This window comes from Hyla sarda, chromosome 2 (assembly GCF_029499605.1).
Source record: "Hyla sarda isolate aHylSar1 chromosome 2, aHylSar1.hap1, whole genome shotgun sequence".
Taxonomy (NCBI): domain Eukaryota; kingdom Metazoa; phylum Chordata; class Amphibia; order Anura; family Hylidae; genus Hyla; species Hyla sarda.
In genome coordinates, this window is record NC_079190.1 from 282,984,468 (window position 1) to 283,056,556 (window position 72,089).

Below are 72,089 nucleotides of genomic sequence, written 5' to 3' on the forward strand. Positions count from 1 at the left end.
AGGATTTACTTTACTTCCCACAAAATCATCTAGAAATGGCTTCTAGAAAGGAACGCACGACTGAAGGAATATATACAATGCATTCAGAAAGTCACATTTTGTTATGATGCAGCCTTGTGCTAAAATAAAAAGCTATGTACTCAGTAACGCATAATGACAAAGTGAAAACAGAATGTTACAAATACAGTGTATTTGATAATTTATTGTAAAGGGAAAACTAATATAATAAGTGGACATAAGTATTCAGACCCAGTACTTCACTCAGTACTTAGTTGAAGCACTTTTGGCAGAGATTATAGACTTCAGTCTTCTTAGGCATGATGTCACAAGGTTTGCCTGGATTTGGGGACTTTCTGCCATTTTCCACAGATCCTCTCGAACTCTGTCAGATTGAATGGGGTTTATTGATGGACAGCCATTTTCAAGTTCCTCCAGAGATGTTTGATTGGGTTCAAGTATGAGCTCAGACTGAGCCACTGAGGGACAAGTTAACTCCTGTCTTGGCTGTGTGCTTTGGGCCATTGTCTAGTTGAAAGAACCTTCAGCCAAGTCTGGGGTCCACAGAACTCTGGATCAAGTTTTCAGTAAGATATCTCTTTGCTTTTCTCCTTTCATCTTTCCCTCAACCCTGACCAGTTTCCCTGTCCCAGCCACTGAAAAACCACTTCACAGCATGACGATGCCATCACTGTGGGCATGGTATTGGGCATGTGATGAGGGATGCCTGGTTTCCTCCAGATATGACAATTAAAACTAAAACTCGAAAGTTCAATTTTGGTTTCTTACAGTCTGAGTCCCTTAGATGCTCTTCTGCAAACTCCAGGTAGGCTTTCTTGTGTGTTTTACTGAGAAATAGCTTCTTTCTGGACACTCTGACATAAAGCCCAGGCAGTAATATGGACATAAAAATACGACCATTAAATGAGTGTGAACCCAGCTTCAGGGTTGTCCAGGGTTAGAAAAATATGACTGTTATCTTCCTAAAACAGAGCTATGTTTTTCCACAGGTTGTGTATGATGTTGCAGCTCAACCCCTTTAGTTCAATAGAGAATAGACTGCAATACCAGACACAACACTTGGGCAGTTTCCTTACCCCATAGAACCTCTTAATGGGTATTCTTCACAGGGTATGTCATATATATGTTTGATAGATACAAATCCTACATCTTGCACCCAAACCCATTGTAAATTGGGGCCCCTAAAACCCCATCCTATCAGAAAGTGGTGGCTAGAGGCAGCTGGAATTTAGAAAACACTTAATTGTATCCCCCATAGAAGTGCAGGGGAGTTACTGAAAAATTATGCTGTTGCCATAACTCCCATTAACTTCTTATTTTTACAGAAAAAGTATAGTGATGCAGTACTATGCTGATGTCATAATTCCAACTCACTTCTATAGGAGGTACAGAAAAAGAAAATAACAGCATGCTCAGCTACCTCCATAATCCATTTTTATGCGTATTCCCATCTCAACCATGATTGTTTTAAATAATAATACCTCTTTAACTCTTCTTGTTGAGCATCTGAAGCCCCTACCACTTTTAAGATTAAAACATAGCTTTTATTCATCCATATAAAAAGTTGCTAAAACCTTGAAACAGTCTGTCACTTGTTCAGCTCCGGCGGCTGCCAGGGTCGTTTTCTGTTTAAAAGCTTCATTTTAATGGTGAGTGCCCCTGTTTTCCCTAATTTTTTTTACTGTTTGTGACGGTCTATTATTGAACTCTGTTCACATGTATGCACCATCAATTGCGTTTTCAGTTGTACTGCCTGTACTTGAGCAAAACATTTTAAGCGTATTATACTCTCAGTTTTTGATTTGCAGTAGTGCCACCCAATGTTTCTTCTGTGCCCACTATTAAGATGCATTAAGATTTCATATTTGGAAATATGTTGAATTAATAAAATGCAGTTTTTGCAATGCAATAAGCATAGAGGCTTTCTCCCCTGATACAATATTTTTGTCCATGCGTTTCTTCACAGATTTCTAGGTGGAAGATGGGTATAGATGTACAGATATTTGAAACCATTGGTTATTTTTGAACTGACCACTAACATGAAAAACTTTGAAGCATAATAGAGAACTGTTCACCAGGTTTCTAATATCATAGATGATTATTTGTCTTAACATCTATATAGTAAAAGGCATATGTGATCACATCTTGTTTGTAGTGTAAGTTTGCTGTATCCCTTGGAAAATCTCCCAACGCATATTGGAAACAAATTCATATACTCCCATCCAGTAATAGAAGCCAAAGGCCATGTTCACATGTCCAGAATGTCCGCAGAGAAAATCTATACTCGGACATTCTGCAGACTACAGGCACCGGCATAACATGCTGGCGCTAGGACTGCACAGGAATGTGCCGTCTCATAGATGGCGATACATTCTGTGTGGATTCCGCAGAAACAATTGACAGGTTCATTCGGAATTTCCGCACCAGAAACATCTGACGTGGAAATTCCGCCGTGTGCACAGCGTAGCAGAATCCCATTAAATACAATGGGACTCTGTTGCTGCAAAATCTCCAGTGGAATTCCAGTGCAGAATTCTGTGCGGAAATTCCGGATGTGGGAACGTGGCAAAAGGAAGTCTTTTTGGCCTCCATTTATGTGGTGTCCAACAGAACACTAAACTATTACACGTGATACACATTTTTTTAAACATAGGAGTTGATGTATGAAGGAGGGTTTCATAATCCATTTTCTTTGTATGGCCATCTTTAACAGAAAATAAGTAGTGTTGAAAAAACTACAATAGATGAAGAAAAACGGAAAAGGAACAAATAAAGGAAATTGCACACCAACCTCCATCAGACATCTTTATATGGTTGTGCAATCACACGCACATATACACTTACATGATGTTGTGTAAGATACTTGGAAAAAAAGAAAAACAAAACATTCCACACAACTTTGCATGTAAATGTAGTGCTACCCATGTTTACATTAGAAATAGTTCTACCACAGAAGCCAAAGGGGCCTGCTACAGTTGTTTATAGCCAGATTTTCAAAAAGCCTGTTACAGTTTAAAATGTGGTGCAAGTAAAAGTATTTCGAGCCGTAAAAAAATGCCCCAAAAAACTTCCCCCTCTTTTTTCACCTCCATGATTCAGTTTTGTGTTTTTTTCCCCCCAAAAAATAGTGTGTATTTGTATAGGCATTGTTTTATTTGCCGTTTTATCCCCTACGTTTTTCTCAACACTTGTCATGTGATCCTTTCGTCATGTGACTCAATGTTTTCTGTTGAAGAATTGGGGAGGGGGAGGGGAATACGGCAACATACACGCACACATGGTATTTGTTCTGACATTTTTTCCACCTATAGAAGTCTATGGAAGGAAAAGCGTCACATTTTTTTTTTTAGTTTATTTTTTTAAACGCTATACCCAGAGCATGCTGAAATAAAAAACTTCTATACAGAGCCTAAAAACATCATTAAAGGATGAAAAAATTAAGAAAAAAAAACTGCTATGTGGATATAGCATTTAATTTCCCCATTAACTCCCAGCTGACATCTGGTTGCAGCATTTTTGGCCATAAAAAAAAAAAAAAAAAAACGCCATGTGGCAAGTATAGCTTTTTTTTGCCTGATCTTTTTTCCACAGTGTCTGTTTCAAGCCTAAGGGATACGTTCACAAGGGCAGATTACCTGCGGAATTTCCACAGCGTATTTGCTGCAGAAAATCCTCAGTGGATTTTGCTACCATTGACTTGAGTCCGAAGGAAAATCTACAAATCTACCTCTATTGCAGATTTTTTGCTGACCCATTGTAGTCAATGGTAGCAAAATCTGCTGTAGATTTTCTGCAGCAAATATTCTGCAGGTAATCCGCCCGTGTGAACGAACTCTTAAGAGAGATGTTTTATACTTACTGTAAAGCAGCATGTAGAAAATAGACTTACGCTACATATACTTGATATCTATTTCCTCATTAGGATGAACATGTAAGTAAACGCTATCCATTCTTTAGGTACCCGCTCCTTCCACATCTTCCTATAACACCATACAAAGCTCTACATGGCAGTTCCCTTTGACTCCTTGTTCTGTCTAACTGCATTTTCTGTGGTATGATAATGCATCATAACCACTTCCTTTCTCTGTTATTTAGAAACTTAATCATATCCTAAAAAGGAAACATCTGTTTTACTTGCTAACGACAAAACATTGATATTTTTCTTCAAATATTTTATAGAAAATATTTCTTAACGTTTATGAACAGGTTGTTTTCTTAATAAATTGGTGTAGTCCTACAATAACAAAAGACAATTGCTCTATTTATTTGGTTGCTGGTTTATCGCTTTAAAATGCACCTTAAAAAACTTGTGGCATTATCCTATTGCCATAGGTGGCCATTAGAGGAGTTGTCCAGCATTTCAAAAACAGCACCCCCCACTGTCCACAGGTTTTGGAACGTATTGCAGCTCAGTCCAATTTATTGCCATGTAGCTTAGTTGAAATAGCAAACACAACAAAGCGATGCGGCTCCACTTTCGGAATACAGCAGCCATGCTTTTTGAATCCTGCACAACCTTAAAGGAGAACTCCAGAATATAAAAATTGTCCCCCATACTGCCGGCAATAAAAAAATAAAGAGGTACATACCTTTCTTCGCTCCCCTGGGCCTCCGGTCTCCGCCGCGATCCTCTTCCTGGTTGCCGTGGTCGGGGAGTCATACTGCACTCAGCCAATCACCGGCCACAGTGAAGTCCCGGCTTGGCCGGCGATAGACTGAGCGACAGTGTGACGTTTTCGGCCCCGGCAGCAGGTGCCGGTGTAGTGAAGAATTGTGTGTCTTGAAGCGTTGTCACACTGCCGCTCAGCCTATTGCCGGCCTAGTTGGGACTTCACTGCGGCCGGTGATTGGCTGAGTGCAGTATGACTCTCTGACCACCGGCAACCAGGAACAGGATCGCGGCGGAGGCCGGAGCCGGTTACCGGAGGCCCCAGGGGAGCGGAGGAAGGTATGCACATCTTATTTTTTTTTTTACCCCCGGCAGTATGGGGGACAATTTTTATGTTCTCGAGTTCTCCTTTAATTAATTAAAAGTAAATGAATAAGCAGAGCCTAAGATTGTCCAGTAACTCTTTATAGGCCATTTGCACGGACTGGTGGTGAACAAACAAAAGATGTGATAATGTACCTTACAACTGTGTAGTTATTGTTGTCACCTAAGATTATGGCTTCCACTACCCAGAGATAAACCCTTTTAATATTCTTGCTAGTTTTACCTAATTTTTGGTGCTGTGTGGTAACATTTATTGGCTGCTGGTTTGTATTTTTGTTTGAAAGGAAAAGGACGCTGGTCTCTAACTTCCCCACTAGCTACACAGACTGATAGGGTTTAATGGTGATGACTGCCCCATTTTTATTTTAAATTGCCATTATATATTGGATTAAAGGGGTACTCCACTGGAAAACATGTTTTTTTTTTTTTTTTTTTAAATCAACTGATGCCATAAAATTAAACAGATTTGGAAATGACTTCTAATTAAAAATCTTAAACCTTTCAGTACTTATCAGCTGCTGTGTGCTACAGAGGAAGCTCTTTTATTTTTGAATTTCCTTTTTGTCTTAGCACAGTGCTCTCTGCTGACACCTCTGTACGTTTTAGGAACTGTCCAGAGTAGGAGCAAATCCCCATAGCAAACCTCTCCTGCCCCAGACAGTTCCTAAAATGGACAGAGGTGTCAGCAGAGAGATCTGTAGTCGGACAGAAAGGAAATTAAAAAAGAAAAGAACTTCCTGTGGAGAATATAGCAGCTGATAAGTACTGGAAGGATTAAGAGTTTTAAATAGAAGTAATTTACAAATCTGTTTAACTTTCTGGCACCAGTTGATTTAAAAAAAATGTTTTCCAGTGAAGTACCCCTTTAATCCTGAAGGTAATGGCCACTAATACTTATCCTTCTAGCTCCTCTTCTGGTTAAAATGAAGCTGCACCCGGTCTTGATGATTTCCAGGAGTCTCAGCACAGTGGCACATGGACCGGAAGAAGAGCCCAATAGTGAAGTGGATGCCTGATGTGGTGTCTGCAATCTAGTCTGGTGTCTAATAAAGAGAGATAGAGTTGACTATAGACATGGCATGGTAGGGCCATAGTAGGGAATGGGGTATTCAAGATTGAGATGATCAGGGCCTATGGTCTACTTAATCTACCACTGCGCGTAGTAATGGGATCTGTATGCAACATTTCTTTTATCTAGAATAAAAATCTAAAGCCTTTACAGACTTTGGGGACATTGCTTATTTGTGTGCAGAAGGCATTGTGGTTGAACCTAGAATCCCTCGCTGCTTTGTAGTATGGATTCTGGGTGGCACCATATAATGCTCTGTAAGGTGCCATATGAGCAAGAAAAGCTCTGTGATTTGAAGTCCGTGAATATGCCATGATTTTTTTTTTTTGTCAGATGTGTATGGAAAAGTAATTCCATATGTCTTAGTATCAAATTGAAGGCATATGATAGTATAGTAGGAGCCCATAGAATGATATGAATATGCAATTACAGCTCTGTAGAGGTTGTACGTGGTTGAGAATTAGGCCTTAGGTATTTTACATGTTACATGTTTTTTCAGGCGCCATATAAGGAAGAACTGCTTTATAGTTTAAACATATCATGATTCTTTGTGGGATTTATATAATTTCAGGTAGAAAAGAGGAAATCTGAGACTTATGGAGGTACAGTAGGGTCCCATATAATTACAGTTACATAGAATTTTGCGGTTGCATAGAGTAATATGGCAATGCATATTAAGCCTTAGGTCATTTTCATGGTTAGGCCAGTTTACATGTTACATTTTTTACACCAACTAAACAATGTGGCTAACTCCTAAAATATTACTGTGTGTACTGTGAATGATAAAATTCACATTTTGCGCTGAACTAGTAATACAGTACAGTTAGACAAGTCAAAAGATGACTATTTATATCCATGATAACCTAGACCATTATTGCTTATCCCCTGTGTCAAGCATGTTCAGATCATGAAGATAATTTCTACGTATAATTTCTACTCTAGTCATGATGAAAGGCAATGGCGATAATTATTAAGGTACATTTGTTATGTTTTACTAGTGTTACACTTCTCTTTATGACGAGTTTACATTTAATGGCACTAGATGATTAAATGAGCTGCACTTAGGGCTGGTTATCTGTCATACGAGTCCTCCAATAAACATTATATTTGGTAGGAGCGTTCTGTTAGGTGTGATGTCACCTAGAAATCTTTGCATATGCACGGTTTGTCATAAATGGAACATAAACTACTGAGATATTTTCAGGGACAGAACACATCACTAAGTCATGAATGATGCAACTGTTAATGGTTAATATTTCAGTGGATTTGTGTGATCTTCAGTTAAGTAATGACATTGAAAGGTTGACGCAAAAGCAATTATTTGACTCACGTCTTAGCATAGTGTATGTATGGCTTGTGTCTGTATTTTGAAAGCTGACGTGGTGTCCTAGGCGTCTCACATTCACAAACACACACATTCAGTGAGTCACATTGTGCAGTGATCCGTGTCCATGAGAACTTATCCAGCTACTCTCACACACCTTCTTATCTGATCTCTTTCCCCAACTGCTTATGAAAAGTCTTGAATTGACTGTAGACATTAGAGTTAAAGGGGTTCTCCGCTGGCCAGTGTTCGGAACATTTAGTTCCAAACGCTGTGTGCTCCGAACACTGGCCAGTGGCGTATACCATTAACAGGAACTGTGGGTGATTTCAATGGGGGATGGCTCGGTATAAAGTCCTGATCTGGAGAAGAGACAAAAAAATTAAGGAATTGCTGTATTTTTGAAATTCAGGGTGCGTTCACACTACGGAATTGCCGCGGAATTTCCGGGCGGAATTCTGCGGGCGCAATTCCGCGGTGTGAACTTTAACATTAGTGTGAACGGGTTTCCGCGAGACCCGTTCACACTGCGGAATTTCAGCGGTTTCAGTGTTCCGCGCAAAGAAAGAATATGTTCATTCTTTGTGCGGAATCCGCGAGCGGACCATAGCCGTCAATGGTGACGGCTCAGTGCCGCGTGGCCCTAGCGCCCAAGCATCTTTGGCGGCGGCCGCCAGGCGGAATCTCCGCTCGCAGAATTCAGCTGCGAGAAATCCGTAGTGGAACGCACCCTTATAAGGCTTAATTCACTACATACAAGTGGTGTATGCAGGAATATAGCACAACCCATATGCCTACGTACTCATACACTTAAGTAGATAAATGTAAGTATGCATTCAGCCAGGATACATTGAGATGCAATAAACACAACTTTATTGACTGTATATTTACTGCCAAAAACAGGATCTTACTTAATCCTGTGAGATCAGGAAAGCTTTTCCACCCAGCCGTGTGACTAGAGCCTTTTAAACATTCGGCCTGTCAACTGGATGTGATGTTGTGCATGTGATATAAGTCAGGTTATATAAGCAGTTACCCTATATCAAATATCTCAAGAAATCCTTCTGATAATAGAACGTGTACATGTGTTTGGCCACTTTGAACAAGCAGCACAAAAGAATATTGCAGTATTGAGAAACATCTCCGTTCCCAGAGCCTGACACACCTTAAGATGTTTACACTCTAATTTACATGTGAGTGAAGGCTATTGTCTGCTCCAGCACTCACTCATACAAGGTGCTGCCTCATTCTCTGCAGGTTTCATTACACTTTCACACAGGAAGTCTTGCTTGCACGTAAAAAAAAAAATCATGTTGTGGCCGTAGGATAACATCTATGGAAATGTAGTTTTTCTCTGTTTAGCATTCTATTGTTTAGGCTTTGTGTTGTTTTAGTGTTTTTCAGCCCTCGTTTTTGTCTATTTTCATCTATATTCACTACAATATTGATCATACTCACAATGACTTGTAATACTCATGTCATAAAAATATAAAATGTGCATCTTTATCCTGTTTATCAAGCTCCATTGGTTTCCATGAGGATATTGAGGGGCATTTACTAATCTTTTACTATGTAGTCTGGTTTTTACCCTGTTTTTTTCTACTTCATTTTTGACTATGTGCGACAAATTTACTAAATTGTTGCATGGCATTAATAAATTTGGCACACGTAGGCAAAAGTGGGAAATTTACTTCATGTAGTAGAAAAAATAGTCTGTTCCTTTTTCCTGCTGTCTGAATAGGTTTGGCTGCTAGGTTTCCTTCTGGATCTTTTGTTTTTGAGTTGTTTTTTTTTTAAGCTTTTTCACCACATCTAAATAATTCAATAACTAAATTGTAGTCATGGCTCAGAATAGTGATAAACGGCGTTTAGTGTGTGTGTGTGTTTATTACATTTTTTTAACACAGTTTTTTTCTCCCTAAATGTACTTACACTTTTTTTTTTTTTTTGGTTACTTCTTCTACAGATCCGTGTATCCTGTGGACTCCTTCGGATTCGGTGGACTACTTCGACGACCAGCGTTTTTCTTTGCTTGATGTTAATAAAATGGTTAACGAGGGCTTGTGGGGGAGTGTTTTTTTGTAATAAAATTTTTTTAAACCTGTTGTGTTTTTTTTTTTTTTTTACTTTACTAGACAGGCTTAGTAGTGGAAGCTGTCTTATAGACGGAGTCCATTACTAAGCCGGGCTTAGCGTTAGCCACAAAAACAGCTAGCGCTAACCCCCAATTATTACAACGGTATCCAATACCACAGGGGTGCCGGGAAAAGCCGGTACCAACAGGCCCGGAGCATAAAAAATTGCGCTCCTGGGCCTAGGCGGTAACAGGCTGGCGTTATTTAGGCTGGGGATGGCCAGTAACAATGGTCCTCACCCACCCTGGTAACGTCAGGCTGTTACTGTTTGGTTGGTATTTGGCTGAGAATAAAAATAGGGGGGACCCTATGTGTTTTTTTTTAAATATTTAATTATTTATTTAAAAAAAAAACGCATAGGGTCCCCCCTATTTTCATTCTCAGCCAAATACCAACCAAACAGTAACAGCCTGACGTTACCAGGGTGGTCGAGGACCATTGTTACTGGCCCTCCCCAGCCTAAATAACGCCAGCCTGTTACCGCCTAGGCCCAGGAGCGCCATTTTTGACGGTCCAGGCCTGTTGGTATTGGCTCTTCCCGGCACCCCTGTGGCGTTGGGTACCGGGGTAATAATAGGGGGTTAGCGCTGGCTGCTTTTGTGGCTAACGCTAAGCCCAGCTTAGTAATGGAATCCGTCTATAAGACAGCTTCCACTACTAAGCCTGTCTAGTAAAGTAAGGAAAAAACACAACAGGTTTAAAAAAATTTTTATTACAAAAAACACTCCCCCACAAGCCCTTGTTAACCATTTTATTAAAATCAAACAAAGAAAAACGCTGGTTATCGAGGTAGTCCACCGAATCCGAAGAAGTCCACAGGATACACGGATCTGAAATGAGAAGAAAAAAAAATGGGTTAGTACATTTATTATCACCTGCTCACACATCTCCCACCCCGCACGACTACAACTGCCAGCATGCCCTTACAGTAAGGACATGCTGGGAGTTGTAGTTGTGTGGTGCAGGAGATGTGTGGGCAAGTGACAAGCTTGTCCCCTGCCCCCAGCTGCAGGACTACAACTCCCAGCATGCCCTAACAGTAAGGTGGGGCGGAGGCCGGGCACAGTGTTTCCCAACCTGGGACTTGTAGTTTTGCAACATCTGGAGGCACCCTGGTTGGGAAACAATGTTTTAGGCCAGTGTTTCCCAACCAGGGTGCCTCCAGATGTTGCAAAACTACAACTCCCAGCATGCCTGGACAGCCAAAGGCTGTCTAGGCATGCTGGGAGTTGTAGTCTTGCAACATCTGGAGGCACCCTGGTTGGGAAACACTGTTTTAGGCCAGTGTTTCCCAACCAGGTTGCATCCAGATGTTGCAAAACTACAACACCCAGCATGCCCTGACAGCCAAAGCCTTTGGCTCTCAGGGCAGGAGCCTGGGCTGACATTACAGTGCAGCAGCCCGGGCTCCTCATACGGCCTCCCCGCTACCCTCCCCCCCTTGTCTTCCGCCTGCGCCGCTCAGCTCCCGCTGCTACAAGACTACAACTCCCAGCGTGTCCTCACCTTAAGGGCATGCTGGGACTTGTAGTCTTGCAACAGCAGACAGATGGAAGTTGTGTGGCGCTGGCAGGTGAGAGGGGGGATGTAAATCACTGTAGTGCCCCGGAGCGCAGTGAGGGTAGCGGGGAGAATGTATGTCGGAGCCCGGGCGGCAGTAGCTTTTCCTGCTCCATGTTGGAGCTGGAGTAAATTTTGTCATTTTTTACGGCCGTTGCGACAGTTTATTGCGCAACTGCGACTGTCTCAGTTAATAAATTCCTGACCACTGCAAGTAAAAACTGAAAACTTGCATAAATTAAGTGGGAAAAAAAAATTTACTTTCTAGCTCTTGCTAGAGAAAGTCGCACAAAAAATAGGGTAGGCGCAATTGCGACAATTTTGCGCCAAAAATAGTCAGAAAAAAATGACTAAACCCCTTAGTAAATGCCCCTCAATATTGCCAGAGCAATATAGTGCAGCTATGGCCATTGCTCTGTAATAAGGGAACAAAACAAAGAGGTATAAAAAAAAAACTTTCCATACTTTCTTTTTTTCAGTCTAAGGCCATGTTAAAGGAGTAGTGCAATGAAATTTAACTTCTTCTCTATCCAAAAGATAGGGGATAAGCTATAGATCGTGGGGGGTCCGACCGCTGGAACCCCCCCCCCCCCCCCGCGATCTCCTTAACAGGGCCCTGGCAGTCTGCCGGAAGCGGCTGCTCCAATCCCCGCAGGAAGGCGCGTCCCCTCCTTACTGGGGTCAGCACACCTACTTCCAGCAGACTGCCAGGGCCCTCTTCAGGAGATCGCGGGTCGGACCCCCCGCGATCTATAACTTATACCCTATCCTTTGGATAGGGGATAAGTTATATTTCATTACAGAACTCCTTTAACATGTGCAGAATGTCTGCTTAGAAAACACAGGCAGACATTCCACACATTTGAATGATCCGGCGGGCGCTCATACTGCTCGGAAATGCACCTTATATATATTTCCAAGCGGAATCCGCAGTAAGAATAGACATGTCTAGAAATTCTGCTGCAGCAGAATCCCATTATATTCAATGTGATTCTGCAACACCTGGCAGAATTTTCACAGCAGAAACATCTGCCACGGAAATCCTGATTCCTGCATCCGCAGAAAGAATAGACATATCTAGAAATTCTGCTGCATGTCTGCCCATAGACGGCAATGCATTTCTCAAAGGTCCTAGCACCCGGCGGAACATTTAAAGAGTACCTCTCATCAAAAAAACTTTTTATATTTTATAGTTTAATATCTCTAGATGAATTTTCTAATTGGGTTCTATTTAAAAAAAATTATGCTTTATGTTTTTGTGTTTAAACTTTTGTCCACTAGGGGTCTCCCTAGGAGTCCCCTTTTTTAGTGATTTCGGACTCACGCCGGCCTGGCGGCTGAGTCTGAAATCTCATACTCAGCGCAGCTCCCTCCTGTCAATCAGACAGGCGGGAGCGATCACTGTGCGCACATCCCTGCAGGGCGCGCTCCTGACTCTGCCGGCCAGTGGCGTCTTCAGGCTCCTCCCGCTGACAAGGAGAGTCAGTTGAGCGCAGCTCAGCAAGATAGAAGAATCATTTATTGTATTGTACTCTGGGTCTGCCATGTCTGATCGAGGTCTTCAAAAAGCATTTCATTAGGAATTTAAGTTTTCCCCCATATATGTTATGTATATATTTGCATAATGTATTTGATTATAATTCATACATACAGCATACAGCATAAAGCATACAGGAAGAAGGGCGGAAGCCGCCCGGCAAAGTCGCAGATGACGTTGCGCCTGCCAGGCCCCACCCACTTCATGCCATCGCAAACTGCTCAACACTGAGCTACCAAAGATGCTATATTAAAGATATTTACAGGGGGTGTAACATTAAAATAAATACAGGAAGAGAGATAGTTAGAGTCAGGGACCGATGGAGAGGGGATTAGGGAAAGTTTAGTTGATAATAGGTATTATCGCACATTTTCGGCCATGTGAACAAGGCCCAAGGTTATTCTTTACAGAGTTATCCACAAGTCATGGTAAAATTGCAGGATAAGGCTACAACCATGCACAACTTTTTTTGGGCATGAAACCCCCTCTCTCCCCCAAAACACTAGCCCTCCTTTTTCTTTTCCAGCATGCAGTTTCGACTGCCAAAATTCTGATTCCAGCCTCTGCAGAAGGAACTCAGTGCGGCAGAATCCCTTTGAAATTAATGGGACTCTGCTGCAGTAGAATTTCCGAGCGGAATATTCCCATGGAATTCTACTCGAAAATTCCTCCGTGTGAACATAGCCATATACCACATCTTATGGTAGCTGAAGTGGTACAAAAAGCAGAAGGATGTTGTAAGAGATTAGTAGTCGAGCCGTTTAGCCATTTTCTTTGACCTGAACCAATTCATGAGAATGTCAATATGGTCACAGAGAAGTTGATGGAGAAAACATTCAGAAATCTATGACACATTTGCCGTACCTATATGCACATACATACTCTAAGTTTAGAGCAGAACAGGTTTTCTCCACAGAATTGGGCTGCAATGCTCTGCACCATCCGTGACCACACCTGCCAATGTGTGTAGTGAGGAATGCAGCAGGAATGCATACATACCCTGAAATAGCTGCTGAGTTGTCTGTCCAAAGAGAGGAAAGAATTTCACACTGTTGACCAACTGAAAATACTTAGCACATCTGTAGTCTTCATTGCAGAAAACATTCATGATCTCCATGAGATACCAAACAATATGAAGCTTTCTGTGCTAATATGAAACAGTATTTCCCCCTATAACACAAATACTACCTTAGCCTATGTTCACACTTACAGGATCTGCTGAATATTTTTGCTGCATATTTTCTGTAGTGGATTTTGCTACCCATTGAAGTTAATGGGTAGTAAAATCAGTTGCACAAAATATGCAGCAAAAATATTCAGCAGATCCTGTACATGTGAACGTACCCTTAAAGGGGTACTCTGGAGCTTAAACATCTTATCCCCTATCCAAAGGATAGGGGATAAGATGCCTGATCGCGGGGGTCCCACCGCTGGGGACCCCCGTAATCTTGCACGCCACACCCCGTTAAAATCAGTCCCGTGTTCGCTCCGGGCCTGATTAGTGTCGATCACAGGGCCGGATTGTTGTGACGTCAAGGCTTCGCCCTGTGTGACGTCATGCTCCACCCCCCTCAATGCAAGCCTATCCTTTGGATAGGGGATAAGATGTCTAAGCACCGGAGTACCCCTTTACGGTATAAGTTCTGACATTTCTAACACAAGTTTGATTGTAGCAACATTCATATTGTAAATGGCAGATGAATGACATTTAAAGGGGTATTCCAGGGAAAAACTTTTTTTTATATATCAACTGCCTCCAGAAAGTTAAACCGATTTGTAAATGACTTCTATTAAAAAAAATCTTAATCCTTTCAGTACTTATGAGCTTCTGAAGTTAAGGTTGTTCTTTTCTGTCTAAATCCTCTCTGATGACACGTGTCTCGGGAAACGCCCAGTTTAGAAGCAAATCCCCATAGCAAACCTCTTCTAAACTGGGTGTTTCCCGAGACACGCGTTATCAGAGAGCACTTAGACAGAAAATGACAACCTTAACTTCAGAAGCTCATAAGTACTGAAAGGATTAAGATTTTTTAATAGAAGTAATTTACAAATCTGTTTAACTTTCTGGAGCCAGTTGAAATATATAAAAAAGTTTTTTCTTGGAATACTCCTTTAATGACATTTAGCGATTTCCCAATAATAATAATGATAATAACTGAATAGTAAAGTAAGAAATAAATAAATTTAAATAATAAGGTAAGGAATATTATCAATATTAAAGGATGTTTTTATTAGATTTTATTGTATCTTTGTCTCTTTCGTATCCATGTCAATTTCCTGTGTCCACCTAACATTAGCACCATAGTTGCCAACCATTTTAAAATAAGTATAATGGGGAACTGAAATTTAAGTAGACAAAGAAAAAGAGAATAAAAAATCTGGAGGGTCAGGGTCAACTGCTGGGACTTCTAAGGTATGGTGATGCCCATATGCCAGGGTTCTGACTGTACATACTCTAGGGCAGTGGTCTTCAACCTGCGGACCTCCAGATATTGCAAAACTACAACTCAGTTTAGCCAAACAACAACACGGCAAACATTTAAGCGCCGTATGTAGGTCCCAGAGGTACCAATATATAACCAAAAAACAAAGAGACACACAATACTAATAATATTTCAAAAAAGTATGACAATCTTTATTAGAAAAAATAAGACAAACAATTAAAATGATTAAAAAAGCAGAGGATAACCTTAGGCAGGAGACAACAAGTGCCAGTGAATCTGGTATGGGTAATGTAGGTATTCATAGAGAACATATACAATAAAGGAACTGACAAAACTGCACACTCCTAGTATAGTACAATGTAGATATAACATCTAACATACATGAATATGAGATAGGGAGCAGCAATACAGTATTATAGACAAAATGGAAACCCAAAAGTTGGAAACTAGAAATACCTAAAGAAACTACCTGTCATATACCCACAAGCCAGGTGTTGGTGCTTGGTGTTCTAGTTTTGGGTTTCCATTTTGTCTATAATACTGTATTGCTGCTCCCTATCTTATATTCATGTATGTTAGATGTTATATCTACATTGTACTATACTAGGAGTGTGCAGTTTTGTCAGTTCCTTTATTGTATATGTTCTCTATGAATACCTACATTACCCATACCAGATTCACTGGCACTTGTTGTCTCCTGCCTAAGGTTATCCTCTGCTTTTTTAATCATTTTAATTGTTTGTCTTATTTTTTCTAATAAAGATTGTCATACTTTTTTTGAAATATTATTAGTTTTGTGGGTCTCTTTGTTTTTTGGTTATATAAAACTACAACTCCCAGCATGCCTGGACAGCCAACGACTGTCCGGGCATGCTGGGAGTTGTAGTTTTGCAACATCCGGAGGTCCGCAGGTTGAAGACCACTGCTCTAGGGCATATATTGTTCATATACTAAGTGCAGTGATAGTCAGTATACCCTCCAGTATTACAAAACAGTAACTAGGACAACAGAAACTGGATCTGCCCAAGTTCTACCCATAATCTGCCGAACAATGCTTTCAGTTAGTACTGCTTGTACCAATTCTGATAGGTCAATGGTATCTGCATTGTATGAAATGAGGTTATTAGGTCTATTCATTGAAGTCTACCATCACCAGCATACACCATTATCTGAATATATAAGCTCAGGGTTGACAATATATAATTGCTGGGGAATGTTGCTTATTTAACTGGAATCTATCAGAATACGGGAGCTAAAAGTCCTCACCTGCTATCAGAAAACTAGTCAGATAAAACAAGCCAGACTTTTCCTTTTATATTGTCTGCTTTCAACTAAAGAAGACTGAAGAATCTTTGGTACTTATGAGCTATCATTGGCAGTACCGTAAAAAATAAATAGAGCCGCAGCTAAGCATGCGCATTGCTGGCCCATTGGCTTGCCGGAACAAGGGACACCCCTTCTCCTGATTAGTGAGAGTCCCAATGGGCAGACACCTCACTCATCAGATAGGATATACTTGTCCCCTAGCCTGTGAATAGGGGTTATGTTTTAAAGTTTTTTTCCTCAGCCTTTGAGCCCATGATGCCAAGGTGTAACACTGTGTAATATTCCGCTATTACCTCCACCCACTACTTTGTCCTGTTTTCATGCACAGGACCCACACCTGGAAGTGCTGTAGTACAAGTATTTTTATTTTATTATTATCTCTGACCTCTCCCAGCATTCCATGTGGTTAGAGACAATAGATCATCAGTCACATGGTCTACAAAGAAGCACGGCTATGCTGCAGTGCAGGACATTTTGTCTTGCTGAAAGACTATCATTTGGGAATACCATTTCCATGAAGGGACATATTTGGTTTGCAACAATTTATAGTTTTGTATTAAAGTAACATCCATATGAAGGCCTCTTTCTGTTATAGGCAGCAGTAACTTAAAGGGGTTATCCAGGAAAAAACTTTTTTTTATATATCAACTGGCTCCAGAAAGTTAAACAGATTTGTAAATGACTTCTATTTAAAAAATCTTAATCCTTTCAGTACTTATGACCTTCTGAAGTTAAGGTTGTTTTTTTTCTGTCTAAGTGCTCTCTGATGACACCTGTCTCGGGAACCACCCAGTTTAGAAGCAAATTCCCATCTCAAACCTCTTCTAAACTGGGCGGTTCCCGAGACAGGTGTCATCAGAGAGCACTTAGACAGAAAAGAACAACCTTAACTTCAGAAGCTCATAAGTACTGAAAGGATTAAGATTTTTTAATAGAAGTAATTTACAAATCTGTTTAAAGGGGTATTCCAGGCCAAAACTTTTTTTTTTATATATATATATCAACTGGCTCCGGAAAGTTAAACAGATTTGTAAATTACTTCTATTAAAAAATCTTAATCCTTCCAATAGTTATTAGCTTCTGAAGTTTTCTGTCTAACTGCTCAATGATGATGTCACGTCCCGGGAGCTGTGCATGATGGGAGAATATCCCCATAGGAACTGCACAGCTCCCGGGACGTGAGTCATCAGAGAGCAGTTAGACAGAAAACAACAACTCAACCGAAAACGCAGCCGACCGGAGGCTGCTGTTCACTCCGGTTGACTCATAGACATACATTAACTACGGTTCCCGAATACGGCTGAGTGCGGGCGCCGCGATTAAGCCCCGCCCACCCCTCCTCCCAGCCGTATACGGGAACCGTAGTGTGAACCCAGCCTAAGTCATCCTGCTCCTCAATAGATACACTTTTATTCTTTTTATCGTGATAATGATAATACTGTTTCTTATTCACAACCTTTTTTTAAATTTGACCATATCTATGAGAGATCACTGGTGAAAAAAGGGACATTTTGTTTCTTCTAATACTTTTTACTTCTCGAATGGAATCACTGCCAAGTTGAACTCATCCGTATACCAACTTACTTTTACATCATGCTTGAAAAACCAGAAAGTAAGGCGGGTATTTACTGTTAACAGGAACCATCATGCCACCTAAGTATATGTTGTTTTCTTTTTAGCATTTTATTAATGATCAATTTGTGTCCGGAAAAGAACATGCAAGGCAAATATAAAAGATCAACTGGTACACAGTATACACCAAAAGATTGTTATTAGTAACAACATGAAACTTTTTATGTTCTCAAGTCTCCCAGTTCTCCAACAAAATGTATACACTTGGCCATGTATCCTGTGGTATTGCCAGTTGGACAGGCTTATAGGGGTATTCCTGCCAAATACATCTTATCCCCTATCCAAAGGATAAGGAATAAGATGTCTGATCACGGGGGGCCCGCTGCTTCCATGTGGGGCTGCTTCTCCGGTCTTGGAAACTTCTGTGTTTCCGGGACTGGAGACATGACGTCACGCCACGCCCCCTCGTGATGTCACACCACGCTCTCCATTCATGTCTATGGGAGGGGGCATGTCTATGGAAGGGGGTGTTTCCAACACTGGAGAAGCAGCCCAGCATAGAATGCTGCATGGAGATCACTGGGGTCCCAGCTTTGGGACCCCCACAATCAGACATCTTATCCCCTCTCCAAAGTTTATTTGGCCTGAATATCCCTTTAATACTCTAGCAAGCAAAGGTCTTTGGGATGATCTGCAATGCAAAATCTCAAGTATATTCTCAGCTAAATTGCAGCAGCAATTGCTTACCAAATTGGTGCACATTTCCCGCTGAAGATTTCTTGTTGAATATGCTAATATTTTTTAAGTTAATGAAAGCAATGGATTTAAAATTCGCTATTGCATATTTTGCTGCAGATCTGTAGGATATTTGAAGCAAAATATGCAACATCCGTTGGTTTATTGTAGATTTTGACTTCCCAATTGATGTCAATGGGGAAAATCTGCAATAAATCTGCAGAGGATCTGACACAACAATTGTTATGCTTGCAGATGAAAGCCTATCATGTAGGCCACATCATCAAAGTAGTTTTTTTTTACTGAGCCCCTGTCTACCTCAACCTATCTGAACTGCAAGGCATATATCTAAACTAGGGGACAAATATCTATGGGGCACCTATCTGCTTTGGGGAACAACTGTCAAGATCCTTAACCCCTTAAGGACCGGGGTTTTTTCCGTTTTTGCATTTTCGTTTTTTCCTCCTTGCCTTTAAAAAATCATAACTCTTTCAATTTTGCACCTAAAAATCCATATGATGGCTTATTTTTTGCGCCACCAATTCTACTTTGTAATGACGTCATTTTGCCCAAAAATCTACGGCAAAACGGAAAAAAAAATCATTGTGCGACAAAATTGAAAAAAAATGCCGTTTTGTAACTTTTGGGGGCTTCCGTTTCTACGTAGTACATTTTTCGGTAAAAATTACACCTCATCTTTATTCTGTAGGTCCATACGATTAAAATGATACCCTACTTATATAGGTTTGATTTTGTTGGACTTCTGGGAAAAATCATAACTACATGCAGGAAAATTAATACGTTTAAAATTGTCATCTTCTGACCCCTATAAATTTTTTATTTTTCCGTGTATGGGGCGGTATGAGGACTCATTTTTTGCGCCGTGATCTGAAGTTTTTAACGGTCCCATTTTTGCATTGATAGGACTTATTGATATAAAAAGTGACCAAAAATGCACTATTTTGGACTTTGGAATTTTTTTGCGCGCACGCCATTGACCGAGCGGTTTAATTAATGATATATTTTTATAATTCGGACATTTTCGCACGCGGTGATACCATATATGTTTATTTTCATTTTTATTTACACTGTGTTTTTTTTTTATTGGAAAAGGGGGGTGATTCAAACTTTTAATAGGGGAGGAGTTAAATGATCTTTATTCACTTTTTTTTTTCACTTTTTTTTGCAGTGTTATAGCTCCCATCTCATAAGAAACCAGTGATCAACGATTCTGCCGCATGACTGCTCATGCCTGGATCTCAGGCACTGAGCAGTCATTCGGCGATCGGACAGCGAGGAGGCAGGTAGGGGCCCTCCCGCTGTCCTGTCAGCTGTTCGGGATGCCGCGATTAGCCGCGGCTATCCCGAACAGCCCAACTGAGCTAGCCGGCCACTTTCGGTTTCGCTTTTAGCCGCGCGGCTCAGCTCTGAGCGCGCGGCTAAAGGGTTAATAGCGCGCGGCGCCGCGATCGGTGCTGCGCGCTATTAGAGGCGGGTCCCGGCTTCACTATGACGCCGGGCCCGCCGTGATATGACGCGTGGTTTTGTGTAACCCCGCGTTATATCAGGAGAGCAGGACCAAGGGCGTACCTGTACGCCCTTGGCCCTTAAGGGGCTAAATGGGCACTGTCACCAACTTTATTTTTTGATATGTTGTAGTACTTATGTACTACAACATATCTCTAATATACTTTTATTTTATTTTATTTTTTTATTAAAATTGTTTAATTTTCATTTGAAAACCGGCCACTAGGGGTCTCCCTCCTAGTGGCCGGCTGCAGCCTGGTGTGACGTCACGCCTGAAAAAGGACCGATGCGGCCGGGCATCAGTCCTTTTTCATTCAGCCTGCGCTCCCTCCCTGCCTGTCAATCAGACAGGCAGGGAGTGAGCGCATTGGCTCCCCGGCCACTGGCTGGGAGGCCACTCCTCCCGCACATCGCTGCCGCCGCCTCGTCGCCGCCGCTGTCCCTGCACGCCCACTGCCGGACTCTGCAGTAAGTGTAATGAGGGAACGGGGTATGTGGGAGGGGGGTTTGTGATGGAGGAAACGAGGTATGGCGCGGGGGGAGGGAGACGGAGGGGATAGGCTAGCGCCGCAGCGCCGCATGTAACTAATAGTTTATCTACACAGGGTGCCTCCAGCTGTTTCAATACTACAACTCCCATCATGCCCTCACAGCCAATTGATGTCAGGGCAAGCTGGGAGTTGTAGTGGTGAAACAGCTGGAGGCACCCTGTGTAGATGAACTAAGGGCGGAAGTCCCCCCCCCCCAGCAGGCATCAGTGACGTGGTTCCTGCTGGGGAAGTCTGCCTGGTAGTGAGCACACTGCCAGGCAGACAAAAGGCATTTTTAATATAGTAAAAATAAAAAATAAAAGCCGGGAGGGGGTTAGGGATAGATTGGCAATAGGCAGGGACAGAAGAAAAAATAGGATGGTGGGAGCTACTCTTTAATGGCTTTTATCTGGACAAATTTTGTCATTTCTGGACATTAAAGTGGTATTCCAGGCAAAACATTTTATCCCCTATCCAAAGGATACGGGATAAGATGTCTGATCATGGGGGGGTCGCTACTGAGACCCCAGCACCCGCATTCTATGTGGGTGCTGAATCTCCAGTTTCGGAAACCTCTGGGTTTTCGGGACTGGGGACGTGATGTCACGCTACTCCCCCTCCATTAATGTCTATGGGAGGGGGCGTGACGCCCCCTCCCATAGACATGAATGGAGGGGGCGTGACGTCACATCCCCAGTCCCGGACACCCGGAGGTTTCCGAAACTGGAGATTCAGCACCCGCATAGAATGCGGGTGCTGCAGGGAGATTGCGGGGGTCTCATCAGCGGGCACCCCGCGATCAGACATCTTATCCCCTATCCTTTGGATAGGGGAATAAAATGTTTTTGCCCGGAATACCCCTTTAAGGCAACTTTCTGCCTACTGGGGGGCACTGTCTACTTACTGTGGGGCAACTCCCTATAGGGTGCACTTCTCTTCCTACCAGGGAGCACCTACCGACTGGGGGTAACTGCCTATTTGGGGGCATATATAGCTACCAAGAGGGACATTATTACCATTTGAGGCACAATGGGTAGACAAAAGACAAGGATGATGCTGGAAAAGTGTGGAGACTTTGTTCATCAGATTCTCATGGTTGTCAGGGCCAGATGGAAAAGAGTCCTCATGGTTGTCAGGGCCAGATGGAAAAGAAAGAGAATGCCTTTGATCAAAAAAGACAACACATGTGAGTCACTGGATGTAACAGTAATTACTTGTAGGGCTGCAATGCATATGTATCAACCATGTGGTCAGTATACAGGAGTATTTTTAGGCTTTGAATAGTGTGTTTTCATTAGTAACTGTATAGCAGTATCCTGTCCCTTGTATACTGGTATTATTTAGTAGCTGTAGAACTATTACTCAGAGCCAAAATGTTAGTATATGTATATGCATTAAAATTCATAAAGTATGTGACTCGTGGTGGGGTCATATTGATGGAAGGGGTTAACGGTGTATGAGATATAAATCTGATACTGCTGTACAGTAAGCGAGGTCTAAAAGAATAATCAGATTGGACAATTTTCATTGCCCTTGTTTGGTGAGTATTGACTGTATTTTTCAAACTATATGACCCAGTGAACACATTGGGGGGTATTTATTAATTTTGCCTGTTGACAGTTTCTTTTTACCCTTTTTTTTTTCACTTTGGTTTTCGTGGACATGCACCAAATTTATCATTTGGCGCAAGTTGTTAGTAATTTTGGCGCAAATGTTGAAATCAGCTGTTCACAGCGCCTTTTACACAGAACTTACCACCACAGAGGACGCGTATTTTACCCTGTAGAGCAGCCATTTCGGAGTCCCTCCTGCAGTATATATGCAAGCGACATGAGTTATTTTCTTTTGTGGGGTTTATAGCCCCCATGTGAAATGGATTTTATTTTCAACTTGGGTAGTGTTTTTTTTTTTTTTTTTTACTTTAGTGCAGTGGTCTTCAACCTGCGGACCTCCAGATGTTGCAAAACTACAATTCCCAGCATGCCCGGACAGCCGTTGGCTGTCCGGGCATGCTGGGAGTTGTAGTTTTGCACCATCTGGAGGTCCGCAGGTTGGAGACCACTGCTTTAGTGCTTACCTTTCCTGAACCTGTGTGGCCATGTCCAATGCTGGCTCAACGGAGGGTGAAGGTCCCTCAGAGACAACTATGTCGCAGGATAGTATTGAGCAGCCCTGGAGGCGTCGCTGCTTTCACAAAAAAAAACTATTTTTATGTATTTTGACGCCTTTACATTTTCTGACATTGCTAAGTGTGTGTTCCATATGTAAAATTTCTTGGCGGGGATTTGCGGCAAAAAAAATACGGGATTTGCACCAAAATTGCGCCAAAGATCGATTGGCGCAAATGGTGAATTACTGACTAAAGTTAAAATCACACACAGGACCGTGTGATTTTTGAGAAAGTTGTAAAAATGACAGTGGAGAAGATGCGCCAAACTTTGGCGCAAAAATACACTGCGCCAAAGCATTGCGCCAAAGTTACATGAAAAAAACCACATAAATCCTTTGAGAAATACCCCCCATTGAGATTTATGTAACAGAAAGAAGGTGAAAATTTAGGCTATAAGGCCTTGTTAAAGCAACATTTGTGACCTATATTTGTATACGATACAAAAAGGTATACACATTTTAAAGATATGTTTTAACATAGGTTTCATTGGTAAATGTTATTCCTGAATATCTACAGTCGGTTTACAGGTTTATCAATATTACTGAGTGTATTACTAATAGAGATGAGCGAACTTACAGTAAATTCGATTCGTCACGAACTTCTCGGCTCGGCAGTTGATGACTTTTCCTGCATAAATGAGTTTAGCTTTCAGGTGCTCCCGTGGGCTGGAAAAGGTGGATACATTCCTAGGAGACTCTTTCCTAAGCCCACCGGAGCACCGGAAAGCTGAACTAATTTATGCAGGAAAAGTCAGCAACCGCCGAGCCGAGAAGTTTGTGACAAATCGAATTTACTGTAAGTTCGCTCATCTCTAATTACTAAGATTAATTCTTATATCAGATAGTGTCTGTGCTGCTAGGCCAGCAATTTTATACTGTAAAAATATGTCTTCAAAAACAAATGATTAGAATAGTTCTAAGGTCATTTAGATTATAGCACTTGGGACAAAAGATTTAATGACAGCCGACATTCTGCGTAAGGTGACATATATTATGTGTGCAGACAGGTTATCAGCTCTTGTTTGATCTTAAAGGGGTATTCCAGGCCAAAACTTTTTTTTATATATCAACTGGCTCCGGAAAGTTAAACAGATTTGTAAATTACTTCTATTAAAAAAATCTTAATCCTTCCAATAGTTATTAGCTTCTGAAGTTGAGTTGTTGTTTTCTGTCTAACTGCTCTCTGATGACTCACGTCCCGGGAGCTGTGCAGTTCCTATGGGGATATTCTCCCATCATGCACAGCTCCCGGGACGTGACATCATCATTGAGCAGTTAGACAGAAAACTTCAGAAGCTAATAACTATTGGAAGGATTAAGATTTTTTAATAGAAGTCATTTACAAATCTGTTTAACTTTCCGGAGCCAGTTGATATATATATATATATATAAAAGGTTTTGCCTGGAATACCCCTTTAAGACACTCCTTCCATATTGTGCTGGATGGAAGACAAATGGATTGGTGATACAAAGCCCCTTATTGGCTATTGGCCCCAGTAAAAGGGCCAGCGATCAGTTGATTGAAAAAACTCTTGTTCATCAGCTTCTTGCATCTTTTGTGCAGCCAATGGAATCATTGTTATCAGCCACATGCCACCCTGTGTAAACAACGGACATGCAGGAATGATGGATTGAAATAGATGCACAATTGACCTAGGAATTGTAAATGTCCCTTAGTCTGGACACACAAGCTATGATGCGGCAAGTCAAATATATTTTCTCGTAGAAATAAAAATGTAATGGTTACACAGGATGCACAATTTTTAAAACTTTCATACACTTTAGACATTTTGGCAGGACTGGCCAACCACCTAATGTGTACTGCGGCCCCCTGATTATCTCCTGAACAATAATGCCAGTGGAGACAAGAAACAGGCATGTTGGATTTAAATTGCAAAATCCTTTTGTTGTAAGATCCTCGTTTTAAAGGAGATAAGCCACTGTCAGGGGAGTCTAAGAGGAGTCTAACATTACAAGTCAGTGTTCATATGTAATGTGGAATGGGATCAGGAGAGATAGGTGTCGGCTGAACAACTATTGAAGGTTTAGGGTAGTTTCAATATGTACAGTACACCAGGAGGTACATATGTAAATCATTGCTGGGCACCATGATGGCTTTGGCTTTATACTGTATAACGTCTCCACTGTGACAGCAATACTCTACACAGCCATAAATCCTAATCTCATTACCACTCAGCTGTATTTACTTCCAATATAGCAGCTTGTGCCGTGCCCGGCATACACTATTAGCATATTTTTGCCTGCTCAGCAATCTCTATCAGCAGCTCACAACCTTACTCGCAGTCCACCAACTTTCTGACCCATCCTTTTCTTGTTACCTATTGTTTTTCTTGGCCTACGCTTGCCTTATAGGCATTTGTGTATTTTGCCCCACACACTCCCATCTTAGTGCCAAAAACACAATATATAGCATCAACTCCTTTGCCTGAGGTATCAAAAGAGAATCGCTCCATAGTGCGGCAACTTCCAGGCAGGTGAGCTCATACACAACAATGGTACTCGAATGTAGAGGTGTACTTAGGTCCTATCTGCAGCCTTCCTGCCAAGCATATATACAGAAGCACAAACAAACTGTCACGATGCCGGCTGGCAGGTAGTGGATCCTCTGTGCCAGAGAGGGATTGGCGTGGACCGTGCTAGAGGATCGGTTCTAAGTCACTACTGGTTTTCACCAGAGCCCGCCGCAAAGCGGGATGGTCTTGCTGCGGCGGTAGTGACCAGGTCGTATCCCCTAGCAACGGCTCAACCTCTCTGGCTGCTGAAGATAGGCGCGGTACAAGGGAGTAGACAGAAGCAAGGTCGGACGTAGCAGAAGGTCGGGGCAGGCAGCAAGGATCGTAGTCAGGGGCAACGGCAGGAGGTCTGGAACACAGGCTAGGAACACACAAGGAAACGCTTTCACTGGCACTAAGGCAACAAGATCCGGCGAGGGAGTGAAGGGGAAGTGAGGTGATATAGGAAAGTGCACAGGTGTAAACACTAATTGGAACCACTGCGCCAATCAGCGGCGCAGTGGCCCTTTAAATCGCAAAGACCCGGCGCGCGCGCGCCCTAGGGAGCGGGGCCGCGCGCGCCGGGACAGAACTGACGGAGAGCGAGTCAGGTACGGGAGCCGGGGTGCGCATCGCGAGCGGGCGCTACCCGCATCGCGAATCGCATCCCGGCCAGAGGCGGTATCGCAGCGCCCCGGGTCCGTGGGACCGACCGGAGCGCTGCAGTGAGAGGAGTGTAGCGAGCGCTCCGGGGAGGAGCGGGGACCCGGAGCGCTCGGCGTAACAGTACCCCCCCCCTTGGGTCTCCCCCTCTTCTTGGAGCCTGAGAACCTGAGGACCAGACTTTTGTCCAGGATATTGTCCTCAGGTTCCCAGGACCTCTCTTCTGGACCACAACCCTCCCAATCCACTAAAAAGAAGGTTTTCCCTCTGACCTTTTTAGATGCTAAAATTTCTTTGACGGAGAAGATGTCCGAGGAGCCGGAGACAGGAGTGGGGGGAACAGATTTGGGAGAGAAACGGTTAATGATAAGTGGTTTAAGAAGAGAAACATGAAAGGCATTAGGAATACGAAGAGAAGGAGGAAGAAGAAGTTTGTAAGAGACAGGATTAATCTGGCGCAAAATCTTGAAAGGACCAAGATAGCGTGGTCCCAACTTATAGCTAGGGACACGGAAGCGGACATATTTGGCGGAGAGCCATACCTTGTCTCCAGGGGAAAAAATGGGAGGAGCTCTTCTTTTCTTATCCGCGAATCTCTTCATGCGTGAAGAAGCCTGTAAGAGAGAATTTTGGGTCTCTCTCCATATGATGGAAAGATCACGAGAAATTTCATCCACAGCGGGCAGACCAGAGGGCAAGGGGGTAGGGAGGGGGGGAAGAGGGTGACGGCCGTACACCACGAAAAACGGGGATTTGGAGGAAGATTCAGAGATTCTGAAATTATACGAGAATTCGGCCCAAGGTAGAAGATCTGCCCAGTCATCCTGGCGGGAGGAAACAAAATGTCGTAAATAGTCACCCAAGATCTGGTTAATTCTTTCTACTTGTCCATTGGATTGAGGATGGTATGCAGAAGAAAAATTTAATTTAATTTTGAGTTGTTTACAGAGGGCCCTCCAGAATTTAGACACAAATTGGACGCCTCTATCCGAGACGATCTGCGTAGGCAACCCGTGAAGACGAAAAATGTGTACAAAAAATTGTTTAGCCAACTGAGGCGCTGAAGGAAGACCAGGAAGAGGGATGAAATGTGCCATTTTGGAGAATCGATCAACGACCACCCAAATAACAGTGTTGCCATGGGATGGGGGTAAGTCAGTAATAAAATCCATACCAATCAGAGACCAAGGTTGTTCGGGAACAGGCAGAGGAAGAAGAAAACCAGCGGGCTTCTGGCGAGGAGTCTTATCCCGGGCACAGATAGTGCAGGCTCGCACAAAGTCCACCACATCAGTCTCTAGAGTCGGCCACCAATAGAAGCGAGAGATGAGTTGCACAGATTTCTTGATGCCCGCATGACCTGCGAGATGGGAGGAGTGACCCCATTTGAGGATTCCGAGGCGTTGGCGTGGAGAAACAAAGGTCTTTCCTGGAGGAGTTTGCCTGATGGAGGCTGGAGAAGTGGAAATCAGGCAGTCAGGAGGAATGATGTGTTGAGGAGAGAGTTCAATTTCAGAAGCATCTGAGGAACGAGAGAGAGCATCGGCCCTAATGTTCTTATCAGCAGGCCGAAAGTGAATTTCAAAATTAAATCGGGCAAAGAACAGAGACCACCTGGCCTGACGAGGATTCAGCCGTTGGGCAGACTCGAGGTATGAGAGGTTCTTGTGATCGGTGTAAATAATAACTGGAAATCTTGATCCCTCCAGCAGATGCCTCCATTCCTCAAGTGCTAATTTAATGGCTAGAAGCTCTCGATCCCCGATGGAGTAGTTCCTCTCCGCCGGAGAGAAGGTCCTAGAAAAAAAACCACAAGTAACAGCATGCCCGGAAGAGTTTTTTTGTAGAAGGACAGCTCCAGCTCCCACTGAGGAGGCATCAACCTCCAATAGGAAGGGTTTAGATGGGTCAGGTCTGGAGAGCACGGGAGCCGAAGAGAAGGCAGACTTGAGTCGTTTAAAGGCGTCTTCCGCTTGAGGAGGCCAAGACTTGGGATCGGCATTTTTTTTGGTTAAAGCCACAATAGGAGCCACAATGGTAGAAAAATGTGGAATAAATTGCCTGTAATAATTGGCGAACCCCAAAAAACGTTGGATGGCACGGAGTCCGGAGGGGCGTGGCCAATCTAAGACGGCAGAGAGTTTATCTGGATCCATTTGTAGTCCCTGGCCAGAGACCAAGTATCCTAGAAAAGGAAGAGATTGGCATTCAAACAGACATTTCTCAATTTTAGCATAGAGTTGATTGTCACGAAGTCTCTGAAGAACCATACGGACATGCTGGCGGTGTTCTTCTAGATTGGCCGAAAAAATTAGGATATCATCAAGATATACAACAACACAGGAGTATAACAGATCACGAAAAATTTCATTAACAAAGTCTTGGAAGACAGCAGGGGCGTTGCACAGGCCAAAGGGCATGACCAGATACTCAAAGTGTCCATCTCTGGTGTTAAATGCTGTTTTCCACTCATCCCCCTCTCTGATGCGGATGAGGTTATAGGCGCCTCTTAAGTCCAATTTAGTAAAGATGTGGGCACCTTGGAGGCGATCAAAGAGTTCAGAGATGAGGGGTAAGGGGTAGCGGTTCTTAACCGTGATTTTATTAAGTCCGCGGTAGTCAATGCAAGGACGTAGAGAGCCATCTTTTTTGGACACAAAGAAAAATCCGGCTCCGGCAGGAGAGGAGGATTTACGGATAAAGCCCTTTTTTAGATTCTCCTGGACGTATTCAGACATGGCAAGAGTCTCTGGGACAGAGAGAGGATAAATTCTGCCCCGGGGTGGAGTAGTGCCCGGGAGGAGGTCGATAGGACAATCATAAGGCCTGTGAGGAGGTAGAGTCTCCGCTTGTTTTTTGCAGAAAACATCCGCGAAGTCCATATAGGCCTTAGGGAGACCGGTTACTGGAGGAAGCATAGAGTTACGGCAAGGGTTACTGGGAACCGGTTTTAGACAGTCCTTGGAACAAGAGGGCCCCCAACTCTTGATCTCCCCAGTGGACCAATCCAGGGTTGGGGAATGAAGTTGAAGCCAGGGAAGTCCAAGGAGAATTTCCGAGGTGCAATTGGGGAGGACCAAAAGTTCAATCCTCTCGTGATGAGATCCGATGCTCATTAGAAGGGGCTCCGTGCGGAAACGTATGGAACAGTCCAATCTTTCATTGTTTATACAATTGATGTAAAGGGGTCTGGTGAGACTGGTCACTGGGATGTTGAACCTGTTGACGAGAGAGGCCAAAATAAAATTTCCTGCAGATCCAGAGTCTAAGAAGGCCACAGAAGAGAAGGAGAAGGCAGAGGCAGACATCCGCACAGGCACAGTAAGACGTGGAGAAGCAGAGTGGACATCAAGGATTGTCTCACCTTTGTGCGGAGTCAGGGTACGTCTTTCCAGGCGGGGAGGGCGGATAGGACAATCCCTCAGGAAGTGTTCGGTACTAGCACAGTACAGGCAGAGGTTCTCCATGCGGCGTCGTGTCCTCTCTTGAGATGTCAGGCGAGACCGGTCGACCTGCATAGCCTCCACGGCGGGAGGCACAGGAACAGATTGCAAGGAACCAGAGGAGAGAGGAGCCGAGGAGAAGAAACGCCTCGTGCGAACAGAGTCCATATCTTGGCGGAGCTCCTGACGCCTTTCGGAAAAACGCATGTCAATGCGAGTGGCTAGGTGAATAAGTTCATGAAGATTAGCAGGCATTTCTCGTGCGGCCAGAACATCTTTAATGTTGCTGGATAGGCCTTTTTTAAAGGTCGCGCAGAGGGCCTCATTGTTCCAGGATAATTCAGAAGCAAGGGTACGGAATTGTACGGCATACTCGCCAACGGAAGAATTACCCTGGACCAGGTTCAACAGGGCAGTCTCAGCAGAAGAGGCTCGGGCAGGTTCCTCAAAGACACTTCGAATTTCCGAGAAGAAGGAGTGTACAGAGGCAGTGACGGGGTCATTGCGGTCCCAGAGCGGTGTGGCCCAAGCCAGGGCTTTTCCAGACAGCAGGCTGACTACGAAAGCCACCTTAGACCTTTCAGTGGGGAACTGGTCCGACATCATCTCCAAGTGTAATGAACATTGGGAAAGGAAGCCACGGCAAAACTTAGAGTCCCCATCAAATTTATCCGGCAAGGATAGTCGTAGTCCAGAAGCGGCCACTCGCTGCGGAGGAGGTACAGGAGCTGGCGGAGGAGATGGTTGCTGGAGCTGTGGTAGTAACTGTTGTAGCATAACAGTCAGTTGAGACAGCTGTTGGCCTTGTTGCGCAATCTGTTGTGACTGCTGGGCGACCACCGTGGTGAGGTCAGCGACAACTGGCAGAGGAACTTCAGCGGGATCCATGGCCGGATCTACTGTCACGATGCCGGCTGGCAGGTAGTGGATCCTCTGTGCCAGAGAGGGATTGGCGTGGACCGTGCTAGAGGATCGGTTCTAAGTCACTACTGGTTTTCACCAGAGCCCGCCGCAAAGCGGGATGGTCTTGCTGCGGCGGTAGTGACCAGGTCGTATCCCCTAGCAACGGCTCAACCTCTCTGGCTGCTGAAGATAGGCGCGGTACAAGGGAGTAGACAGAAGCAAGGTCGGACGTAGCAGAAGGTCGGGGCAGGCAGCAAGGATCGTAGTCAGGGGCAACGGCAGGAGGTCTGGAACACAGGCTAGGAACACACAAGGAAACGCTTTCACTGGCACTAAGGCAACAAGATCCGGCGAGGGAGTGAAGGGGAAGTGAGGTGATATAGGAAAGTGCACAGGTGTAAACACTAATTGGAACCACTGCGCCAATCAGCGGCGCAGTGGCCCTTTAAATCGCAAAGACCCGGCGCGCGCGCGCCCTAGGGAGCGGGGCCGCGCGCGCCGGGACAGAACTGACGGAGAGCGAGTCAGGTACGGGAGCCGGGGTGCGCATCGCGAGCGGGCGCTACCCGCATCGCGAATCGCATCCCGGCCAGAGGCGGTATCGCAGCGCCCCGGGTCCGTGGGACCGACCGGAGCGCTGCAGTGAGAGGAGTGTAGCGAGCGCTCCGGGGAGGAGCGGGGACCCGGAGCGCTCGGCGTAACACAAACTTCACAGGAATATTTCGGCGCTGACCTGAACCAACACATCAGGAAAGGTAGAAAAAAAACTTACATTTTTTGTCATGCAACACGTTTCACTGTGCATGGGCAGCTTCCTCAGGCATCAGGCATTGCCTGAGGAAGCTGCCCATGCGCAGTGAAACACGTTGCATGACTAAAAAGAAAAGTATTTTTTTTACCTTTCCTGATGCGTTGGTCTAGGTCAGCGCCGAAATATTCCTGCATCTGTTGAGAAGTTTGTTTGTGCTCCTGTATTTGCCTCAGGGATGGTATGGAACAATGCACAGGTATCCACATATTCTAGACAGACCATTACCCTTTATATGCCATTACAGTGCCACATATAGAAAAACATGGAATTAAAGAGACGGGATAGACAATTTCTAAAATCATGGTTGAAAATATACAGCTGCGGGAGAACAACTGGGCTCCAGTGAGAAAGAATACATTTAGTATAGTGCAATATTAACCCACAAATGTCATAAAACGTACAGTGTAATTACTCAAAAAAAAAATTGGGGGTTGACCCCTGTAAATGGAATAAAGTCAACCATTTCAAATGCCATACAAAATGCCCTGTACATATATTCCATTTACAACTGATTCTATAACTGCTCCTTATAACCCCTCCCTACCTCATCCCCGTTATAGTATTAGCAGTAATTGAGAGCATTTCAAATACTTTTCTATTGACACTTTTCTGCTGAGCAGCTGCATCCAAACAGAGTTTACATCACAAAGCAGAGAGTTCCTTTCTATAGTTTCCTCCTGCTGTCCAATATACACTGTCATTGTAGTAGGCTTCTGGCTAAAGTAACGCTAGTGTGTGTCTTTGGTAGGAAATGTGAGCACCCCTGGGGTGAGCAACGATGTAGAATAAATGATAATATACTGGTATTTTACAAATAATTGATACGATCACTGCTAATAACCACTACTACTAATAATAGTTCCATGCAAACAAGGCCAAGTCTCTTTATTTCAATAGGGAGAGTAGAATATGTAGCTGTCAGACCTCTCTAGCAGCTTCTTTTCTCTCACGGGAACAAAGCATAAGGCATGTTGAAATCCAACACCTGATCCTTCTTAGGTTGGAATTATACTGCATTTTAACTTCCCATCACAGGTATCCGTTGGCGTCAGAGACGTAGCTTGTAGCTTCTGGGCCCCGATGCAAAATCTGCAACAGGGCCCCATATGCCAATTATATTACTGGTCTTTTATGGGGCAGATGTGCTTTGGGGCCCCTTTAGGCACCAGGGCCTCGGTGCAACTGCTACCTCTGCTACCTCTATAGCTACGCCCCTGGTTGGTATCTTGCTGAGAACCAGATGCAACCATACACTGTGGCAGAGATCAGCATGTGCCATTCATTTTAATGGTGCGCCATTTATTTCAGGTGACTTGATTTGGCCCTTATACTTTATTAAGGGACTTAATAGCACAATCTGCTGTATTATCGAGTTGTGTTAAATTAGGCTATACCGTCCAAATGGAGTCACTAGGTGACTCAGTTCAGGCCATTAAAATAAATCCAATAGTAGTCACAGCACTGGTAAAACATCCATTTATTAGAAATCCGTAAAAAATCCACAAGATACGAAAAGGTGCAAACCAGCATGAATGAGGTCAAAACCTTTTTTGGATCTTGTGGATTTTTAATGGATTTCTAATAAATGGATGTTTTACCGATGCTTTGACTACTATTGGATTTTTTCCATTTTGGAGGCAGTGAAGGAGGACTGATTGCTCGTGCACGGAGAAGGTGAGCGCTGTCCAAATGTTTTCTTATCGTATTCCCATTAAAATAAATGCCACGTGTATAGCACAGTAAACTTTGTTATCCTGGTCTTGGCGGAATGCCGAAGGATACCTGTGGTGGAAAGTGAAAATGCAATTTGAGCCTAGCTTTACTTCAGGGAAAGTCAGGTGGCCCCCATACACATTAGATTTCTGACCAATCCTATTTTAGGTTTAGTTGAGTATGTGTAAGGGCACCATAAATTTTCCTTCACACATACTTTTTACATCTATGTTCCCTGGAAAAAAAACACAAAACGTTTTTTTGTGGCGCTTTTCCCCACCCCCCCTTCAGCATGTATTTTTTATTTATTTATTTTTGTTGCCTTTTCTGCATTTCAAGTTTTTGATAATACACAGTATTTGTCCAGAAAAACATCAGGTATGAAAAAACCCTTAGAATGTCAATCCATCTGCAGACAATGTTTTACAGTATAGGCAGTGCACATGCCCTTCCTAACATAGGCAGCTACGTTAGGTTCTTTAGCATTAATCCTAGGGGAACATTACAATATTAAAGGGCTCGCAGATCCCCTGGTGACAAGTTGATTACTGGGATCCCTGAGATAAGTTGCTGTTCCCAGGAGATTGTCAATGTGACTAGTTTACTATCAGCTCGAAATGCCCTAGCGAGACATTCAAAATGGACCTACACCAGACAATCCGTCTGCATTTAGACAGTATTGTGGCATTTTTGGATAGCCCACATGGGAAATTCTCAGCTGATTCTTTCAGTGTTATGGAGGTTTTTAAAGTATTTTCCAGTTTAGGAAATGATTATTTTCACATGCATTGGTTAGTACGACCAAGTTATCTTATATATGTCCAGTGAGGTATGTGACCTTGTGAGTTACCAAATGTCACAAAGTACGTGATCTGATATTTAGAACAGACTGGAACAAAGTTTTGGAGGCTACATCTATGCAGTTTTCCTTATATAAAGCAGTCATTTTTTTAAAATATGTGGTGTAAATATAAATCGACAAATTTTTACGTGAACCCAGTAGCTCTCCTGTGCTTCACTATAAAGAGATATTTGGACATAGGATGAGGTCTGAGAATGATAAGTAAAGGAACAGAGAATGTCCCGATGCTGCTGGCAATAGTGTGCTGTTCCCTGCTCCATTTCGCTGCCTCTCTGGGTCATGTGACCTTGATGTGCCCTCATAAGAAGTCATCAGATCACAGACTGTCCTTTGTGTCCACACTTTAGTGATGCTCTTGTTCTGTACATGTGACAACACAGGTTACACTGTTTAAAAATAATGGCGCCTTTGTCTTCGGGCTGATGAAAAATCTTGGGCTACTTCTCTGCTTGGCATGAATTTGCATAGTATCCTTTTGTAACACACATACCAGCTGCCCCCATACACTAATACCTCCTGAAACATACCAGCTGCTCTCATGAACCTCTGCTGGATGCTGCGCTTACACGTTTTTCAGAAGCCATCTCCTTCTTACATACCAGCTGCCTTATGTGCCTTTTCTCTCAGTTCAGACACATTGGATAGCCAATTCTGTAGGTTACCAAGTTCAGCTGCTGCTTACGTATGAACATATAGTTCAGCGAGTGCACATTACATCTTTACAAGCATCACCATAGTAATGATTTTTTAATCAGTATGACCAATATTCATAATCATATTCACAATCATGTTAGCAAATTATAAGTGCATCAATTTAAGAGTTAAAAATGATTATAAAATTAGGAATTTGTCAGTGATAACACATAGTGATGGCCCAATAGGTACGGTAAGTTGGGATTTAGTACTTTAGCCATACAGTATATGTTTTTTTTGTTTTAGGATTGATTGTTATGTTTCAGACCAGTTTCATGCAGGCAGAAGGTCATGATGACTCTGTGTGCTGTTTCTTGGTCACATAAGCAATAAAAAGGCTTCTTATCATTTTTCTAAATCTGTCAGTGCACACGTCAGCTGTCCTTATTGAATTGAAAAGGGACAATGTCCCTAAAGCCACAGCCCTCCATAAGAATCAAAGAAGCACAATAAAGATCAGTCTGTAGGGTATATGAGCAACAGTCAAACAAGACTTTCCTTTCATCCAACCCAGGATCTTGCGAATTGTTCTTAAAAAGCCCTCTATTGTGAATAGTCATGGCCAATGAATGTCCTATTCGTGGCCTTTTATATGCTGGAGGAGGTGTGATTCTGTAACAGATGGCAACTGTTTGCTGATCACAGTGGGTCTATGTAGGATTAAAAGGATTGTATTAGTGAGAGATAAGGATGTTCTGTGTTAGGAAGTTTCTACTTCTGTCTCAGTTACTAAGTATTTCCACTCATGTCTATGCTAATACACTTAGTGGCACATAACTGAGAACATTTATGTTTATTTAGCATGTTCTCTGAAAGTTTTATGAGTTTCCTGCAAACATTCTTGTTTTTCCATTGATCCAAACAGCATATGTACCGTCTTTTTCGCCATATAAGACGCTCCGGCATATAAGACGCACCCAATTTTAAGGCATGAAAATCTAGAAAAAAAAGATTCTGAACCTTCAACCTGCGGACCTCCAGATGTTGCAAAACTACAACTCCCAGCATGCCCAGACAGCCGTTGGCTGTCCGGGCTTGCCGGGAGTTGTAGTTTTGCAACATCTGGAGGTCCGCAGGTTGAAGACCACTGGTATAGGAGGTAATACTCACATGTCCCCGCCGCTCTGGACCCGTCACCGCTGCCCTGGATGTCGCCCTCCATCGCTGTCGCTGCATCCCCGGGGTGTCCTTGTCGATCCGGAACGTCTCTGCTGCCGGGTATCCTCGCTCTCCATCGCCACCATCACGTCGCTACATACACCGCTCCTATTGGATGACGGGACGGCGTGTGCGATGACGTGATGACGACGAAGGCGAGCACCGTCCATGCAGGGGATCACGGCCCGGAGCAGACACCGAGGAGGCAGGTAAGGTCCCTCCCGGTGTCCTGTAAGCTGTTCGGGACGCCGAGATTTCACCGTGGTGGTCCCGAACAGCCCGACTGAGCAGCCGGGTTAGTGTCACTTTCCCTTCAGACGTGGTGGTCAGCTTTGATCACCGCGTCTGAAGGGTTAATACAGGGCATCACCGCGATCGGTGATGTCCTGTATTAGCCGCGGGTGCCGGCCGTTGATGGCCACAGGGACTGCCACGATAGGACAGGTTTTAATGTGTATTTGGCGTATAAGATGTACCAACTTTTCCCCACCAGTTTTGGGGAAGAAAAAAGTGCGTCTTATACAGCGAAAAATACGGTAATTGTCTTTTTATGAACCTTGTCCTAATACTTGTATGTATGCATGTGAGATTGTAGCAGAGAAATTAGAAGCAACCTCTAATATTATAAATACAGTCTAAAGGCTATCATTACCTATACCAAATTGGTGGCTCTGACCTGTACTTCTGACTGTAGAATGACAGAAAACTTGCTTGTAAGGCCCCTTTCACACTACTGTTATGCCCCGTGAAATACGGCCGGCAAACTCTTTTTTTTTTTGCAGTTTGACAGCCGTCATTTTGGCTGGTCATAATGGGCAATAACGGGGACCCCATTATAGTAAATGGGGTTCGTCGGACACCATTATTTTCACAGAAAATAGGGGGAGGAAAAGATGGTGCAAGCACTATTTCTTCTCCCGCTATTCGTGATCCGAAAATAATGGTCTTCACACTGCCTGAGACTGCCAAGTGGGATACAAGCCATTACATCTAGAATAACCATACATGGCTCTGATCCTTTTTTTTATCAGTAAAACACTTGTGAATATGTCTCTCATGAGGCACTTTACAGTTTGTGGTTGAAAAAAGTTAAGAATAATAAGAATCCTTTGATAATAACAACAACATATTTCACAGCAATTCAGAGGTTAAATGTACATACAAAATCAGACATTACATAGTAACAAAGTAATCACAGGAGAGTCAGGGCCCTGCTCACAAGACTTTACAGTCTTATCTGTTGTGTACATTGGTCCAGCTTTTTATTTTTTATTAATTTTTTTTTCTAAACAAGGTAAAAATACAGATAAACCAGCCACCCAGCCAGTGTTTGCCTGTGCACAGGTATAAAATGCATAAGAGTGTATGGAATGTCGGGGGAACAGTTAAATGAAGGGAAGAGGTTCTGAGGAATAATTTGTTGGTGGTAATGGGTGGGAGAGTTAAGGAGAAGAGTGGATTAGGCGTGCTTAAAAAGTTCTTTTTTAGATCACCTATTAGACTGTGAAGGGAATGTTGGGAATCAATCTAATTGTCTAGGACATTCCAAAGACCTGGTGCAGCATGAGATTAGTCTTGTAGAGGGAAGTGGGAAGTTTAGATTACGATGGATGTTAGTCTAAAGGTGGTCATACAGCTTCAACAGCTGTCTATCCAATCTTCATTCAGTTGACAGCTATTTCTCCTGATCCCAATGTAGAAAAGTAATGTTAATCTGGCACTACTATCCCCACTATATTCGTCAAGCAGGTCCGTCTGGGAGGCAAGCGCTCCAGATCCCCGGTAGACAGCCAGGCGGTGCTCAGAGTATAGCATAGCCACAAAAGGTATAGGATAAGACGAAATGAAGACTCGGCAACCCACCACTGCTGATAGACGTGTGGACTTTAATCCAAGTTGTGGATGATGACACGGTCCAAACCGGGGGAGGGAGGTGGAACAGTGCAGTTTCGTGCCAATCAGGCACTTCCTCAAGCCACACAGACCATTTCTCCTGATCCATACACAAGGGAAGAAAGCAACTGCCAGACTCCTCTGATGGCTACTTATCTTCAGGCGAACAAAAGAAATGGGCAGTTCAAATCGAACATGCATGATCTTTTTCTGCCACCAAAATCATCAGTTGAAGGAGAGTTGGTAAGCCCCTATACATATTAGAAAGTTTTTAGGTCCCACCAAAGTTAACTGATTTAACTGGCTTTTCTTTGACATGCATGGGGGTCTTTCCAGAATATAGCCTTGAGATTTATAGTACAGTGCTCGTGAACAGGTAGACCCATTTTTTTGTTAATGCTTTCTGTGTTTGGATTTGGCTGGCCCAATGATCTACCCTCAGGAGCTCCTATGAGTGTCCCCTTCAGTGATAGCCACAGAGCCAACTGATGTAAAATTACATGTGTACAGCCATGTCTTGATGTTCTTTGCCTCAGAAAGATGTGTCGCTCGAATGAAGTGAGCGTCATAAAGACACTTGGAGACTTATAGGCCATTCATGCTCCACTACTAAAAAATAATAAAAATAAAGGCAGGGGGTGGTTTATCATGATGGAGGCAGTGAACTGGGAGGCTTATAAAATGTAACAAGATCATGAGAGGTACTCTTTAATATTAATTAATATGTGTGTATGGGTTAAACAGGTGAGCTGTTTTTTGGCCAAACGAATGTTCAGCAGACAGTTATTGAAGGTGTATGGGTGCCCTAAATAGGCCAACAGGTCAGACAAAAAGATCTGGAGCAGGAAAGGAGGAAGCATTCAGTTATGTAAAAGGAGACAACTGTCGACAGGCCATGGAAGCTTGCTGGGACATGATGCTGAAACCTGAGCGGCCATTCAAATCAATGGGTTGCCTGTGTAACGCAGAACAGGGCAGGTCTGGCCAAGAGATGAGGATTCTAAACTGAGGACCCCTGCTTTATTAATTCAGAATTTTCTAACATGGTATATTACAAGGGGTTTTGTAGACTAGATAACCCCTTTAAATTTTAAGTTGTATGGAGATGACCCTGCCAACCTTGTAGACTTACCAGTGTAACTTAAACAGACTTAGGCATATCTAGGTGACATCTGGACATGATAAAAAATCTGGTTCTGTCGCAGTAAATAATGAATGTGAACTTGAACCTCATTATAGATAAATGATGGTGACGTGAACAGTGTCTACCAACCACGGAGAAGAACAACAGGGCCACCTCTCAATGTTAAATACCATGGACACTGTCAGGAGCAAATATTTCAAGGGAGCAAACTTTGAAATATGTTACTGTCCCTGAAAATCAAGGATATTCATATATTAGATAAATCCTTGAAGTACATATCCAACTAAAACTTAAAAAGGGGCATTAATAAACTAGAAGTTATTGCAATAACTTAACTCTTAGTTAAGAGTGGTTTATTAACTATGTCCATCAGTCAGAATAAAAGGTGGCTAAGCACTTCTCATACTAAAGAGCCTGACAAGTCTGTGCTTAATATATCTATATATTACAAGTCCATTGATTTCAGTGTGTCAGGTCTTTCCTGGTGGCCTCAGCAGCAGTAAAGTGCATACGGTATATATATATATATATATATATATATATATATATATATATAAATATATTTATTTATTTTTATTATTACTAATATTATTTATTGCTATTTTTTTTTTTTGCTTTCTTGTGAAGAGAAGGTTCTGCTGCCATTTCTATTGTGCTTTTAAATGAGCTTCTCATCATCTTCACAATACACCATCCCTTTGTTACTAACACTGTTTGCTAAGACCGTGACAGTTTGTGGTCAGTGGCTGATAAGTTCATTCAAAGTTTCAAGCACTGTTTATACTTCCATTAACATATCGTACTGTACTATAGTGATGGTGATGGTTGGTTTGATGCACCAAAGTGGACCAGATAAACTATCAGTCCTTCAAGCAGAACAAAAGGTACAGCGTATTCAGTTCCTAATCCCATTCAGGCTTCAGTATTTTAATGCAGATACAATCACAAAGATTTAGGCATTTGAGAAATGTTATTAGCTTTAGTGATAAGGGGCAACCCTATGAACCACTTTAATAGGTGTAGTTGCCCAGGATCTCTTCCTCCACCATTTCAGATGTCATTTACTATGTTTCTTTATGATTGTAATATTGCTGTGGTGGATGTATCCATTTTATGTTTTAAGTATACCATTGAATCCCTTCCTTACTTGGGTTATCATACTCATTCTCTTATACAATGGCACTCTAATGGTCTACTATATACTGCTTGTTCCCACTCACATTCTTATGGGTTTGTGATTGTTATTTTCTCTTTTATTTGTATCCTGTAACAGCATATCTTATCTTCCAGCAAAATTGATTTGTTTAAAACTAAGAAATGTTTCTAGCTTCATTAGTTTAAAAATGCAGAAACTAGCTAGGAAGTAAGACCAAATGTCATTAAAAAAAAAGCTGTTTAATGAGGCCGAAAATACATTGCAAAAAACTTAGGGTACAACCACACTGTGTTCCTGCCTCCATTCGTTTTATCTTCAGCATCCCGACAAAAATGGGATGTTGATGTAAACTGTTAATGGGAGCAGAGGACCCCATTCACTTTTATGGCCAGGAAGGAGTCACTAGGTGACTCTGTACGAACATATGAGCTTTTTTCAAAAGTGCAACAGTCCCTGTTATGAGTCTGCTTAAAATATCGGAAATGTCCCTAATGGAGTCACTAAACCATAAAAGTGAATGGATTCTGCTGCGCTGCTCCCATTACCAGGATATGTCAGCATTCCGTTTACAGCGCAATACCAACAGATACGATTAAGGGTATGTTCACACAGCAGAATTTCCGTACGGAATTCCACAGAAGAATTCCGGTGGAAGTTCTGCCATAATTTACTGAAAAAATTATTTGAATAGGATTCCGCTGCCCCATTCAGGTAGCAGAATTTCTGGGGTAGGCATTCAAATGCGGAAATTCAGCTTTACACATTCTGTCAAAATATTAGACTAGTCTTATATTTTGCGGAATTTCGCAGCGAAATCTTATTGAAATCACGGGGCTTGAATTTCAGTGGAATTGTGTGTTTAGCTGACACAGAATTTTGCTGTTATTCTGCCACAAGAAATTCCGCCATGTGAACATAGCCTTACAGGGAACATAGCCCAAACTTTGGGATAGCCATCAGCTTATTAACAGTCTGTAAAAATACACAACTTTTTTCTGGTTACAATAAGGCGAGGTTTCCACACAGGTTCTTTTTCTAGCGTTTTTTTTTTTTTTTTAAACCACCACTGCAGGTTTTGAGCCAAACCCAGAAATGTATGCGAAATGAATTGGAAATATAAAGGAAGGACTTACACTTCTCCTTCTTACTGAATCCACTTATGACTTTTGCTCAAAAACTGCAGAGGCAGCTTTAAAAAAAAAAAAGTGCCCAAAAAAACTGTGTGGAAACCAAGCTTAAGGGTACGTTCACACGTGCGGATTTTCAGTGTATTTAACGTTGCGGATCCGCTGGGGAAGGCCCGCTCTATGCTGGCTTTATATGTGCCTGCTCGTAGTGGCAATACGCTGCTACCAGCAGGCACACTGCGATGTGCGAGTCGCAGTATACTCGCACATCGCGGGAGCTCTCTGCCTAGCTCAGAGCAGGGAGAGCGGCCGCGATGTGCGAGTACGCCACGCACATCGCTGCAGTGTGTCTGCTCGTAGCGGCGTATTGCCACTAACAGCAGGCACACTGCGAAGCCAGCATAGAGCAGGGCCTTCACCAGCGGATCTGCAGCTAAATACGCTGTGAAAATCCACGCGTGTGAACGTACCCTTAGGCTAGGTTTCCACACAGGTTTTTTGGAAAACTACCACTGCAGTTTTTGAGCAAAAGTCAGAAGTGTATTTAAAAGGAATAGGACATATAAAGAAAGGACTTATACCTTTCCTCCCTTATGGATCCACTTCTGACTTATAAATATATCAGCAAAGTTTTTATTTTACATTGTGTGAACGTGTTCAGATTATTGTTATTGTAATTCTCAGTTAAAAAACAAACAACAATTGGCAAAATAGCAGCCACTAAGCACAAGGACTGAGGCACTAAACCAGTGGGCACTTTTCTCAGTCCCTGTAGTGTAATATAAGCAGGTTATCTCACCATTCACTCAGCACTTATTCTTGGTATTCAGCATTTTGGGTTACAAGATTAGTCATGCAAATCTTTAAATCTGTGCACATAGATCTGTGTTACATGACAGCCTACAGTAAGTGTAAGTACACCATCATCATCCTGCATATATACTAATACAGATAGGAATGTAAACCACCTGACTCATACAATTTGGGAATGACATACTGTTAACCCCTTTGAGAAAAGCCCATGTTATCCAGACCAAATTTAGTGTGACAGATTTCCTGCCCAGTATTATGGATGGTGGCTAGTTCCTTTGAGAAGACTTCTCCATAAAAGACCCCTTTTCAATGCAATTTTGGCTTATCTTTTCAAAGAGGTTTCACTGTCTACCTCTAATCTGGTACATGATAAAATGCGGTCAGGTCTACGTCTTTCAACATTGCTTTTACTTAACTAGTGCAGCTTACAGGGGTACTACGGTGGAAAACTTTATTTATTTATTTATTTATTATTATTTTTTAAATCAACTGGTGCCAGAAAGTTAAACAGATTTGTAAATTTACTTCTATTAAAAAATCTTAATCCTTCCAGCACTTATTAGCATCTGTATACTACTAAGGAAATTCTTTTATTTTTGGATTTTTTTTCTGTCACGAACACAGTGCTCTCTGCTGACACCTCTGTCCATGTCAGGAACTGTCCAGAGCAGGGGAAAATCCCCATAGCAAACATATGCTGCTCTGGACAGTTCCTGACATGGACAGAGGTGTCAGAAGAGAGCACTGTGCTCATGACAAAAAAGAAATCCAAAAAGAAAAGATCTTCCTTTGTAGTATACAGCCACTAATAAGTACTGGAAGGATTAAGATTTTTTTATTAGAAGTAATTTACGAATCTGTTTAACTTTCTGGCACAAGTTGATTTAAAAAACAAACAAAAAAAAGTTTTCCACCGGAGTACCCCTTTAACACCTGTGAAGTCACAGCAGGGAAGTATAAATAGGCCCTATTTAATCCTGCCCTAGTATTGCACCATAAATCTCTTACATAAAAAAGATTAACAAGACTAGAATTGCTTATCTCACCGCTGCTCTGAATAACTTGGCAGAAAAAGACTGACTCATTCAGAGGAGTTATCTTCTGATAATAGCGGCAACATCGAGAAAACAAACAAATGATTGGTCTTGAGCCTTGTTCAGACAATTCAGTTTCAGTGTAGGTTTTGTATTTTTATAGTTAGGAGTATAATGTTTGGTGGAAATAGCCAGGTGTAGTGAAGAGAAAACATAACATATACTATGAATAGGTCAAATCTTTCCGTGTAGCAAGGTGGGAGGATCCAGGCAAAGTTGGGTTATCAGACTTTAGTATAATGCCTCATGGTCACTACAAGATAAATAATACAGTAAAACCTCTCCAAAAGACCACCCCTTTAACCAGCACAGATTTCTCACCATAGATTTTTGGTTACACCATATAAAATCAAATCATGTGATGTAATCCATTGAAATAAACAGTAATATATTTATTTATTTATTAATTTTTTTTTTCCAAATACACAAATCACAAAATTATGACATAATAAATAACGATAGAGAACCATAATACCTCCATCAGTGCAGTGGAATTTTTTTTTTTTTTTTTATAAATCAACTGGTACCAGAAAGTTAAACAGATTTGTAAATTACTTCTATTAAAATATATTAATCCTTCTAGTACTTATCAGCAGCTGGATGCTCCAGAGGAAGTTCTTTTCTTTTTGAACACAAGTAAATGACGCACAAAAAGTTGCAAAAAACGCACTTTACCAAAAGATTGCGGCAAATATACCCAAGAAAAAATTTAGTAAAATACCCCCCCCCCCCAAATGCGCAGTAAATTTAGCTTAATTTCCAAGCAGTATTTTTCCAGCAGATTCCGCTAGGAAATTCTGTTGTATTAGCATAGCCTAACGGCACGTTCACAGGGGTGGATCTTCTGCGAGTTTACAGCTGTGAGTTTTAGCCACAGCAAATTTTCTGCAGCTAATAATTTACAGCAGGAAAGATTGTGAATATACCTTAAATGGGTTTGCACATGAGAATAAAGGAAGCATTTGTATGTCTCTTTCCTGCCTGCTTACTTCTGGCTTCTGGTACAGGGCTCAGACATATCTGGGTGCTCCCCCAGTGGTTTCTCCTTATGTGCTGGCACTGATGGACATAGAGTCTCTCCATATTTGCAAGTAAGGGGAAATCTATCAGTAATGTCAGCCTAAGACTAAGTTTTTTTTGGGGGGGGCGTTTTGCCCCAAAAACGACAAAACGGCCCCCATGTTGTTTTTCATTGAAAAAATTTTGTGGCCAGATGTTAGCTGTAAATCAATGAAAAAAAAACAAAAAAAGAATTCCACTTTGCGTTTTTCAGTTTGGCGTATTTTTTTTTTAATCCTTTTGCTGTTTTTTCACTCTTTTTTGCGTTTTTCAGCTCCTTGGTGGTTTTGCAAAGTCGCAGCATGTTGAGCCTATGGCGTTTTTTTCCATGAAATCTTGGCGTTTTTCTCCCATAGAAGTCAATGTGAGTAAAAAAACGCCATGAAAAACGCCATGTGGGTTTGAACTTTGGCGTTTTTGCAGGCAGTTTTTATTCTTTTTGGACTTTTAGCAAACCAAAAAAGTGATGGAGATACCCTTTTTAATAAAAGTTTGTAGGGTACCATTAAAAAATATTAAAAAGATACAGTAGTGATGGAAAAAATTGCAGTTAACAAAATTTATCTTTTTTATAACAAAATTTTTATAAATTTTTAAACAGGGATCAATTTATGTGTGCAGGCAGGGAACTAAAAATGTAGCCGACAATAATAAAAATGTAGTGTGTATGTGTTTTTCACTTTTTTCTTTATTTTTTTAATTCTTTAGGTAGTACTACTACTCCCAGCATGGAACATACTGTTCCATGATGGGAATAGTAGTACCTGTATTAATAGACAGATCGCCCGTCAGGATCCTCCTGTATAATGTATAGATGCGGCGGCCGCTCTTCTATGGTCCCCTGCACTGACATATATATACACACCTATTCATATTTCCCACAGAGAGCTGTGATTGGCCAGATGGTTCCAGCCAATCACAACACTCTGTGGGAAATATGAATAGGTGTATATATATACGTCAGTCCAGGGGACCATAGAAGAGCGGCCGGCCACATCTATTCATTATACAGGAGCATCACAGCGGGTGTCAGGAGTGACATCCACTGTGATCTTTCCTTAACTGCAGGTACTACTACTCCCAACATGGAGCACACTCTGCTCCATGCTGGGAGCTGTAGTACCTGCATTAATAGACAGATCGCAACAGGTGTCAGAATTTACACTCGCTGCAATATGCACTCCATGTTGGGAGTAGTAGTACCTGCAGTTAAGGAAAGATCACAGCAGGTGTCACTCCTGACATCCGCTGTGATCGCCCTATCTATTACAGCGGCTCTCTACAGCGCTCGCATCTCTGCTCTGTACTCCGGCGGGCCAGTGATATGAATAGAACATCACTCATTCATATTTCCCTCTGAGAGCTGTGATTGGCTGCAACCATCCGGCCAATCCCCACTCTGGGCGGAAAATGTGAATGAGTGATGTGAATTTCTATTCACATCACTGGCCGGCCGGAGTACAGAGCAGAGATGCGAGCGCTGTATAGAGCCGCTCCGCATCTCTGCAATAGATAGGATGATCGCATCGGGTGATATGTCTATTAGTACAGGTGCTACTACTCCCATCTTGGAACAGTGTGTTCCATCCTGGGAGTAGTAGTACTACCTAAAAAATGTAAAAAATGTAGAAAAGTAACTGAAACACACACACTTTATTAAAACATTTATAAAAAATTTTGTTATAAAAAATACACATTTTGTAAAAAAAAATTCCCATCCCTACTGCATCCTTTCTTTTTTTTTTTTTTTGGTACCCAACACATTTTTAAAAAGCCCAAAGGGGCCAAAAATGCATTTTCCACTCAAATGCAAAAACACCAGAAAAAATGCCAGAAAAAACGTCAGACACAGGAAATTGCACTGACTTTTTTTCTGGCGTTTTTTCACACAAAAAAAAATGCAGGAAAAAACTGGAAGTTTAGCCTAAGCGGTGTTAGGCTATGTTCACACATTCCATGGAAGAATTTTGCCAGAAATTCTGCTGTAATTTACTGCCTTCAATAGTATTTCAATAGTATTCTGCAGCCCATTCTGCAAAATTCTAAGACCAGTCTTATATTTTGTGTAATTCCATGGCAGAACCCATTGAAGTCAACAGGGCTTGTATTTTGGAGGAATTCTGTGTTCTGAGCTTTTCTGAATGGAATTTATGCGGAACTGTGGAACTTCCGACGTGTGAACACACTTGATTCAATTGAAACATCAAGACGTTTCAAAGTGTGCCATATATCATTGTAAGGCTTTGTTCACACCACGTTTTGTTAAATACGGTTCCCGTATACGGCTGAGAGGAGGGGGGCGGGGCTTAATCGCAGCGCCCGTACTCAGCCGTATTCGGGAACCGTATTTAATGTATGTCAATGAGCCGACCGGAGTGAACCACAGCCTCCGGTCGGCTTCGTTTTTGGCCGTATGCGGTTTCCCGACCGCAGGCAAAAACGTGGTCGACCGCGTTTTTGCCTACGCCGTGATTAAGCCCCGCCCCCCTCCTCTCAGCCGTATACGGTAACCGTATTTAACAAAACGTGGTGTGAACCCAGCCTAATAAGGAAGCCTGTCCCTGTTCCATGTTGCCCATGATTCAGGCAGAATGAAACTGACGACAAATTCCTGTTAGTCTGGCCTCACATGCAGTACAAGTTATTGGTCAGTATTGGGGCTGCATTTTATTCAAGACTAGGACTGGAAATGACACAGAGAAAAACTATGATAGAAAGATTTGCCCCTTTTCCTATATTTTGGCACCATTCCCGGATTTCACTAACAAACCAGATAAGCTCCAAAATAAGGACCAAATATTGACCAAAATAAGAGGGGATTAATCAAGTGTTGTTATTTTGAGAAATGATGATGTCATTTACTGTTGTTTTATGATGTCTGTGCTGGCTTCGTCATTTTCCTTGTGCTCTTCTAGAAGGCAAATAGCAAATACACTGGTAATGCCAAATCATTTTTCAGAAAAGTACTCCAGTGACAAGCTAGCGTAGGAATGTGTGTGAGCTTTTACACTATACACACTATGGTAAATTCTCCCCAATTCGGGAACCCAGCATTAACCTATAATACTCTCACTACTGTAGCAGTAAGGTGTCCCTGCTTTTGAACTTGTTGGTTGAGATGTTGATTTTCACAGTCTTGTTCTTATGCATATTTGCACTGTTTGATACTTGATGATAATGTGTATAACTGCTTTGTTGTTATACTTTTTCACAGTTTAACCCCTTAAGGACTCAGCGTTTTTCCGTTTTTGCATTTTCATTTTTTCTTCATCACCTTCTAAAAATCATAACGCTTTCCATTTTGCACATAAAATGCCATATGATGGCTTTTTTTTGCACCACCAATTCTACTTTGCAGTCATTTTACCAAAAAATCCACGGCGAAACGGAAAAAAAATTAATTGTGCGAAAAATGCAATCTTTTAAATTTTTTTGGCCTTCTGTTTCTACGCAGTGCATTTTTTTTGTACAATTGACACCTTATCTTTATTCTGTCGGTCCATACGGTTAAAATGATACCCTACTTATATAGGTTTGATTTTATCGTACTTCTGAAAAAAAATCATAACTACATACAGGAAAATATATACATTTAAAATTGTCATCTTCTGACCCCTATAACTTCTTTATTTTTCTGCGTACGGGCCAGTATGAGGGCTCATTTTTTTGTGCCGTGTTCTGAAGTCTTTATTGGTACCATTTTTGCATTGATCAGACTTTTTGATAGCTTTTTATGATATAAAAAGTGACCAAAAATACGCTATTCTGGACTTTGGAATTTTTTTGCGCGTACGCCATTGACCGTGCGGTTTAATTAACAATATATTTTTATAGCTCGGTCATTTACGCACGCGGCGATACCACATACGTTTATTTTTATTTACACAGTTTTTTATGGGAAAAGCGGAGTGATTAAAACTTTTATTAGGGAAGGGATTAAATGACCTTTATTAACTTTTTTTTTCCACTATTTTTTTGCAGTGTTATAGCTCTCATGGGGGCTATAACACTGCACACATTGATCTTTTACCCTGATCCCTGCAAAGCCATAGCTTTGCATGGATCAGTGTTCTAGGGGCTCAATTGCTCAAGCCTGTAGCTTAGGCTTGGAGCAATCAAACGCCGATCGGACGCGACGGAGACAGGTGAGGAGACCTCCGCTCGCATCCTAGCTGATCGGGACATCCCGATTTTATCACGATAGTCCCGATCAGCCTGACTGAGCTGCCGGGAAGCTTTTACTTTCATTTTGGACGCGGCGATCAACTTTGATCGCCGCGTCTGAAGGGTTAATAGCGCACGGCACAACGATCTGTGCCGAGCACTATTAGCCCAGGGTCCCGGCTAATTAGCAGCCGGGACCGACCCGGTGTGATGCGGGGTTACGGCGTGGCCCCGTTTTAAACACTGGGACCGGGCGCAGGGACCCAGCCATTTTACACCTTAGGACCCAGCCATTTTTTGCACATCTGACCACTGTCACTTTAAACATTAATAACTCTGGAATGCTTTTAGTTATCATTCTGATTCCGAGATTGTTTTTTCGTGACACATTCTACTTTAACATAGTGGTAAAAAAACATTGTAACTTGCATCCTTTCTTGGTGAAAAATTTGAAAATTTTGCATTTTTCTAACTTTGAAGCTCTCTGCTTGTAAGGAAAATGGATATTCAAAATATTTTAATTTATTTATTTTATTTTTTTTCACATATACAATATGTCTACTTTATGTTTGCATCATAAAATTGACAAGTTTTTACTTTTGGAAGACACCAGAGGGCTTCAAAGTTTAGCAGCAATTTTCCAATTTTTCACCAAATTTCCAAACTCACTATTTTTCAGGGACCAGTTCAGGTTTGAAGTGGATTTGAAGGGTCTTCATCTTAGAAATACCCCACAAATGACCCCATTATAAAAACTGCACCCCCCAAAGTATACAAAATGATATTCGGTCAGCCTTTTAACCCTTTAGGTGTTTCACAGGAATAGCAGGAAAGTGAAGGAGAAAATTCCCAATCTTCATTTTTTACACTCGCATGTTCTTGTAGACCCAATTTTTGAATTTTTACGAGGGTGTAAAAGGAGAAAATGTATACTTATATTTGTAGCCCAATTTCTCTCGAGTAAGCATATACCTCATATGTCTATGTAAAGTGTTCGGCGGGTGCAGTAGAGGGCTCAGAACCGAAGGAGTGACAAGGGGATTTTGGAGAGTACGTTTTTCTGAAATGGTTTTTGGGGGGCATGTTGCATTTAGGAAGCCCCTATGGTGCCAGAACAGCAAAAAAAAACACATGCCATACCATTTTGGAAACAAGACCCCTTGAGGAACGTAACAAGGAATTAAGTGAGCCTTAATACCCCACATGTGTTTCACGACTTTTGCATATGTAAAAAAATAAAATAAAATTTCACTAAAATGTGTGTTTCCCCCCAAATTTCACATTTTTGCAAGGGTTAATAGCAGAAAATACCCCCCAAAATTTGTAACCCCATCTCTTCTGAGTATGGAGGTACCCTATAAATTGGCCTGAAGTGCACTACGGGCGAACTACAATGCTCAGAAGAGAAGGAGTCATATTTGGCTTTTTGAGAGCAAATTTTGCTCGGGGGCATGTCCCATTTAGGAAGCCCCTATGGTGCCAGGAGAGCAAAAAAAAACCACATGGCATACCATTTTGGAAACTAGACCCCTTGAGGAACGTAAAAAGGAATAAAGTGAGCCTTAATACCCCACAGGGGTTTCACGACTTTTGCATATGTAAAAAAAAAAACAATTTCACTAAAATGGGTGTTTCCCCCCAAATTTCACATTTTTGCAAGGGTTAATAGCAAAAAATACCCCCCAAAATATGAAACCCCATCTCTTCTGAGTATGGAGGTACTCCATAAGTTGGCCTGAAGTGCACTACGGGCAAACTACAATGCTCAGAAGAGAAGGAGTCATCTTTGGCTTTTTGAGAGCAAATTTTGCTCGGGGGGCATGTCGCATTTAGGAAGCCCCTATGGTGCCAGGACAGCAAAATAACCCCCACATGGCATACCATTTTTGAAACTAGACCCCTTGAGGAACATAACAAGGGGTACAGTGAGCATTTACCCCCACTGGTGTCTGTCAGATCTTTGGAACAGTGGTCTGTACAACATTTTTAATTTGCACAGCCCACTGTTCCAAAGATCTGTCAGACACCTGTGGGGTGTAAATTCTCACTGCACCCCTCATTACATTCCGTGAGGGGTCTAGTTTCCAAAATGGGGTCACATGTGGGGTTTTGTTTTTTTTGCGTTTGTCAAAACCGCTGTAACAATCAGCCACCCCTGTGCAAATCACCTCAAATGTACATGGCGCACTCTCCCTTCTGGGCCTTGTTGTGCGCCCCCAGAGCACTTTGCACCCACATATGTGGTATCTCCGTAGTCGGGAGAAATTGCATTACAAATTTTGGGGGGCTTTTTTCCCTTTTACCTCTTGTCAAACTGAAAAGTATAGGGCAACACCAGCATGTTAGTGTAAACAATTTATTTTTTTACACTAACATGCTGGTGTAGACCCCAACTTCACATTTTGTTGCCTTGAAATACGACAGGGCTCCAAAGTGACAGCGCCATGCGCATTTGAGGCCTAAATTAAGGATTTGCATAGGGGTGGACATAGGGGTATTCTACGCCAGTGATTCCCAACAGGGTGCCTCCAGCTGTTGCAAAACTCCCAGCATGCTTGGACAGTCAACGGCTGTCCAGCAATACTGGGAGTTGTTGTTTTGCAACAGCTGGAGGCTCCATTTTGGAAACAGTGGCGTACCAGACGTTTTTCATTTTTATTGGGGAGGGGAGGGGGGCTGTGTAGGGGTATGTGTATATGTAGTGTTTTTTTACTTTTTATTTTATTTTGTGTTAGTGTAGTGTAGTGTTTTTAGGGTACAATCACACGGGCGGGGTTACAGCGAGTTTCCCGCTGCGAGTTTGAGCTGCCGCGCAAAATTTGCTGCATCGCAAACTTGCAGCCTGATACTCACTGTAAGCCCCCTGCCCATGTGAATGTACCCTGTACATTCACAGGGGGGGACCTCCAGCTGTTGCAAAACTACAACTCCCAGCATGCACAGTCTATCAGTGCATGCTGGTAGTTATAGTTTTGCAACAGCTGGAGGCACACGGGTTGGGAAACACTGAGTTAGGAAACAGACAATGTTTCCCAACCAGTGTGCCTCCAGCTGTTGCAAAACCACAACTCCCAAACATTCTCAGGCATGCTGGGAGTAGTAGTTCGGCAACATCTTTAGAGCCAGATGTTGCCGAACTACAACTCCCAGCATGCTTGGAGTTGTAGTTTTGCAACATCTGGAGGACTACAGTTTGCAGACCACTAATACAGTGGTTCTCAATCTGTGCCCTTCCAGATGTTGCAAAACTACAACTCCCAGTATGCCAAAACTGTCCAGGCATGCTGGGAGTTGTAGTTCTGCAACATCTGAAGGGCCAGATGTTACAGAACTACAACTCCCAGCATGCCTGGACAGTAAGGGCATGCTGAGGATGTGTAGTTTTGCAACATCTGGAAGGGCACAGTGGTCTCCAAACTGTGGACCTCCAGATGTTGCAAAACTGCAACTCCCAGCATGCCCAGACGCCAAGGGCTGTCTGGGCATGCTGGGAGTTGTAGTTTACAGGGTCCCATTACAGCAATGCATGACGCTTTACGGCGACGTGCATTGCTGTAAAGGGCCCGACCGTGGCTGAAGAGGAACTCACCTGTCGCCGCCGCCGCCGTCTTCATCGCAGGGATCTGGGTCTTCAGGGATGAGGTAAGTACCGGGGCCGGTCCCCAGCACTCCCCCGTCCCCCGCTGCGTCCTCCGGTCTTCCTCCCGTCCTCTCCGGACTTTCAGGGGCCGGGCAGGGCGGGAGGAAGTAACCGCCCTCCCCCCCTGCGATTGGTCGGTTAACTAACCGACAGATCGCAGGGGATCGGAGGAGGTGGCAGGCTTGCCACCTCGCTCCTATACTTTAGCATGGTCCTGGCTGTCTGTGACAGCCGGGATCATGCGAAATTACCGAACGGTCGGGTTCCAGAGACCCGATCAGCCCGGTATCGCCGCAGATCGCAAGGGCGATTTCCCTTGCGATTTGCGGCGATTGCCGACATGGGGGGCCTACATAGCCCCCCTCGGCGTTTGCCCTGGATGCCTGCTGAAGGATTTCAGCAGGCATCCAGTTCCGATCTCTGCCCGGCACGCGGCAGAGACCGGAAAACGCCAGGGCGTATGGATACGCCCTGGGTCCTTAAGGCCCAGGGTGTGAGGGCGTATCCATACGCCCTGGATCCTTAAGAGGTTAAAGGGGTATTCCAGGAAAAAACTTTTTTATATTTATCAACTGGTTCAAGAAAGTTAAACAGATTTGTAAATTACTTCTATTAAAAAATCTTAATCCTTTCAGTACTTATGAGCTTCTGAAGTTAAGGTTGTTCTTTTCTGTCTAAGTAATCTCTGATGACACGTGTCTTGGGAAACGCCCAGTTTAGAAGCAAATTCCCATAGCAAACCTCTTCTAAACTGGGCGGTTCCCGAGACACGTGTCATCAGAGATTATTTAGACAGAAAAGAACAACCTAAACTTCAGAAGCTCATAAGTACTGAAAGGATTAAGATTTTTTAATAGAAGTAATTTACAAATCTGTTTAACTTTCTGGAGCCAGTTGATATATAAAAAAAGGTTTTCCTGGATAACCCCTTTAAGAGATATAGATTTCCTTTACATAGGCTCATACTTAACAATGGGAACATTCTATTCTGTGGGAGGGGGCTGTGCTAGCCCAGCCTCTCTCTCCCCAGATGTCAGTTCAGTTGAGTGAGGTCTAACTTAGAGTTAGGAAGAGAGAAACATCTGATCTCCCTTGTTCCAGAATTAAGCCTCAAAGTTCGGGACATCTTGGAGCTCATTAGCTAGTGTTTGGATTATATCTTGGTGAAACTATCCCCTTTCCCTTCATCCAACCATACCCCTTCCCTTCAATTCCTTGGTTGAACTTGATGGACGTATGTCTTTTTTCAACCATACTAACTATGTAACTATCCTATTCCAGTTCCTAAAGAATAAAGAAGAAGGAGAGTGAAGAGTAAGGAAAAAAGAGACAGACACTGTGGGGAGAAGCTGGACAAGAATCCCATAGTCATCCTAGGACCCTTCAAGGCTTTAGACTGGTCCTAGAGACTTTGTGGCTGACAAGCTACCTTTATCTGAAAGACCTGCACCCCACAGTGGGCACTGCAACTCCTGATTACTACTTACTTTAAGGGAATCCACAAGGAGCCAAAGACACTTACCAGGGTGCGTCCTAGGGAAGTTATCATTCAGAACACCACCTGTTTACCCGGCCTTAACTGTGCCAGCCTAATAAGCCATGTGACAGAAACTGCATTAACCCTTAAAAATGAAAAAATGATGACAGTGTCCAATAGGGGTAGAAAAATGTAAAAAATAGCCATAATTCCTCAATGTAAAAACAGTGCCATTTATACCATATGTTAAAGAAAGCTGCAGTAACTGTGACTGGCAATGGAACCCAGGTCCCAGCCAGCCCACAGGTTCTCACTTACTGTGCTCCTTCTGGACTGTTGCACCTATGTTTTGCATATATGGTAAAAAAGGATCTTGGAATATATGCCAAAAGTATATTTACCCAACAAATGCCAAAGAGTGCTTTTTTAGCATGTCAGGCTGATATACATTTTGTTGTTGTTAAAGATTATGCTATGCAGAGCCATCCTACATATACATAGGAGCCTATTGACAACAGATTCCTATTGTTTTATCCCATATATTTTTTTTCTGACCAAGTCGAGGAACAAGTTATAGAATGAAAATAGCATTTTGTGGCTCCTACTCGAGTTTTTTTTTTTTTTTTTTTTGCATCCCTATTTCTTTGAGGCATGGTTTTTACTGATGATAAAAGATATTACACATCAAGCTATATCCAACGTTCTCGATGAGTATTTTACAGATGAGCTGTGTAGGTTCCTTGTCATAAACCAATGATTTAAATTTCCAGCATTCATTTTCCATCGAATGAGGTCCAGACTGTTGAGTCTGCTTCGTTGTAGCCAGTGTTAAACATAGTCATCTGTTGCATTTTATTTATCTTACTGCTGTTTTTAAACTACACTTGTTGACCCAGTTCTCTCTCCCCACAGGTGGTTCACATGGGACTCTATCCATGGATACATCACACCTGCTGACATAGACATATCCTGTGGAATGTGTTGTTTACTTCTTACCTGGAGCATTTTCAAGCTTTACACACAGTAGTAAACAAATGCTTATTCATATTTTCCATGTCTTTCTCAGAATGTTAGGCCCCTTTCACACTATAAAGTTGCTCTGTTAAAAGATCCATTATAAACTTCCGTTAGAAAAGCTTTAAAAACGGATGTTAAACGACCTGTTGTAGCCTGCCATGAATAACAGACGTTATTTGTGAAGGAAAAAAAACCGGCACATGCACTAATTTTTCTTCCGTCATGTGTTATAACGTGTCTTAACAGATGAATATGCCCGTTATTTTGACGGACGTTATTCAGCCGTTAGCAGACGTTATTTTACAGAGCTGAAGTTTACTCCGTGGCTGATAACTCACCATACAGGGGATGGCGGTTCCTGAGATCACAGCCCCACCCCCCTCGTGACTTCACGCTACGCCCCCTTAATGCAAGTCTATGGAAGGAGGGCGTGACTCTGAGCATGAGTTCAGTTAAGTGGCTGAATTCAGTTAAGTGGCGTCACAGACAATGAATATGTAAATTGAGCCGGCAAAGCCCTGCCCCCTGCGCACAATTTATTGAATTCAGTGGAGGATCTTCTGGGGCATATCTCAGGACCTTGTGAGCTGCATTTTTATAGAATCAGAATCGTTTGGAGGGGGTACAACAGTTTAGAGAACCATTTAAATTAGATGGCAGCGGGCTAGGAGGGGAAGAGGAAGAGCCGTCCACCATTTCAACTCTGCTGTAATCTTTTGAATTAAGGGATAATAATTGAGAGAGTAGAGAGATTGTGCAGTTCTACCCACCCCAATCCCCAGGTATTTCAGGGACGTCCTAGATAGAGAGATAGGCAGAGGCAAATCCGCTGCTACCACAACACCAGCACATGGAGAAAGGTCCAGAAGAACACTCTTGGCTATGTTACCCTGTATCCTGATTCCAAACCAAAGTCCATCAAGAGGTTGAATACTGCACTCAGGTCGCAAGTAGGATTAGCTAAAAATATCAGAAGGTCATCCGCAAACAAAACATGTGAGACCAAACTCCTCCCTACCAAAATACCCTTAATGGCCCGTACAGTAGACAAGACCCTCGACAGATGCTCTATGGCCAAATTAAACAATAGGGGTGATAGGGGGCATCCCTGTCAAGTGCCCTTCTAGGGGGAGAATGAAGAGGATAAGAACCATGGCGTGGATAGATGGGCCAAGGGGGACTCATATAGTGATGTAAGGTACTGGAGAAACGGGCCCGAGAACTCCATGGACCAGAGCACCTTCCACAGCCAACTGCATCGTACATTATTTAAAGCTTTTTCAGCGTCAACCGATAAGATGGCTGGGGAGGCTTGCAAAAAAGGCCAGAGCTGTATATCATCAAGAACGGTAATAACCCTCCTGAGATACGCCACTGCCGAGCACCCCTTCACAAACCCACCTGCAAGAGAGATATCAGCCAGGTAAGCAAGATCTCCAAGCGATCCGCCAAAATCTTGGAGACCAACTAACGGTCCACACTTATTAAAGAAATGGGATGATAGCCATCTGGAGTCAGGAGATCTTTTTCAGGCTTGGGTAAAGCCTTGATATAGGTTGTGTTCATGGTGGCGGGAATGGGACGCCCCTGCAGGTAAGAATTGAAAAGTCCCAGCAGCATTGGGGAAATCTCCCCCAAAGAATCTTGTAAAAAAACAAAAAACAGAGAAGCCATCAGGACCTGGTGCCTTATTAGGCGCCAGACCCTTTATCACCTTGTCAAGTTCCTCCCCAGTTATGAGTGTATTCAAAGCTGCTCTCTCCTACTCAGTGAGAGGGAAGGTCAGCTGACACTATCCAGTCCCGGGATGGGGAACTCGTCAAGACTGTGTCAGAGCAAAGATATTGAAAGTAAGTTTTAAGCAGGTCATTAATGGGATCTCTATAGAGAATTCCTAAGCTATACCAGAGTACCGGGATCTGCGTTGGGGGGGGGATACCCCCTTGGCAAAGAGGGCCATGGCAAAACAGGGTGGCCTCAAACTAAGAGTGGGCTAGATGATCCTGCCTTTCCACACAAGATTTGTAGTCCGCCTTGGCCACAAACCATGCTCCCCTTGTGGCATCCAAAGGAGAGACCATGAAAGTGGTATATGTCTGACGTAATGCCTGTCCCAGGGTAGCTATCTGTTGAGCCATCTTATGTTTGTGAGCAGTGGTGTACCCAAGGATCCTGCCTTGTAATACCGCCTTAGCGGCGTCCCAGTACAGTTGCGGGTTATTAGTGTGTTCCCTATTGCCCTGCTCATACTCTAGCCGCCAACCTCTAAGCAAAGCGTGAAATTGCTTGTCACATGCCAAGCCAATCAGAAACTTCCATAGGAAGTCTGACCCCCGTGGTACGATGTCAGTTAGATAAATCAACAGTGGGGTGTGGTCAGAAATTACCAAATCCTCCAAACTGACATGTTGCACCCTGGGAAGCAGAGAAGAAGATAAAAAACAATAGTCAAGTATTGACCATGAGTCATGTGTGTGGGAGTAATGCTAAATTCCCGTGCCTCAGGGTGCTACACACGCCAGGTGTCTATCAAATAAGTCTGTGTCGCCCAGTGTGCCAATTTTTAATTGTATCGTCTTGGCAGTAGGTTCCCCCGTCTGTTACTTCTCCTGTCCTCCTCCGCGTTCATGACAGCATTGAAATCCTCAGGTACCAGTCTGTGACCGCCCTGGCTGGACAGCACCTGGGTGGATAGACAATCGAAAAAGAACCCATCATCTACATTGGGGCTGTAGGCATTAAACAGAACCAGGTCCTCCGAGGCTGTTTTTATGTATACACTACAGAGTCTTCCTTTCGTGTCCTTATGAATAATCAGCACCTCACATGTAAAGGACTTGTGAGACAATATCAAAACCCCTGCTTTATGGTCTACCCCTGGGGACCCCTCCACCCTCCCCACCCACTACTTCCTCATTCTAACAAAATCAGCTTCCTCCAAGTGCGTCTCTGGTAGAAGAGCCACATCAGGCGCTAGGCGCTTGAGATGATGTAAAACCAGGCTGCTTTTGTTGGGGGACTGCAACCCCTTAACATTCCAAGAGACTATCCGCATATTGCAGTATAGAGCATTGGACCATAGCAAGGGTTCAACTATGTGAAGGCGCATATACTGTTACAGTAGTACAAAGACCAACAGATTAAAAACCCAAAACACAATACCCCCAACCCCCCTCCCTCCCAAAACCTCAGCAGTATAAAGGATGCCCATGATCAATGCATAAGAGTGAACAGGCAGGACTCAGAGTACCACCTCAAAACCTTGCATCCTAACTGCCTTAGGAACTTACAAACTTTCCATGCTAAGAGCTCAATATGAACCATTAGCGATCCCCTCCCTGCACATAGAAATAGTCTCTGAGAGGAAGGAGGGTACCAAACACATCATGTCCCCTTACAGCATTTCATGGAAACCCCCTTAAATCCTATCTAGGTGAGAGAGGCATCACCAGAGATCAATAGTTGAGAACACTTCTTCCCCAGTATCCAGGATAAGGCCGAGCATTCAAGTGCCCAGTAATGTCAAGCAGAGACAGACGATAAGAACCACTTAATACCTAATACCACTAGCACCACTGATTTGTTATTCGTAGCTAGGACTACAGTGATGAAATGTACATTCGGGAATGTCTTAGATAACAGTAGATTTAGCTGTAGTGACCTGTGTTGGGCTGCTGCTGTCAAGGCAAATAAAATTGGGGGGTTCATCCATAGAAACAAGGAAATAATTCTATCACTGTATAAATCAATAGTCAGACCACACATGGAATATTGTGTACAGTACTGGGCACCAGTGTACAAGAAAGATATGGTGGAGCTGGAGAGGGTGGGCAACCAGAGTAATATGGGGAATGGAAGGACTACAGTACCCAGAAAGATTATCAGAATTTGGGTTATTTAGTTTAGAGAAAAGAAGGCTTAGGGGAGACCTAAAAACTATGTATAAATATATCAGGGGACCTTGCAGAGATCTCTCCGATGATCTATTTATACCCAGGACTGTATCTCTAACAAGGGGACATCCTCTACATCTAGAGGAAAGAGAGTGAGACTGTGGAACTCTGTGCCAGAGGAGGTGAACATGGTGAACTCTGTAAAAGAGTTCAAAGGGGTTCTGAATGCATCTTTGGAGAGTAATAACATCGTTGGCTATGTTTACTAGATTTATAGGGACAGAAGGTTGATCCAGGGATTTATTCTGACTGACATATTTGGAGTCGGGAAGGAATTTTTACCTCCTAAGATGTGGTTTTTTTTTTGCCTTCCTCTGGATCAACTCAGTAGGGACTCATTAGGGATATAGGTTGAACTTGATGGACTCTGGTCTTTTTTCAACCTTATGAACTATGTAACAGTCAGGGTACCATTGGCTATCGCATGAAGGTTTGTAACCCTTCAAGGACATGCCTCCTCAAACCATCAACGATCTTGGCCAGACCTGCCATGCTGGATGATAACAGATGATTCACCGCGATGTATCCTACTCTTTCACACCTGTAAAAATGTGCTCAGTCTGAACCTAGTCGCACATGTGGAGGGATCAGGCATGCAAAATTTGTGTATTCTCTGGCAACTTGTTGAGTTGAGCTGCTCAATGCTGTAAGCACAAGGCCCACCTCAAGCACTCTGTTTCTGACAGTATGACGAGAAACATACACATCAGTAGCCTCCTGGAGGTTATCTACATACACACAACTAGCCCTCTAAAAGGTCATTTTGTAGGGCTCTGGCAGTGCTGCCCCTGCTCCTCCTTGCACATAGGAGCAGGTTTTGATTCTGGTGCTGGTTTGATGCGCTTATGTGTCCCTGACCATCTCTCCTTCTGTAATTGCCCATGTCCTGGTATCTGCTCCATGCTCTTGAGACCATGCTGCGAGACAGCAAACCTTGTTACAATGGCATGTATGGATGTGCCACCCCGGAGGAGCTGGACTTTCTTTGCCAACCTGAATTGATGCAAGTCCTGTCTCATGCTACCAGCAGTGAAGGGCACTTGCAAAATGAGAATAATAAGTCAGAAGGGATAAAGTTAGGGGATAATTGTCTGTGGCACCAGCTGCAAAACTGCTCCATTGTTTGGGGCTTTCTTGCTGTTTCTGTCCAGTGCACCTGTTGTCACTTTAATTTGCATCAAAACAGATGAAATTGATTTATAATCATTTATGATTCATAATAAGACAAACCAATACCCCTGAAGTTTATCTGAGCTGATGTTATATTATGATGCTTAAAGAGGTATTCTGGCACTGTAAAAATTATAATAATAATAATAATAATAATAATATATAGCTGGAGCCATGGTAAAACAGAAATAAAAACTATACTTACCTATCACCTCTGGTACTTATCTGGTCCTCTGGTAATTATCTTTTCAGGCTGCTTTCAAGTTAAACACTTAGAGTAGGATCTGTCCACTCAGTCAATCACTGGCCAAGATGGGACACAGCTGATGGGCTGAGCGGGAAGGTCCTGTACCCAGTGCTCATCTCAAAAGCAAGCTGATTTAAATGCTGCTTCAGTTGAGCATGTTCATTGTTGCTCCATTGAGAAGCTGCGACACAGATGACAATTGCCAAACCTAGAGCTTGGTTATGTCAGTGCTATTGATGTTGAATAGAGCAGCAGGGCGCTCCTTCTCACCATGAGGGGCTCTGGTTTCCAGCTTTTGGACCCTACTTATCTTGCAGTTATTTCCTAATCAGTTCATAATTGCCTCTAATCGTAATATATAATATCCCATAATAAATCAGTATATGAGAAATAATAAATTTCCCATCAGTATATGAGAAAATATAATGAGGCCTGGAGAGCAGACATTTAACTCCAAGTGTGCAAAATGAAGAAAAACAATAATGCTATTACAAATTTAAATAATATATTAAAAAGCAGGAGAAAAAAATTCTAGATCACTTTCCTACAGTGAAAATAGTGCCAATATTTCCTTATTGCCTCAGCTTTGTTTACAACCTTTGCCATACATCTGTGCCAGCAGACCCATGTGAATTGCAGCCAGGGGAACAATGATCTCTATTTTTCTTATGAATCATTTGTCTTTCCTACACACATAGGGGAGAATTTATCAACAGGTTTAGAGTCATTTCATATGTAGAAACGTTGCAAAAATATCTATGTTGTACAAAATTTCTGCGACTTGTTGTGTTGAAGCCTTGTTCATATACAGTAGTGCAGTGCAGTTTAAAAGCAGTTTTTGATGTTTTTATGGCCAAAATCAGAAATGAATCCATGAAACAAAAGTGTAAGCCTTTAGAATGTGTTCACATGGCTTTAATATGCTGAAGATGTGGAAAACCTTCAGAATTTTACATCTGTGCAGATTAACCTGTATCAGATTACCCCTAATGATATCGATTGCAAAAATCTGCAAATTCATTTCCAATAAAGTATATTGTTGAAGATATACTGTGGATCACTATTCAAGCACACTGGGACACATTTATTGTGTTTTTACATCAGTCTAAAATGCACTGGGGTAAGATGCAACAAATTAAGAGGATGTATGAACAAGAAAAAAAGCGTTTGTAGGATTACCAAAATTGTAACTTTATTGATGAAAAATGTAATTACTTAAAATACATTAAAAAAAAAAAGGGGGGGGGGGGGGGGTCCTGAAAACCAGGACTGGAGAAACTAAACCAGTACAACACTGGAACAGAAGTAAGGGCTCACAAGATATCAAAGTAGTGTTGGCTTACATAGTAACAGTGCAAGTGCACACAGCAAGTGATAAAAATACATAAAATTGTGACAGAAGAAAACATTAAATTGCACGATATAAATACCAAGAGGCTGAAGAAGTAATAGATCATGAGCCCTTACTAAGCCAACACTACTTTGATATCTTGTGAGCCCTTATTTCTGTTCCAGTGTTGTACTGGTTTTTTCTTGTTCATATATCCTCAATTTTGGCGTGGGATTCGTTACTTGCATGGTTCAATTTGTGGTTATAAAATTTATTAAGAGGTGTGAGCCACCTGATAAATTTGACACATCTTTCTGATTGTCTATACACCACAGTTTGAAATCCATACCCTTTTCTGGCATAACTTGCACCAATTTATGAGACCTATTGGCCCAGATTTATCTATCTGCTGGAAACCTTTCAGATCTCAGCTCTAACTTGTGTAACTTGTACACCATAAACCTGGTGTATAAACTTAAAACGCAACTGCCACCAGTGTTTAACCCCCCAGACTACCCACATGAGCTTACTGTTGTGAACACATGTAATGCAGCCATACCTGCTGCTTTATCCATGCGACAATCATGTTTGGATGCCAGTCAGGAACAGTCAGATAGACATGGCTGGACTTTGCAATGACCCCCCCCCCCCCCCCCGCCACCACTCCTATCCTCCCTATGTCACCGCTTGGACCACTGCCAGAGAGACAAAAGTCCTCGGCACATGTTGTGGACGCACATGCGGCCCGGCGTGACTTACCAGAGCAAGCGCTGTCTCTTTCTGTGAATACTGGCTCCTGCCGCCTGAAACCTCCATGCGCCTGCGCTGTGCTAGAGGCGGGGGGATGGCTAGCACAGCACAAGGGCACAGAGGTTTCAGCCGGCAGGAGCCAGTGCTCGCGGAGGGAGCCAGATCTGCTCTCGTAAGTTATGCTGGGCCACGCACGAGTTCAAGACATCAGGGGCACATGTGCTGTGGACCTCTGTCTCTCTAGCAGTGGTCTAAGCGGTGACGTAGGGAGTAGAGATTGGCGAATCGAAGCTGACAAAGTCCAATTCGTTCCGAATTTCATAAAAAATTTGATTCTGAACGAATCCGAATTTCCTCACGCTTCGTGGTAACGAATCACTTCATTCACTACATTTTGTGCCGTCCTGGGGGCTAAAATGGCAGCTACATGTGTGAGGACATGGGGCAAGGAAGTTTGGGAAGGTGGGTAAAAGGGATCACCCTGAATCACATGGCGGCATGCAGCCTATCAGCAGCCAGCCCTGTGATGTCACAGCCCTATATATTCCGCAGCCATTGCCAAAGACAGAGAGCAGAGACTATGTGTGCGCACTAATCACTGATACTGACAATACAGATCTTTACGGCGGCTGATCCATTCCCCTCAAGCCAGCATTCGTGCTGGATGGAGAGAGAGCAGACACTGTGTGGTCATTAATCAGCGTTACTGACAATACAGAGAAGCACAGGGGAAATCCATTGACCTCAAGCACGCAACACTGCAGGCAGGCAGGCAGGCAGGGAGAGTTTAGAAGTTGTTTTATAGTCAGCCAATTGAGATCATCACAGGAAGCATTCCCCATTCAAAGAATGCAAGCAACCTTAGTGCAGGCAGGGACAGTTCAGAAGTTGTTTCAGAGTCTGGCAATTGAGTTCAGAACTGGGAGCAATCTTCATTCAAAGACTGCAAGCAACCATAGTGCAAGCAGGGACAGTTCAGAGAGAGAGAGAGAGAGAGAGAGTATTCTTTTTTCTATGCGCACTCCGCAGTTCTACGTTTTTTTCTGGTTAAAGGGGGCAATAAGTGTAAAAGCACTAAAAGGCGTATGCACTAGATTGTTACGCTTATTTCTGGTGCAGCCGTACTGGGACATATTACTCTAAAAAAAGTAAAATATGTACGCACTCCGCAGTGCTACTTTTTTCTGGTTAACGCCAATATAGGACAGTAAGTGTAAAAGCACTAAAAGACTTATGCACTAGATTGTTACGCTTATTTCTGGTGCAACCGTACTGGGGCGTATTGCTCTAAAAAGAAGTGAAATATATACGCACTCCGCTGATGTATGTGTTTTCTGTTTCAAGCGTATAATGGCCTGTTAGTGTAAAAGCAGGGATATATACACACACATTGAGTGTTCCGCAAGTTTCTGTTGCAGCCATTTCTCTACAAAAAGTAAAATATAGACGCACTTCGCTGTTGTATGTGTTTTATGTTTCAAGTGTATAGTGGCCTGTTAATGTAAAAGCAGGTATCTCTATACACACATTGGGGGAAATGTATCAAAGATTTTACCCCTGTTTTGTGTTAAAATTTTTGTGCTAAATTTTGAACAAGCAGTTTTTTTCCGTATATTCTGGTGGAGCATTTCCTCCAGATATGTATGTTTCGGTGTACCTTGGAGTGACATATTTAGTATGCACAAATTTATTAACCGCATTTATAATTTCATTTACCCACAGAAATCTTGCACAATGACCATATTTTTAACGCAAATATAAGCCATCTTGGACTGCACGTAGGAAGATCCTCTAAATCATCAATTTCATTTTTCAAAGAGTGGAGGTATGATTAGATTACTATATTTGCTCGCAATTCATGAAACTCATTGCGCTTGATTGATAAATTTAGCGGATCTGCGCATGATTTAGAATTCGGCAAAAGGGGTAAACTTCTTCTACCATACACAAATAATGATACATGCCCCCCCATTGAGTGTTTAGCAAGTTTCTGTTGCAGCCATATAGGGGCGTATTGCTCTATAAAATGTAAAATATATGTCAGGCAGAGAAGAATGTCAGGCAGAGAAGTTCCAGGCCCTGCACAGAGGAGTGGCAGAGGCCTAAATTTATCAGGCGCAGGCAGAGGTCACAGGAGAGTAGGGGCGCGTAGCAGTAGGAGTTGCAGCAAGAGGTTTGAGCTCCCTGTGTCAGCTAGCGGTCGTGTCTTGACCAGCAACCCAGCAGCCATCATTGATTGGTTAACTTGGTCATCCACTTCATCCCAAGTGACATCCAACACCCAGAGTCAACAGATGGTGGGTTCCTCAGACACAGTCCTCAGTTGGCATGGCCCGGGAGCAGTCCCTGTCCTCCAACTGCCTCTGTCCTATGTTGTTCCCTCCCCCACAGAAGTATCTTATGCTGTGGGTTCTGCTCCACTATACAGAGAGGACGATCAACTAGAGGACAGTCAGCAGCTACTGCCCAGCCAAGATGTGGAGGAGATTTCCCCACTTCCTCGGCTAGGCGGGCAAGTAGTGATGAGGAGAGTGGCGTAGGAGGTGGTGTTGCGAGCGTTCAGCCTCCTGAAACAGACACCATTGAGGAACTTGAGGATAACATCAGTGACGTGCAGACACAACTCGATGATGATGAAGCCGATCGCACTTGGGAGCAAGGTGCAGACGGGGCTTCATCATTATCATCATCATCATAATCATCAGGAGAAGAGGGTGGCAGGTTGCCCGTTAGGCAGCAGCTGAGCCAGCAAGGCGGTAGCATGGTTGGCAGTCAGTGTGGTGGCAGCAGGTCTGGAGCAAAAACGTGCCTGGGGTAGACCACCTGCTTTGCGGCAGCCTACATGCCCGGGAGGTAGTGGAGCAGGGGTTCCCGGAGTCCGTGGCAGTAGCAGTCAGTCAGTGCGGACTGTTAGGGGGAAAATCAGCTATCAGTGGCAGTTTTTTGTCAAGCATCCAGATTAGTTTAACATGGCCACATGTAAGATATATCGGCAGAAGATGAAGCGTGGCCAGGGCCCAAATGTTGGCACCACAGTCCTGCGTCAACATATGCAGCATCACCATAAAGTGGCCTGGGAGAACTGTTGCTCCGATGTGGTGGTCCAGCCTGCTGCAGCAACCGCTGCATCACTCAATGGCATGCCGCTCCCTGTTTCAGCCAGCCAAGGCTCCAACACCTCAGCCGAAAGGAGCTGTCTGTCATTCCCATCTTCTGTTGGTCCAGATGCTCCTGCTCCTCCTACGAGATGTCATTTAGCCATTCTGGCAGCAATGCATCAACGAAGCGATTTCCAAGAGACAGCAGTATGCGCCCACTCATCCAATGGTGCAGAAGCTGAATGTACTCCTGTCCAAGTTGCTGGTGCTGTAATCCCCCCTTTTTAAAGTGGTGGATTCTGCAACTTTCAGAGAACTGATGGCTTGTGCCGAGCCGGAGAGTAAGGATGTGTCTATTTAATGTCAGCCCAGTCTAGCCTCTGGGCTGGTAATTGAGATAATTTCATCCTGACTTGCTAACATGCTGGACATGCTGCTTTGGAGCTCTTGGTGAAAAACTCTTTATTTGAGCTTTTAATCTACTATCTCTGTCTTAGCATGCACTTTGTATTTTCTGGTTTTAGCCATGGTTAGGTGGCAGGCTTATAGTAGATTTTAATCTGTGTTTGTTTAGTCAGTTTTAACATTTGTATGTTCTTTTTGGTATGTGTCTGTTCACACTGTGTTTTCTTGTATCTGTTTATATGAAGTTCTGTGTTTTATATTTCTGTTTTCCTCCTGGGTCAGCTTCTGACCACACTGTGGAGTGTACCGCTGGCAAGTCGTCTATTTGGATTTATTATTATGGCTACTCCTTTAGTGGAGTGGAGTGTCCAGTTTGTGTTTCCAGTGTAAACAGTGTCATATGTGAGATCCCTGTTACCTGTCCATGGGGATTCAGAGGGTATTGTTACTCCTGCATCTACTGGAGGTTTCCTGAAGGGATTGCGATTATTCCTGTTTTGTGTTCAGTGTTCACTGTGAACAGTGTTCTATAATTATATCCTGTGTATTTAGGCATCTCTGTAACCTGTCCATGGGGACTCCATGTCTACTGGAGGTTTTATGTGGTATTGCGATCATTCCTGTTTAGTAGACTTGTGCACTAGAAAAATTTTCGTTTAATTTCGTTTCGTTTTTTCGTTTTGGAACATTCGGTATTCGGGTACATTCGGTAAATCTTTTTAGTCTTTTTTTGGACTTTAGCGATCCTAATAGATAATGGAGATACCTTTTTTATTAAAATTTCGCAGGGTATCATAAAAAAATCATAATAAAAAAGATACAGTAGTGATGGAAAAAATTGTATCTAATGAAATGTATCTTTTTTATTATGAAATGTTTATTCATTTTTAAACAGGGATCAATTTATGTGAGCGGGTAAAGCACTAAAAATGTAGCCGACAATAATGAAAATGTAGTGTGTGCGTGTTTTTCACTTTTTTTTTTAAACATTTTTTAGGTAGTACTACTACTCCCAGCATGGAACACACTCTTCCATGATGGGAGTAGTAGTTACCTGTACTAATTGACAGATCGCAGGGGTCCATTGCGATCCTCTTGTATAATGTATAGATGCGCCGGCTGCTCTTCTATGGTCCCCTGCACTCACGTATATGTACACATATTCATATTTCCCGCAGAGCTGTGATTGGCCAGATGGTTCCAGCCAATCTCAGCTCTCTGTGAGAAATAGGAATATGTGTATATATACGGCCGTGCAGGGGACCATAGGAGAGCGGCCGCCGCATTCATACATTATACCGGAGGATCGCAGCGGGCGTCAGGAGTGATACCTGCAGTGATCTTCCCTTTACTACAAGTACTACCACTCCCAACATGGAGCACACTCTGCTCCATGCTGGGAGCTGTAGTACCTGCATTAATAGACAGATCGCAGCGGGTGTCAGAAGTTACACTCGCTGCCATATGTCTATTATTGCAGGTACTACAGCTCCCAGCATGGAGCAGAGTGTGCTCCATGTTGGGAGTATTAGTACCTGCAATAAGGGACAGATCCCAGGGATGTCACTCCTCCTGACACCTGCTGCGATCCTCCTGATGTGAATGTCGGGATCAGCTGTTCTCAGGGCTACAGAGCCAGGAGAACAGCTGACGCTGAGCCGTAGGTATACATCGTATATCTACTGCCCAGCAAGAACTTACAGTGAGCCTGCAATGTGTATACAGTATACACATTGCTGGCTCACTTAACCCCTTGCTGAGCTGTGCGCTATGCGCAAGCCCAGCAAGGGAAGAGTTAACTTACACTGCTGGACAGTGTAGGTTAACCCTTTGGGCAGTATACACTATATACAGCTATCTATAGATAGCTGTATACAGTGTATACAGAAGACGAAGTCCAGCTTACTTCCCTCGAGTCCCGGGCCGGGTTCGTGTAGCTCCGCCCCCTAGTGGTGACGTCATTAGGGGGCGGAGCTACAGAAGGGAACAAGGCTAGTTTATTTGAAGCTCTGTTCACATTGTACGTTTTGTATAATGTGAACAGACCCTTCTGGCAGTGTCTACCCAGACAGGGAGACTCCAGCTGTTGCTAAACTACAACTCCCAGCATGCCCAGACAGCCAAAGGCTGTCTGGGCATGCTGGGAGTTGTAGTTTTGCACCAATTGGTGGCTCCCTGTTTGGGTAGACATTGCATCATGGGTGCTCTCCCCAGCGGACAGCGCCAAAAATGTCATAACCAATTTTTTGTGTTTTTTTTTCTTCTCGTTTCAGATCCGTGTATGCAGAGGATTACTGCGGATTCGATGGATTACGGCGGATTATTTTTTTTCCCTTTAATAAAATGGTTAACGAGGGCTGTGGGGGAGTGTTTTTTTAAATAAAATAATTTTTCCAATGTGTTGTGTTTTTTTTTAATTTTTATTGAATTTTCAGGGTTAGTAGCGGAAGCTGTGTTATTGACGGAATCCATTACTAGGCCAGGGCTTAGTGCTAGCCCCAAAAACAGCTAGCGCTAACCCCCAATTATTACCCCGGTACCCACCGCCACAGGGGTGCCGGGAAGAGCCGGTACCAACAGGCCCGGAGCGTCAAAAATGGCGCTCCTGGACCTAGGCGGTAACAGGCTGGCGTTATTTAGGCTGGGGAGGGCCAGTAACAATGGTCCTCGCCCACCCTGGTAACGTCAGGCTGTTGCTGTTTGGTTGGTATTGTGCTGAGAATGAAAATACGGGGAACCCTATGCGTTTTTTTTTTTTTAATTTAAATAAGAAAATTAAAAAAAAAAAACGCATAGGGTTCCCCGTATTTTCATTCTCAGCCAGATACCAACCAAACAGCAACAGCCTGACGTTACCAGGGTGGGCGAGGACCATTGTTACTGGCCCTCCCCAGCCTAAATAACGCCAGCCTGTTACCGCCTAGGCCCAGGAGCGCCATTTTGACGCTCCGGGCCTGTTGGTACCGGCTCTTCCCGGCACCCCTGTGGCGGTGGGTACCGGGGTAATAATTGGGGGTTAGCGCTAGCTGTTTTTGGGGCTAGCACTAAGCCCTGGCCTAGTAATGGATTCCGTCAATAAGACAGCGTCCACTACTAACCTTGAAAATTCAATAAAATAAAAAAAACACAACACATTGGAAAAATTATTTTATTTAAAAAAACACTCCCCCACAGCCCTCGTTAACCATTTTATTAAAGGAAAAAATAAATAATCCGCCGTAATCCATCGAATCCGCAGTAATCCTCTGCATACACGGATCTGAAACGAGAAGAAAAAAACACAAAAAATTGGTTATGACATTTTTGGCGCTGTCCGCTGGGGAGAGCACCCATGATGCAATGTCTACCCAAACAGGGAGCCACCAATTGGTGCAAAACTATAACTCCCAGCATGCCCAGACAGCCTTTGGCTGTCTGGGCATGCTGGGAGTTGTAGTTTAGCAACAGCTGGAGTCTCCCTGTCTGGGTAGACACTGCCAGAAGGGTCTGTTCACATTATACATAACCTACAATGTGAACAGAGCTTCAGATTAATTAGCCTTGTTCCCTTCTGTAGCTCCGCCCCCTAATGACGTCATTAGGGGGCGGAGCTACACGAACCCCGCCCGGGACTCGAGGGAAGTAAGCTGGACTTCGTCTTCTGTATACACTGTATACAGCTATCTATAGATAGCTGTATATAGTGTATACCGCCCAAAGGGTTAACCTACACTGTCCAGCAGTGTAAGTTAACTCTTCCCTTGCTGGGCTTGCGCATAGCGCACAGCTCAGCAAGGGGTTAAGTGAGCCAGCAATGTGTATACTGTATACACATTGCAGGCTCACTGTAAGTTCTTGCTGGGCAGTAGATATACGATGTATACCTACGGCTCAGCGTCAGCTGTTCTCCTGGCTCTGTAGCCCTGAGAACAGCTGATCCCGACATTCACATAAGGAGGATCGCAGCGGGTGTCAGGAGGAGTGACATCCCTGGGATCTGTCCCTTACTGCAGGTACTAATACTCCCAACATGGAGCACACTCTGCTCCATGCTGGGAGCTGTAGTACCTGCATTAATAGACATATGGCAGCGAGTGTAACTTCTGACACCCGCTGCGATCTGTCTATTAATACAGGTACTACAGTTCCCAGCATGGAGCAGAGTGTGCTCCATGTTGGGAGTATTAGTACTTGTAGTAAAGGGAAGATCACTGCAGGTATCACTCCTGACACCCGCTGCGATCCTCCAGTATAATGTATGAATGCGGCGGCCGCTCTCCTATGGTCCCCTGCACGGCCGTATATATACACATATTCCTATTTCTCAAAGAGAGCTGTGATTGGCTGGAACCATCTGGCCAATCACAGCTCTGCGGGAAATATGAATATGTGTACATATACGTGAGTGCAGGGGACCATAGAAGAGCAGCCGGCGCATCTATACATTATACAAGAGGATCGCAAGGGACCCCTGCAATCTGTCAATTAGTACAGGTAACTACTACTCCCATCATGGAAGAGTGTGTTCCATGCTGGGAGTAGTAGTACTACCTAAAAAATGTTTTAAAAAAAAGTGAAAAACACGCACACACTACATTTTCTGTATCTACATTTTCTATATTGTTGGCTACATTTTTAGTGCTTTACCCGCTCACATAAATTGATCCCTGTTTAAAAATGAATAAACATTTCATAATAAAAATGATACATTTCATTAGATACAATTTTTTCCATCACCACTGTATCTTTTTTATTATGATTTTTTTATGATACCCTACGAAATTTTTATAAAAAAGGTATCTCCATAATTTTTTAGGATCGCTAAAGTCCAAAAAAAGAATAAAAAGATTTACCGAATGTACCCGAATACCGAATGTATCCGAAAAATCAAACTATATCCTTTTTATTATATTTGTTATCAGAATGAATTCTTCACGTTCGTTTACAGATAACGAATGCATTCGTTATTTACAGCAATAGGGGGGTCGGGAAATAACGAATGTATTCGTTACTTTGCTATTCGTATTATCGTGGCTATTCGGGAATGTTCAAAATATGTTTTCGTGCATTCGGATCGGTCCGAATGCACGAAAACGGTAAAATTCGTTAATTTAGACATTCGTGCCGAACCGAATTGCACATGTCTACTGTTTAGCGATAGATCCCGTTTACCTATCCATGCGGACACAGAGGGTATTGTTATTCCTGTGTCTACCGGAGGTTTTTCTAGGGGATTAAGCTTATTCCTGTTTTGTTCTGGAGTATGTTCAGACTTATCCGTTTTCCTGTCAGGTGTTTTGAACTCTATATATTTATTCGTTCTTTATTCATATCTTTGGAGTTCTGTTCATGACCGCTTATCTATAGTTCAGAACCTCTGTTCAGAACCACTGAGTCTAATGAAAGCAATTGCAAAACCTACTGGTTTTGTGTGCTTTACAACATATCAATATTTTTTGTATCTGACAGAGCACATTTAAGTTCCACCCATCTCAAAGACATCTTAAAAATGGCCAGGAAACTTTGCATGCACTTCAGCCACTGGTACACCGCAAAGCACACCCTCATCGTCACATATTCGCTCTGGAATTACCACAAGAATTCAAGGAAACAGGTTGGAGTGATAAAAATAAACCATAACTGATTAAATAATACATTTACAGTTTCATTCGCAGTTTCACAGTACCAGCCGTGTTTACTTACACGTGCATGGCTTAATATTTTAGACAAGAATATGATACTCGCAGGATCTGCCCAGTAGCCCTCCCGGGTCAGGCCTGCACCACTGAGAGGGAGGACAAACTGACACACTACTCTTTCATTGTGCTGCTCTGCGGCCTACATAGGTTGCCACCACCTCCAGATTGTATCATTGTGCTGCCATATGATCTCATGCTGCTGGTGGCACATTAAACTTGTTAATCTGTTTAAACTTTTCAATTGACATCTTAAAAATCTCTTTAATCTCTTCAATTGTGACGCCATATGGTCTCCCGACCCTGCTGCCATGGCCAGACCCTGTCATTGTGCCGCTCTGCGGCACTGATTCTAATAGCGATGCCTGTATTCTGCATGTCATACTGAATAACAGTATTATTTCACTACCCCAGCACACACCCTATGCATGTTATGGCAAAGCAAAGTGTTCTACACCCCTATTGAGGCTCTCTGTAGCCCAGAAATAGCTGTTTCTAATAGCAATTCATTGCAAATATATTCGTATCAGACCAAATTTTTGGGGGAAATTCGGTGAGTCGAATTTGTGAAAATTTGCCCATCTCTAGTAGGGAGGATAAGCATTGTGGTGGGCAGGGGGGGGGGTTGAGGAGGCAGGGTGCATGGCAAAGCCCATCCACGCCTATCCGACTGTTGCTGACCGGCATCAAACATGATTTTCGGACGGATAAAGCAGCCAGAAGGGCAACCAAAGGTATGGCTGCATTATGTGTGTTCATGTGTGTCAAGCTCATTTGGGTAGTCTGTGAGGTAAAACACTGGTGATACAGTGGGGATCAAAAGTTTGGGCACCCCAGGTAAAAATTTGTATTAATGTGCATAAAGAAGCCAAGGAAAGATGGAAAAATCTCCAAAAGGCATCAAATTAGACATTCTTATAATATGTCAACAAAAGTTATATTTTATTTCCATCATTTACACTTTCAAAATAACAGAAAACAAAAAAATGGCGTCTGCAAAAGTTTGGGCACCCTGCAGAGTTAATATCGTGTACTGCCCCCTTTGGCAAGTATCACAGCTTGTAAACACTTTTTGTAGCCAGCCAGGAGTCTTTCAATTCTTGTTTGAGGTATCTTTGCCCATTCTTCCTTACAAAAGTCTTCCAGTTCTTTGAGATTTCTGGGCTGTCTTTCATGCAC

General features: G+C 43.0%; 1 long non-coding RNA gene across 1 annotated transcript; it reads left to right on the top strand.

Moving 5' to 3' along the window:
- The first annotated feature begins 1,614 nt into the window (after window positions 1-1,614).
- LOC130356161 (uncharacterized) lies at window positions 1,615-54,328 on the top strand. Its single transcript, XR_008888800.1, has 3 exons — window positions 1,615-1,667; window positions 53,070-53,314; window positions 54,178-54,328. It is a non-coding gene; the product is annotated as an uncharacterized LOC130356161 (long non-coding RNA).
- Window positions 54,329-72,089: the final 17,761 nt, after the last annotated feature.